General features: G+C 39.5%; 7 protein-coding genes across 10 annotated transcripts in view; 4 read left to right on the top strand and 3 right to left on the bottom strand.

Moving 5' to 3' along the window:
- Positions 1–24,898: 24,898 nt before the first annotated feature.
- On the top strand, positions 24,899–28,912 carry LOC102703201. The gene is made up of 4 exons (XM_015834508.2): positions 24,899–25,705; positions 26,424–26,576; positions 26,677–27,357; positions 27,510–28,912. The coding sequence occupies exons 1-4, from the start codon at positions 25,325–25,327 to the stop codon at positions 28,581–28,583; spliced, it is 2,289 nt and encodes a 762-aa protein (XP_015689994.2). The 5' UTR covers positions 24,899–25,324; the 3' UTR covers positions 28,584–28,912.
- A 1,668-nt stretch (positions 28,913–30,580) lies between these two features.
- LOC102719847 (7-methylguanosine phosphate-specific 5'-nucleotidase A) lies at positions 30,581–34,957 on the bottom strand. The gene is made up of 9 exons (XM_006650288.3): positions 34,666–34,957; positions 34,483–34,543; positions 34,259–34,391; positions 33,696–33,819; positions 32,798–32,854; positions 32,629–32,725; positions 32,069–32,276; positions 31,055–31,115; positions 30,581–30,952 (listed from the first exon to the last, which is right to left on the bottom strand). The coding sequence occupies exons 1-9, from the start codon at positions 34,948–34,950 to the stop codon at positions 30,899–30,901; spliced, it is 1,080 nt and encodes a 359-aa protein (XP_006650351.1). The 5' UTR covers positions 34,951–34,957; the 3' UTR covers positions 30,581–30,898.
- A 5,634-nt stretch (positions 34,958–40,591) lies between these two features.
- On the top strand, positions 40,592–41,874 carry LOC121054004 (uncharacterized protein At5g39865-like). Its single transcript, XM_040522827.1, has one exon. It carries the CDS (start codon positions 40,813–40,815, stop codon positions 41,713–41,715), a length of 903 nt encoding a protein of 300 aa, XP_040378761.1. The 5' UTR covers positions 40,592–40,812; the 3' UTR covers positions 41,716–41,874.
- A 5,015-nt stretch (positions 41,875–46,889) lies between these two features.
- LOC121053824 (E3 ubiquitin-protein ligase EL5-like) lies at positions 46,890–47,369 on the bottom strand. The gene has a single exon (XM_040521785.1). The coding sequence runs from the start codon at positions 47,367–47,369 to the stop codon at positions 46,890–46,892; it is 480 nt and encodes a 159-aa protein (XP_040377719.1).
- A 3,322-nt stretch (positions 47,370–50,691) lies between these two features.
- On the bottom strand, positions 50,692–54,057 carry LOC102719569 (dnaJ protein homolog). Its single transcript, XM_040522742.1, has 6 exons — positions 53,800–54,057; positions 52,343–52,505; positions 52,096–52,237; positions 51,736–52,012; positions 51,455–51,653; positions 50,692–51,371 (listed from the first exon to the last, which is right to left on the bottom strand). The coding sequence occupies exons 1-6, from the start codon at positions 53,947–53,949 to the stop codon at positions 51,049–51,051; spliced, it is 1,254 nt and encodes a 417-aa protein (XP_040378676.1). The 5' UTR covers positions 53,950–54,057; the 3' UTR covers positions 50,692–51,048.
- Positions 54,058–55,533: 1,476 nt separating this feature from the next.
- Positions 55,534–62,638, top strand: LOC102719090 (protein IQ-DOMAIN 1-like). Of its 3 annotated transcripts, XM_006650286.3 has the most exons (8): positions 55,534–55,656; positions 56,575–56,727; positions 57,802–58,044; positions 58,334–58,561; positions 59,278–59,391; positions 60,521–61,013; positions 61,482–61,642; positions 62,223–62,638. In XM_006650286.3, exons 2-7 carry the CDS (start codon positions 56,617–56,619, stop codon positions 61,610–61,612), a joined length of 1,320 nt encoding a protein of 439 aa, XP_006650349.1. In that variant the 5' UTR covers positions 55,534–55,656; positions 56,575–56,616; the 3' UTR covers positions 61,613–61,642; positions 62,223–62,638. The 3 variants fall into 3 exon arrangements, with proteins under 3 accessions (XP_006650349.1, XP_006650348.1, XP_040378483.1); XM_006650285.3 differs by lacking the exon at positions 62,223–62,638 and having other exon boundaries at positions 55,535–55,656; positions 61,482–61,946; XM_040522549.1 differs by lacking the exon at positions 62,223–62,638 and having other exon boundaries at positions 55,537–55,656; positions 57,976–58,044; positions 61,482–61,946.
- A 6,025-nt stretch (positions 62,639–68,663) lies between these two features.
- LOC102718813 (glycosyltransferase BC10-like) overlaps positions 68,664–71,175 on the top strand; it is a 3,709-nt gene continuing 1,197 nt past the window's right edge. Inside the window, exon 1 of one of the 2 annotated variants that reach the window (XR_005811447.1) lies at positions 68,664–70,487. Coding sequence is in view for 1 of the 2 variants with exons in the window: in XM_040522550.1 (XP_040378484.1) it covers positions 69,350–70,432 (1,083 nt within the window). In the remaining variant the exon portion in view is untranslated. Of the gene's footprint in view, positions 70,681–71,175 lie in introns of those variants that run through there. The other variant, XM_040522550.1, reaches the window with a different exon arrangement.

Here is a 71,175-nt window from a genome sequence, read left to right as displayed (position 1 = left end):
CCACTTTCACCCCTGTTTAGTTGGTAAAATAAAAAAAATTATGCATATCGGACTTTTGACCCGTATGGGGTTTTCGGGCACCAACGAAAAAACGGATTTCACAGCTCGTCTAGAAACCTCGAGACGAATCTTTTGAGTCAAATTAATCTGTCGTTAGTACATATGATTTACTGTACCACTTATGTCTAATTATAGGCTAATTAGGCTTAAAAGATTCGTCTCACGATTTTTGCCTTAACTGTGAAGTTAGTTTTTATCTATGTTTAATGTTTTATTTAGATGTCTAAAGATTTGATGTTATGGTGGGAAAAGAAAATTAGAAACTAAACAGGGCTTTAATTAATTTGGCACACCAAGCAGCTGGCGGTACCGTGCACGCATCCCTGCCGACATGATCATCAACAGTGCCGTATATACGATTGCTGTCTATATTATCTTGAGTTAATTAGACTCATGTATTTGCTAGTTTTGAAATATGTTATTACTATTCGACTAATTATCAAGATGTCATTATAATTTTAGAGTTATTTCAAATATGCCTTTGCACAACCAATAGGGCAGTGAATAGCAAAGAGGCAATATGGTCAATTTTTTTAAAAAAAATACACTGGAAGGGTATCGAGTGGCATATTTTGAATAGCTCTAAAATTATAATGGCATCCTTACAATTAGTCGAATAATAATGACATATTTCAAAACTAGTAAATTTATAATGACTGGAGCTAATTAACCCTATTATCTTTATCCTTTAACTTGGTAATCTACTCGTGCGTTGCAATGATTCTGACTCTTCGATTAAAGATGCATACTGGGGACAAAAATGAATCGAATACAATCAAAACTAGCTTTATTATATTCATTTTCATATTATTTTTCCAAATCGAAATAGGGAACCAGGAGACGAAAACGGAATCGAATATTTTACCTGTTTTGCGTAGGCGTCGTTGCTTCACCGATGACTGCCTCTTCTAGCTACTTTAGCTTTGAGCTTAAGTATAGATGCTAGATGCATCATTGGTCTTGGTGTCGAGGCCATGCGGTATTTTTAGGACTACTAAAGTAAGAGAGAATGAAAGAGAGAAGATAATTAGAAAAGCAGTGTGGTTGGTCACTACACATGTGTCACGCTGGATTTTTTTTTTCCTTCATGACTAACATGTGGGTCCTATATTCTTTTCACTTTCCCTTGTAAATTTTCTATGTAACTGCTATGTCACACATGAAAATATCTGTCAACATGCCATACGAAGAAACTATAAGGCCACATAAACGCCACGTAGACAAAACCACTGTCAAAATCATTAAGGGAAGCAAAATAAGTCAGATTGAATAGTCAACAAGTCATCTATATTCGACCGGAGGACCAACAAGTAATCACCGCAGGTCTGGTTCTTCAAAGAATGGGTTGGTAAACGGACCGACAAACCAAGCAACCACTTTAGATTAGGTTAGACCATCTCCAATAAAAAACTAAAAATTAAGTCCCAAAATTCATGTATTGAAGCTCTCGTAAAATTTAATGGGCCTAAAAATTACCCACTGCTCTAATAGAGACCAAAAATTGGATCCTAATAGTTGGTTGGTGGCCACATAATCAAGGTGGGACTAGGTTGTTGGATCGTTCTCATCCTTCTCCCCTTTTGTACGAACAACAACAACGCCTGCCACTGCTTCATCATCATATTGTTGCTTGAATTATTGTCATAATAAATTCAATCTTGTATTTTGTAGAAAACATAAACCAAGATGATACCATAGTCATGTCATTAATCAAGTAATATCCTGCAATAGAGTGAGCAGACAAGGCGAGGTCGGTGGAGATGGAGGAAAATATGGCGTGGCCAAAATAAATAGCGCGACGGACACCACCATCACGTGGTAGGTACGGAATTCTATCCTGTATTGTGCGATTGGGAACATGTATTGCTTCCCCAAATTTCATTCACTTTTGGGCTAGGATTGAGAGTGGGAATATTTTAGGAATGAGATTGCGTATCTATTGAAAGTTTGTTTTAAGGTAAACCTAAGCCAAAATCAGGAACTTTGGTGCACTGTCGGAGATGCTTTACCTAGGCCCAATCTGCCATTATTCTAAGGAAAACTTAAATATGAAAAATGTGTGAGGATGAGGGATCATCAAACCAGATAGTTCAGTTGGACGCTCCTTAAACATGACCGTCAACCCTAAATAATAATAAAGATTTTAGGTTCTTGGCCGGCGGTTGAACTGCTGGGACGGTTCAAGCCCAGGCCCGGACCTTTTTTTTTTCCTTTTTGTGTTGGGCCATAGTGTTCGCACATATTGGGTCACCACCACCACTCTCAGCGATTCATCCTCCCGTGGGCTCCGTGGGCCCACTTTCAAATATGGGCCGGCATTTCCAGCCCGCGGGGTGAAGACGAGCCCAGGAGGGCCTGCCTGAGCCCAGCCCGTCAGCCCCCTGCACTCAAGATTAGTAGTCGTCGTGTGGTTTGATGTTTCCTATATTAATTAATTAGTCTATATATAATTATATAACATATTTATTAATCCATATAATATAAAATGGAGTGCATAATAAATAGCAAGTGGTGGGTTGGTAGCGGATTAGTGTCTGAAGTAGCGGATTGCGGAAGCTAAGTTCCAACAACGGAAACTAAAAATTAATCATAAAGTTATATTCAAATACTAACATCAAGTTTCGGCTAAAATTTAATAGTTTAGACTACTTAATTAATAATGCATTTTATAACATACATGCACATTATATACTCCTTCCATACATAAATGTTTGACGTCGTTGACTTTTTTATATATGTTTGACTGTTCGTCTTATTCAAAAAATTTACATAATTATTAATTATTTTTATACCATTTCGTGTATTGTTAAATATATTTTTATGCATATATATAGCTTTACATATATGACAAATTTTTTAAATAAAACAAATAATAAACACGTATAAAAAAGTCAACAGCGTCAAACATTTAGGAACGGAGGTAGTATATAATAAGTAGAATGCAATTTGCAAAATTAATATACTAAGCCATACACAAGCCCAAAAAATAAAATGGGCCTCATCTCTAGTACCTCTGCAAGCTTTTTTTTTTTCGCTTTTTCCTTATGGCCCATTCACTATTGACTGGTCCTCTTGCTAGTGTGCGTGACTGCAAGCTCCATATCCCTAAGGCTAACAGTCCTTCCTAATTTAAACTTTTCCATTGACAGACATGAGAACTTTTTTGACCGTAATTAAGATTTTATTAGTTGATTCCCTCTATTTAATAATCAAAAAGCTCATTTCCCCCCTCCGTGGAATAGTTATCAGTAATTTACCAAAAAAAAAGCGATTTTTGTAAGAACATGAGCACTAAAGCTAGAATACTTTTCAGCTCCCACAGAAATTATGGCAATTGATGGTACAGAAGAAAATAAAAAGGAAAACAACAGATTATTCTAGGTTCCGTTAAAAATCATGTGGAACAAGGTGCCTTTCCCAACCTTTTTTTTTTCGCTTGTGGCTTCTGCTTCTTGTGCTTGTCCTAATCTTGAGAAAATGGGCACACTGTGTAGAAAAAGACTTAAAAACAAGTTGACTACTAGACTATTTTTCCTGGCCTCACAAGCTGCAGCTGCTACAAGCTTAGCTTCATGATGCAGCTCGGCTTTATTGTTTCTTTTTCATTAATTATTAAGCATTAGTTTTGGCCGCACATATTACCTCTGGTTGTCAATTCACTCAGGCAACTTGAATCAATAATTGGTATGGATAAATTGATATTAAACCCATTATGAAACCGGATATTATATGTTCCTTTATTACCGAAACTGGTCAAAATACCCCTACGATGGCCAAAAAAAAGAGAGAGAGTTTTAATGGTGGTTTTATAATTTTAAATCTTAATGGTATATCCTTTTACCTGTATGGCAATTAATTAGTAGAGATGTAAAAAGTAGCTAAATGGAAATAAAAATATATTATTTGGGGGTATCAAAATCACACAAAACACTATTAAAATCAGGTTATGTACACGGAAGGGATGATCTCTATTTTCCCAAATGATATATATAGTTGAGGGGTGTAATATATATATTAACTTATTCCTAATCAATAATTCAATATACACATCAATACAATTCTTGCTTCTGTTCCATCTTGATCTATCCTTTTAAGAGTATATATCATCTAGCACAAAGTAATTAAGCCAGCTTAAACTAATAATGATGAATCAAATTCAAATTCCAAACTGATATGGTTTACATATCCAAAATCTCATCATTCCTTGATTACATTGGTAACACAAACATACATGTGTGGCATGCTCAGTTCGCTAGTAATCTTATCATCAATAGAACAGGCACCGTCATCTTAAAGCATAGTCTTAAGTTATTATTATCATTTTGCCACTGTCAACCACTCTCTAACCCTTAATTACCACTAGCTAAAGCTGCCGTTCGCTCATGGAATTAAGCCTTTGCCATGTATACCCCACTTATTGTGAGCTCAGCTCCACGGCGACAGAAGCACGCTTGTATAGTGGGCATGCAAAGTAGGTTGAATTATGACGAGCTTGGATGCGATTTGACAGTAGGAGATCTCCTGGCATCATTCTCTCTTTTGGCATTTTAATAGGAATGTTTTCATCTTCATGCTTTCGAAAGTGTCACGCAGTAAATACGAAATTGCTATACACATAGAAAAAAAAACGTATGATTCGACCGCGACGTTCATCGTATGTGACATCGCTCGTTTTGGGCCATGGTGTAGACTTCTAAGTGCCTTGCCTCATGTCCTCATGTTTTATTATTCGAGTCGTACGCATTATTCGGACGTATAGTGGTGTTTCAAGAAATAGAACATTTAATTAATGATTAAGCTAGGGCACGTCGTCCAAAGAAATGACGACGACGACATCAATATAATGCACGTTGCAGGATCCCTACCTGATCGATCTCTCCACCTCTTTACTTCATTTTTTAAAAAAAAAGTTAATTGGATAAGAATTAAACCAAAATCATTTAATTGATGTGCCTTCCTTCGTACTCATATCAGCACAACCTTATAGCCTATTTTGCACTGCTCAACAAGCTCTACGTATCCACTGTGTCCGATTGTATATTCAAGACTTGGTTTGAAAGTTGAATTTTCACTCAACTCATTGAATATGTACTGAAAATACACTTATTTGAGGGTCAGCGTATTACACCTGGGTCTGCTAATTGGTTGGATGGAAATGGGTTAAATGGGTTGGTTTTAATTTGGATTGTGTTTGGTTGGATGCAAATGGATTGTAACTTCAAATGGTCTGAATTGGATTGGGTTAAAGAGACAAATGGATTGGTATGGACTGTATTTGGTTAGGTTATTTTAGGTTCTAAATGGATTTAACACGTGGAGGGTAAATGGATCCTTTAATTGGATAGCTAATGGATAAGATAATAGACATACGTGGGGTCCACATGTAGAAATCGACCAAAATTTGCACAAAGTTGCTCTTATACATAACAGATCATCCCACTAAATTTCAGTCAAATTTGATAAACTTTTATAGTGTAAACGCGAGTTTTAAAATTTTAGGTCCAAGTTTATACATATGAAATGGTGCATCTATTTTGTAAGAGTGGGTTGAATCCATTTTAACCAAATGGGTTAGTGCGGGTTGGGCTAAAATCAAACTTGGATTAGTTTGGATTGGATCCCAATGAAGAATAATTGGTGCAGGTTGGTTTGGTAGACTAATTAGCAAAGAAATGAATTGGAGCGGATTTGGATTGGATTACAATCCACTGGCAGGATTAATTACACCACAGCCGGTGGGCTCCGAGGCCGTGCCATCGAGAGGCAGGAGGTGGTGGTGCCTATGAGGATGGCCGCTTGTACCCGCAAGGTAGGCTGTTGCCATCAATACCCATGAGCCTAGCCGTTGTTGCTTGGCAAGTGGTGAGAACGTGAAACAGAAGAGAAGAAACGAGGCTGGTCTCATCATACTTTACTTTTGAATTGAGATTTGGAGAGTGGGAGGCCAGGAAGAGATGGTGAGAATGACGAAGAGATCACGAAATAAAAGGCTCAGATTGTATTTTGACCCACAATGTTGGATACCACTATCCGTGTTGTGAGTTTAGAAGAACATATATTGATGGATGGTTTATCAATGTTGACCATTGGTAATACCCAACACTGATGCTATCAGTATTGATTCCTATTTACAACCAGCATTAATATCCCTTTGTTAGTGCACTAGGACTCGATGGATTGGAGATGTCCCATCAGTGTTGGGTTTCAACACTAATGTTCCAATCGAAATGAGGTGGTTAGTGGTACGTAGTGAAGATTGTTGTTGTGTGTGTACACGTCATATCAGTATGACATATAAACAAACCGACATAGCTTGTCATATGTTAGCTATCTTAGACTGATTCATATAATCAACTATTTGATTGTACAGTTCATCTTTGCGAAGTTCTTTGATATTGGAAGTCCCTTGATGAAAATTGTTTAGGGCTGTCCAAGTCTCATTCGCAGTTTCAAGATGAGAAACACGATCAAAATCAGAACGAGATATTCCATTAAGTAAAATATTACGAGCTTTGCAATTATTTTCAAATTGAGTTTTTCGAGCAGCAGTATTAATCTGATTAGGAATTTCATAGGGATTTTCAACTTTTAACCAAATATCATAATCCTCAGCCATAATATAAGATTTCATCTTTTTGCACCAATAGGGAAAATCAGTACCATCAAACACATGGGGCTTAGTTGAAAATTTATTAGCCATAGCAACTGAAGATCAAATAAAAATCAAAAAAGATGCCAACGAGGCTCTGATACCACTTGTAGGATCGAAACAGAGTTAAATAGACCTACCAGAGGGGGGGTGAATGGTAGAAAAAACCAAAACCCAAAAATCTTTCGCGGAATAAAAGATTACCTCTGGTTAGCCGCTCCTGCGATTATCTCTGGTAACGCCGTCCTATGCCGCCAATCTGATTACGCCGCTCCTGAGATTAACTTGATCGCGCCGCTCCTGTGCCGTAGATTAGATCGTCGAGATCCACAGAAATACCGGTAGATGAAAGCAGAATATGTAGATTGAATGTCTAAACTTTATTACTTTCACTGGTATTTACAAAGTGCATCAACAGCACTCCTATAAAAATTGTCGATCTATAACCAACAACTAAATATCACAAAAAGCACACCGAGGGCATACCCCTTGGTACCTATTTATATCAACAAAATCTATCTCTGACTAGGAATCAGACTCCTTATCCTAGTAGAACTCATCTCTAAAATTATCTCTAATTAGAATCCAAAACCAAACCTCGGTGCTACAGTACCCGCGTGCTACAGTACCCGAACATGAACAGTGCACGGTCGCTACAGTAGTCCGACTCTGCTATGCTACAGTAATCCAGGTTCGCTACATTAACCCGCACGGCTACAGTAACCCGCATGGCTACAGGACCCGACCAACTCCTTTTCGCTTTTTCTCATCCGATCTTGATCCGATTTAATTCGCGATTTTTCCGATGCTTACACATGCAACATGTGAAGCCCGTTACGACTCCATACCACACAGTGTTCCTCCACCATGTGCCATCTCGTATTCAACACTGTTACCCGGTATCCTTGATCGTCCGGACCTCAGCTCCTCCCTGAGCTTAGTCACGATCCCACCGCCGGTGACCGGTATTGACCTCCGAGAATCACGACTCTACTCCAACCATGTCACATGGCATTCCGACCATCCAGACCTCGGTTCCTCCCTGAACTTAGTCATGGTCCGCATCCCGACCATCCAGACCTCAGTTCTTCCCTGAACCTAGTTATGGTCCTTACCAGCCATTGACCACAGTTGACCTTAAGTCACCTGCACACACAGAGACAAACAAACCGTTTCTGGGCACAGATATCGCAACCTGACCCACATTAGTTACACACACTCACACCAACACAATAACTGTTTACCAACTAAATCTATCAATTTACAAGCCAATTGTTCATCACAAAATTTAGATCATGACTATGATCTTACACATTCATTAATCAATAGCCATGCTACTACCACAAACTATTCTTATGACATGGCATTTTATTTTTAGGCGGGCCAAAAGAACCAGCTTGTAATAATGATGAGGAACTCTTATGATTTAAATCCGTATATGAAAATTGATTTTATCAAGTGGCCACTAAAGGGAAACAACTGCAAAGTTAGGTTTATTTTTACACGTGCAGTCCTCTTTATTCATTGCCTATGAAAATTCATTTTCACATATGATAATTAGATAGCATCACTGTGAAAATGGTAAGGAATATTAAAAGGCATGAGACCGATCCATCTCCTTCCTCCCCTCAGCTCTCTCCCAACATCTAGCTAGGCTCGACCTCTCTTTAGGTCCAGTCTACTATCAACCTCATCATCCTCCTTTCACCATAGGTTTGGCAGCCTCGCGGCCACTACTCCCTCACCACTATGCCCATGACTACCAACCCTGATGACACCACCCTATGATGCAGGACGTCGTATCCTCCCCTAATAAGCTGGGACAATAAGATTTGACCACGCGCAACACCTCCTCTAGTTAATACCTTCCCTCCTAACCCTGCAACGACTGTAAGAAGAACCCCAACAACGATAGTTGGCCTAGGGGCCATTGTATTCCGCCACACAATGCCTCTCCTAGCCACCACCTCTCCCCATGTCAACAACAAGTACAACCCCAATGACAACAACTAGGCTCAGAACTAGCTTTGATGGCGCTGGGCCTTAGTGGTGAGCGTCGCTAGAGGGCTTGGTTGCGGCCATGGCGAGGGAAGTACTAATTGGGGAGGCTGCAGGCCTCGAGGACATCGGATTTAGTGGGTGTGGACCTCATGAATGCCAAACCTAGCAAGTGTGAGTTAGGCAAAACCGGGTGAGCTTGTCCATGTTGGTGAATAGATCTAGGCAAAATCGGTCATCCACCGTGGCGGAGGGAGGTCTTTCTCAATTTCTTTTAATTTTATGTTTTGAATATAATCCCTCCTTTTCTTTTCTCCGTTCATAAAAAAAATAGATGGCATTTTTTCCTAAAAGCTAACATAACACCACCATTAATTGTTAACAAGTTTTTTTTGGGTTAAGTTTATTGCCGACATTCCAATCTTAGTTAATTAGTGCCGTTGCTTCTAGCCACTTTTTCAAAGGAAAAGGCATTCGCTAAATAAAAAACAAGTACCCTATTGTTAATTAATTATTTGGTAATTAACAACTATGCATATTAGTTCTTCTCCCCTTACGCAGGGGCCTTTTGCTAATGGAAACCATATAGGAGTATATCACAGTCGCATGAGCATGACACATAGTGCATCTGAAACTTTTCATGTCACGTCCTTTCCACATATATAAATAAAAAATTGATAAACCTTTATAATTTGAGTAATTTTATAGTCCAGCAAAAAGTAACAAAAAATATCTCGAGGTACAAGTACCTTGCGGTACCAAATTATTTTTGATCGTTGGATCTAACAGCGTACATTCTACTCAGCTAGATTTAATGATGAGAAATGATCTGATACCTCGAGGTATACTTTTTGTTGAACCGGAGCAAACCTCTTATAATTCAAGTCTTGCATGCGCATGCAAAAGGTCAATTAATTAAGTTGAACCAAACAGGTAAATATCACTCTCGATCTACCGAGATCCATACACAACATTACCATTCAGAAACATCAAATAACAGTTAGGTAAAATGACTAAAAAAACAGGGAGATAATCGAAGTCAGTACTAATCTTACGTGTATATGCGCCACTTGATAAGACGATTTAACTTGATGTTACAATAAATTATTACTTTACCATGCCGGCCTTGCATCACGCTGTCAAGGATAATGGTAAGGGGCAAGCATATATCACTATCGGCCGGCATATCTATATGCAAACCACGTAAGTCTTTTAACACAGCAAAAATATTTTTTAATCCAAGGATGAAAGGCATCATAAATGCATATGTTTTACTGTGTAAGACTTTCAAACATTACAGTAGTAGGTTTATACCGATACTAATGAATCTAGACATATACATGGATCAATATATGAATCTAGACATAGCTAAAAGGTCTAATGGGATGATGGGATATATGCAAACAAAAAATAATTTGTGAATAAAACTTTTATATATGTTAGCGGTCTAAAAATCCATGCTTAAAAATAAATTATAGTAAAAAACCTCACAATTAACTTCAAATTTAAAATTAAAAAAAATCAAAGTTTGGCTTCTAAACATAAGAAAAACGAAAATGTGGGTGTTACCCATCAAAAGGATGGAGTAATTAATAGAACATCCCTATATATAAACAGGGTATGACAACAATATCCTCATCCTGACTTTCGTTCGAGGTTTAGGCCGGTATACTCTCTCTGTTTTCAATTAAATGATGGTGGTTAGTTAAAAGATAAAGTAGCCAACCCTATTTCAAAAACACATCTGGAGGTAGTATATATTACTAGCAATATATAATAGTACTTAAGGTATAGCAAAAAAGCCCTCTTTGTGATTCATTAAAAAATAACTCGACATTTTAATTAATAGACAACACCTCATCCTGACCTTAAGTATGTCATGAAGCAACACTAATTGTGTAAAGCAAATCCTAATGTTAAATCATATACTATATATATATATGCATGGTTTATTAATCTTTTTTTATCATCTGGCAATAATCCAGGGCTGCTTCCATTATTGGTGTGTGTTCTATCACCTAGGCTTTTACTACTTTTTAGCTTAGGTTGGGCACATATATAACGATGGTGCACTTTTTTTTTGGGTCTTTGCGGCGACCGGCCGCTGTCCATGCAGTGGAGGCGTATTCCATTGGGCGAAAGCGTAAAGCCGTCTCCTTCGGTTGTGTGCCTCTCTACGCTGCTGATCGATCGATCCCATCATCTTGGACCATATACCATTAATTAATTAATTAATTGCTGGTCCTCTTTTGACCTTCTTCATCAAGGTCTCAGCCCTCTTATGTATGGTGGATCATGGAAGCTAGGTACTCAAGTGTGAAATGCAATCGACGTGTCATGGTTAAGTAGGTTCTTTGCGATCCATAATCTGACACCTTTTGTTAACTAGTACATATATACATTTAGAAGGCATGAATTTCATATTTTGGAAAATTAGTTCAGTTGTGCTAATTGAGTTGTATATGTCTTAACTTTCATTTTTAAAGAAACTAGAGGCAAGTGGAGGGAGAAAACGAGAAGAGAAGGGCAGTGGAGGAGGCGGACCGGACAGTCAACGGTAGATATGGACAAGGTGATGTTTGTTTCCTCCAAATGAGCGGTGAGAGCATGGGGCATATATTTACGGGGGCGAAGCTAGACACAAAGTTATTGATGCCATCTCTATTACAACAATACACATAAAAATAATATGATACATCAATTTACAATGATATTTGTAAGATTTTATTGGTGTCATTTGACACTATGAAAAGCACCTATAGCTCCGCTCCTGGGCGTCTAGCACGGCTAGGATTGGTCATGGTTCATTGATCTTCTAGCTCAAAGAGATTTGGGCCTGCAATGGCCTAGCCTCAATGGGAATTTTTCTTCCTTAAATTTATCAGCAAAGACCTTCATACATGCCACCAAAATATTTTAAAAAGTAATGTGTACACAAAAGCTAGCTTTTGTATAATTGTTTGATCACGGATCTTGTATTCGATCTCCTGTTAATATCCGTTCTCCTTTTCCAAGTCACAATATATATCGATACCGAACGTTACCCGGCCATGCATCTACTAGCTAGCTAGCTATCTAACAAAAAACAGCATCAGCAGCTAGTTCACCTTTTTGGTGCGTGTGTGCTTGCGTTCTTGGACATCAACACATAGATATGCTGGATATGGTTGCTGATGACACACAATGGACCAACCCTCCATATCTTTTTGCTTTTTCCGTCTATAAGCGAAAATTTAAAATTTTAACCATAAATCTAGAGTTAATTTAGATGTTTTTTCATTATAGTTTATTTTTCAGTATTTTCTTTAAGATCACAAAAACACTTATATAAAAATTTTATTTATAAATTATTTTTATTTATAATTGTATCGTTTAGTTGTTTAAATGAAAAAGACAAACAATGACCCTTGAAGAAAAAAAAAATGGTGCAGTGTGCAATTCATCTAGAATGACTTGTTCACATAACCTAACAAGCTAGCAGAGTAAAAGACCAAGCTACACGAATGCACACGCATCAATTGTGCCTTTAGATTTGTCAAAGAATGTGCTGTCACAATGGGAAGAGCAAGTGGACATCTTTAGTGGACACTACCTACATATTCTATGTGTACTATAGTGCCATAGCCCACAGATATCTCACTGACAGGAGTGGCCAAGGTATAGTATAGAGAGAGAGAGCGCTATGCTTTTTCTTTTTCGGAGAAAGAGTTAATTAATTAAAAGATGTGTGTGCTTATTGCGTAGGGAAGCACTCAAAAGTAAAAGTTTGGAAATGGACGTTACATGTATAGCGACTTGGAGAGGTACCATCTTCTAATTGGTTAATTTGGTCATACGTTTCCGTAGCTTAGTTGACTAGGGGCAAATATTCAAAAGAAATTCTATTGTTGTGTTTGACTTTTTACTGGTCGATTTCCATCGGAGCTTTTAATCAAGCTGTGAATCTTGTAGTGATAAAAACAGCCAAACAAGTGTGGAGTACTCGCTATCGAAATTTACAGTGGATGTTATCTAATTGTAGTACTATATTGCTATATTTTGAAACAGATGGAGTGAGTAAAATAACACTAATTTTTTAACTTAATAAAAAGTACTAGTATATAGGCATCCAGTTTTTTCCGTTATAACGTGGGATATAAGTTAACTTAAGCTCGTCTCCTCTCTGTCCCTCTGATGGTCCAATATGCCCTTGCACAAAATGATGTCAACAAGCAAATATGCTAGAGATCGACCATACCAATGACAACGCTTGATTACAAGCTGAAGTCAACCAACCAAATCATCGGCAGATACATAGTATATAATAGATTTTGATAGGCATTCTGTTCGGCAGACGTCGTAATAGGGAGAACACTTGGTACTAGCAAAATACCCATGCTTTGCTATGGAATTATATATATAATGTTATAGGTTTTTTATCAACTATATTAATATCACTTGTTTGAACCAAATATGGACTACTTTATAATATCAGAAAATACCATGAGCTATTTGTAAAATGACTGCAGAAAGTGGTAGGATGACAGATTCATTGCCACCACCATTAAAGACATTTAAAGTAGTATAGATATACATGTGCGTTGAGGATCTAAAATTTAGGCAATCGAGCACATCAAATCCAATTTCCCAAGAATTGGTGCACACTCAGGTCTTGTTTAGTTCCCAAAATTTTTTCCCAAAAACATCACATCGAATTTTTGGACACCTAAATAAAGCATTAAATATAGATAAACCAAAAAATAATTACACAGATATGGAAGAAATCTTGAGACGAATCTTTTGAGCCAAATTAGCCTATGATTAGCCATAAATGCTACAGTAACCAACATGTGCTAATAATGGATTAATTAGGCTCAAAGGATTCGTTTCGCGGTTTCTAGGCTAGCCGTGAAATTCGTTTTTTCATTTGTGTCCGAAAACCCCTTCCGACATCCGGTCAAACATTTGACGTGATACTTCTTCCAAAATTTTCTCAATCTAAACACCACCTCAATGTTGCTCAATCAATTGGACAAATAATATATAGCCCTTATTCGAGAAGTTTTTTTTTTTGGCATGTGTAGCTTCTCATAAAATCTCCGGCTATCAGAAACTTCTCAAATAACATTCAAATTTTGAGAATCTACAACGGTAGAATCCAAAATGTTAGCTAGAAACCAAAAGTTGGAAAACTCAGTATTTTGATATTATCACCAAATGTCTTCTTACCAGCTACTTCTTATAACCTGAAACTTCTCAAAAAAAAAAGGACTAAGAAGGGGATTGTTAGATTTCAAGTGGCTGGAAGTTTTTATTCACCTGAAAATATTATACATTGCTAATTAAGTCTACAGGTGCAGTGTTGATCTGTAAGGGCTGGAAATTTAAGGTTCATTTAAACTGCATTTTTGCCACTGTATATGCTTTTACTTTATATCTATGTTTATATATTTTTACATGTAATTCTGTAACTTTTCATAAGTTGTAAATTTATACTGTATATTTAGTTAAGAGTATTTTATTGTTCATTTTTCTCTAAGAAAGTAGACTCTGTTTCAAATTAAAAACAGTGAGAATGATAACAACCATTAGATTGACATCCAAGGAATGGGAAAATAACTGAAATCACGGTCACTTTAGACGATCCCATGAAAAAGGTAATTAAAGGTAGTGAGAAAAAAATGATAATCAAATACAGCAATAGATAAATATATACTACAGATAATAGCAACGAATAATATGCACTCTATTTGGCGATGAGCCGATGACAGGGACAACACAGATATGTATATGGCATATGCGCGTGTGTTTTGTATCCAAAATTTAGGCGAGTTGATCAAATTAGACGCGTATATGCATGTATTACGTGTGAATAAATTCCAAATTGGTTGCACACCATCATACGTAGGGGTGATTGTTTATTTTTTTAGAAAAAGTCAAACGACATATTTATAAATAAAAAATAATGTCTAAATAATTTTTTTATACATGTGTTCATATCGATTAAAAACCAGTGCTGAGAAATGAATTACGATGAAAAGACCCCAAAATTAGCTCTAAAATTAAGTTTAAAAAATTAAATTTTGACTTATAAGTATAAACGGAAGTGAAAAGATGAAGGTGCAATGATTTATTGCGGAGCTAGCCATGCTCTGGAACAGTGTTAAGTAAATAAGTACGTAAATTATTCAGAATGTTACTACTGATGCTGCTGAATGCGACGACTGATCGAGTTGACTCTTGATATCGAATGCACTAACGATTAATGAATAAAACAGATAAATAAAGCATGCACGGTCCTTGTTGACATATCCACCACATAAGGAGGCCATGCATGATGGACACAAAAAAATCATAATATATGGTTTTTAAAATATATATGAAAGATATATTTTTTGTATTTTAATAGATAACACCGTTGATTTCTCTCATGCGTATGATCATTCATCTTATTGAAAAGTTGTGCAAATATCTAAAAGTTAAGTTATAATTAAAACATATTTGGTAATAAATCCAATCTCAACAAAATAAATGATAATTAAATAAATTTCTTAAATGATACGAATGGTCAAGTGTATGCCAAAAAGTCAACGACGGTGCTGGCTATTACAATTACAGTACGGAAAGTAACATATTGTAGTTGACTTGTTGCTAGTATTGGTCTACATTGCATGGTTGGTAGCCATATATGGTGGATGTCAATGTACACACGCATGATGTTGTGTTGTATCTGCACATGGGACGCATATGCGCTGACCTATTATATATACGTACCCTCGTGTGAGTGGGATTTGCATCTGGATTTGGATTGGATTCTTAATTGATGGCGCCCAGGCACATGATTCGCCAAGATTATGGCTGCTAGGATCGATGGAGAAAAAACCCGTGTGGCTTATATATGCATGCATTGCCTCTTGTTCCGTGGAATATGTCTCACATATGCTGGCATAATGGAGATTAATGGACACCGAATAATTATCCAGTTAACCATGTGTGGGTAATTAAGCTGGGTATCAGATCGAGAAGGGGTAACTTCGTCAGTGATCGGCAAGCACAATGGTTCAGACAGCAGATATCTATTTGACACATACACAGCGAAACAGACAGACTATACAACAGTTTAAACAATTGCTGTCTGTTTGGTTGTCTTTAGACTGTTTTAATGCATATGTGCATCCTGTGTATGCAATTTTGTTGCTTCACGATTTCTTGGAATATATCTTCGAGGGCCACTTTGACGGCGACGACGGTGAAGACTACATGAACTTGTTTCTTCATTGATCTCGGCCCGCAATGATTCACCAATTTTCTCTCGAAATTCTTCCAATATTTCTTCCTCTTCAACGAAATCTTCTAGCGTGTAGACTTCGGCAGGATCAACATCTTCAAAAAATATTACAGGATCCATATTATCACAAAGGGTGAATGGAATGTGGCTTACACAGAGATGAGTTCAATATATAGTGGCAAACAGAAACTGCTCACGTTCGCATGCTAAAACTGCCCACATTCACATCATGAACTGCTCACATTCTCATCAAGGACTGCTCACATTCACCATCAAAAAAATGCTCACATTCACATCAAGAACTGCTCACATTCTAATCAAGAACTGCTCGCATTCACCATAAAAAAAATACTCACATTCACATCAAGAACTGCTCAAATTCAGTGTATAAACTGTACATATATTCAATCTCACATTCATAAAAGCTGAAATATTGCAATTATCACTTTGACCGGAAGCAGTCCACCCTATGAGAAGCATATGCATTACTGAATTAAGTATTGTGCTAGCAAAACAATAACAATAGTGGAGCACAAACCATTAATATCAATTATCTTACCAACCAATAAAGCTCCTAAACCTTAAGATTACAACATATATATTCCAAAAAATCTAGTAGATCTTACCAACAAAACAATAGGTTCAGAACAAAACTGACATGAAAAGCAAATTTTGACATTTGAGAGGTGAACACATAGATATGCTGGAATAGCTTGTTTGTTTATCCACATGTTCAGCACCAAGGCTAGAGTACAGAATGTGCTACAGGTTTTCTGGAAATCATATCTAGCTTTGTTTCTAGTTATATAGATGATGCAATTAATTGCTCACTAGTTCTCGATATGTTTATATGGATATCCACGTAACAGAGTACTATTCCACTTCCATATTACTGACTTGCTGTGTTCACAATTCAGAAGTTCAGTCTAAAAAATGGCTAGACTAACATATATGTCAGCTTTCTGATTAATTCGTGCATCGACTACAAATTTCCAGTTTTGGATAATTGCATTTTCTTTATGGCTAGGATGGTGACAACTTGAGTAAAAAAAAGGTACATTTACACCCTTTTTTGTTAAGTAAAAGACTGAATTTAAAAAGGTACAGATGGTGAAGCTGAAGATGCAGTTTAAGTTTAGTTTGTATGATTACCAGCTTGCCGGATCAGAAGCACTGGTGTACGTCGATGGTGAAGCCGCCGCTGACCCTCCAGTGTAAGTATGCATGCCGGTGAACCCATTCCTCCCGTCGGTGGAGAACTGAGTACCAACAAACCATGGAAATGTTCCATCCGAGCTTGCCGTTGCTGCGCTGCTCAAGCTATCTGCACTCTGCAGCCGCCGTGCCCAAGCTCCTCCCTCCACCGCCGCAACGTTTCGCTGCGAGCTGCTGCCCCTCTGCCGCAGCGAGGAGCCGCCCCTCCGCCGCCGCCAACACTCGCACCTCCGACGTTTGCGAGTTGCCGCCCCACAGCCGCCACGAGCAGCAGCCCCACCGCGCCCATCCCTTGCCCCCGCGCATTTCTTCCCCTTCTTGGACGTGCTCGCCGGCGCCGCAGCATCCATCTTGGGCGAGGGCGCAGGATGGAAGTCGCCGGTACGGAGGAAAAACTTAGCTTTGGCGCAGCAAGAAGAAGATTTGGCGCGACGACGACGCGCGCATCGGATCCTTTGCCGCCGGCATAGGCTTGCAACGATTGCTACAACGCGCGCGATGTGGCCGTCGATTTGCCTGGGACAACGAGCGTTCGCCGTCAGCTGGACTCTCTCTCTCTCTGCATTTAATTGCTGCCACGTAGGCTATTTTTCTTCTTTGCGTCGCCTAAATCGACGAGGTTGGCTGACCGCTGTACTTGCCCTATATTCTGTTGCTTGCATGTGTGTTAGAGCAATGTTCTAGTTGTGCAGTAGCAAGTTATGATCATTAATTGGGAACACATATTAGGTTTAGTTCCATACTGGCTATTGCCTTATTAATTGCAAAGGAGTACTAATTGATTTATTTACGGCCTCACAAAAAAGAACTGAGACGTGTAACATCCCACACCGATTTTACCTTTGATATTCATTAGGTGATTGGAATTTCAGCCACCTGGCCTAGGCCTTTGCATTATATCCAAATATCTAATGGCTAGTGCATCATCTCTTTAACCACTAGATAGGAGGGAGGCAGTTGGTAGCTGATAGAGAGATAACAAATGTGAGCACCGTCTTCTTCCAACGCTGGTGAGCTTCTCTTCTCCAATGCCAATGATAAACCAAACCTCTAAATTAGGGTTTTGTGAACTTTAGATCAAGGGCATGGTGGGAGCTAGATAGGGGCAGTGAGAATAGCCATTGACCGACGTGGCCTAGGGCGGTAGATATCGATAGATAGTAAGGTGTCATTAGAGCCATGGGGTTGAAGGAGGATTAACAAGAAGATGATAGGTTACAAACTTGGATATGATGGTAGTGTCATTAGATCTATGGGAGGGCGGGAGGTAGTGGGGATGGCATATATGGTTGACTAGCCTAGCAAGCGCTAGTGTGATAGTGTTGAGGCAGAGGGTGGGATGAGCGGTTAAGTGACTCGGGTTGGGTCGAGAGATATATAAATGACTACATATATCTTGGAGTAATTGTAATATCTAAAAAGGTGACCGATATTTTCAAAAAAATTCTGGTTGATTCATGAATAGCGAGCCTCAACATGCTAGCTTTGGGTTAAATTTGTCTGAAATATTGGAACTTTACAAGTGACTCAAGTTGAGCTTGTAGGTATAGTAGTCCTAATGAAACATGGGCTTAGATTATTGCTTCACCACTTTTTTTTGTTGAAAATTTGAGGCAGTATATATTTTGTATTTTCACTAATTAAGGTATTTTTACTAGCTCGATAGGTAGTACAATGGTGTGCTAATACTAGGGTTTAGAATTTCGACACAAACCAATTAATTTTAGCGAAATATCACGATTTTGAGGAAACTTGAAATCAAATTTCGATGGTGATTTTGAATGGATATGACCAAAACTTTCTGAGTTTTGACATCTTATATTTTGACCCCAAATGGTAATGTGAACCCTAGTATGAATGATAGAAATGTCCACATTGCGCACCAATCACATATACTTGAGGGTTTCGACCGAAACTAGTCAAACCATAGACATATTGCCTTGGCAATATAAAGCTCCCAAGGTAACACATATACTTGGCGGTTTCAGCCGACAAATACTTGAAACCGCCAAATACTGATTTCTTGTCATGGCAGAAAGTTTGACATGTTCCTATTTTTCCTGGCTGGTGGCCTTTCACCCTACAATTTCCCTCACAGTTGACCACTAAAGAAAATGTAATCTCCCTCGGCAGGTTTTGTCTTGAACTAGCTGTTTTAGTGCTTAACGTGGCGGTTCATGCCACTCAAGAAATATAAAGATATTTGGAGTGACAGTTAAAATATGTAGTTTGGCTTATCTCTACTACTTTTATTACCTAAAAGAGGTCATATTCCCTTTCCCGCGTGAGTAAAAACCATCGCTTTGAAAAAAGAAAAAAATATGTGGTTTCTAAACAATATGGTTTTTTTCTCTTTAAGGGTCCCTGTAGTCCATTATTAATTATATGGGTCTGCTGAAATACATGGGTATAGTAATATTTAGAAACCCACCGTACTCGTTCAGTTCGGTTATATGTATATTTTTCATCAGTCTGTGGTCATATACATGTGTTACTCGATGCAACCGATTATATTTTCATAGTTATTTGTTCTCCTAAAATGTACTAAATGTAGTATATGACAAGAAACCTAGAACAGCTAATGCAGATGGATTCATAGCTGGACAAAATGGCTGGGAGGCCAGCAAAAAGACAAGCACTTTGCTTTCCCTTGTAGCAATCGTTAACATGAGTTGTTCTTAGCTATACTTTAATTCCCATGCCTGGTTGGTAATATAATCATTGTCTGCTTGTGTGTCCAAACTATTTATTCTTGTTATAGAACATTCTACAAATAATAATCTCGGTGGCATCACCATCGAGATCAATTAAACATAAACATATATACATGCATACACAATCATATAACAATCATATAGAATCCTTTGGCTTTTGTGTGGTCGGTCACCGTTGGAACCTGAATCACCACAGCTAGGATTAGGAGAGATGGATATTATTGTGCATCATGCGTGTATGTAGCCAACCCCCAAGGACTATATATTTATTTTCTGTTTAGCAATCTCATCTCTCCTGATTCTTTTTATAGGATGGAGTTTTGCTTTCAAAAAATAATATTCAAGACTAAGATTTGATCCTTCATTAATAATAAAAATATATTGTTAATAACTGAACCAATATATTGAAATATCAAACTTTTAGTAGCGTTAGTACACAGTACAAATACATGTAATTTGACTAATTATTGGTTAATACTCCCTCCGTTTCAGAAACGTAAGACATTCAGCCTGGCCTAGATTTATATAGATGCATGCTAATGAATCTACACATATATACAAATTATATATATATTCATTAATGGATGAACGTAGAAGAGACTAGAAATTCTTACAATATAAAAGTGATGTAGTACATAATTAATATGCCTTGATTGCCTCGATTATTGTAATAGTTATTTCATGGTATAAACGATGGTATTAACTACTATAAAATTTAAAATCTATTTTATAAATATTTAATGATCAACTTTTATATAGAAACTTATTTTTTTATAAAAAAATACACCATTAATAGTTTATGGTGTGTACACTCAAAATCCGACGAATAATATATCAAAAAGAACGTAGCCATATTTTCTTTATATCACTATGTGATTATTCCTAAAAAATGGGGAGGCGTCTCCATCTGTGTATTACTATAACCTGTTACCTCCTAAGAAAATGGAGCACTTAATTAGCTGGTGTTGCAGTTACGGAGACAAATGGAATAAATGTGGTAAGCTATAAGGCTTGGATGGAATCATGCTTTCAAAATTCTTACGAGAGCAAAGGCATCTAGCTAATATATCCCAAGGAACAATCACACAAGATGTCCTCCTCATTCCAGCTGGAGGGATGGATTCACCTATGTGTGGCTTGCAAGCTCTCATGGATCAATCATGTTGCAAGCTATGTATATATGCTTAACAAATAATATATTCTACCGAAAGATTGGAGTTCAAGGCTCCCATCGTTTTGCAATTACAACTGCTTATAAGCCAAAATTTAAATTTTAAAACCTAATTTTGGACTTGATTTTCCATCATGGTTATATTACACATTTCGCTTTTGAGTCGCTATGGACACGTATATAAAAGTTTTACCTGTAAATTATTTTTCACTTGTAAAAACACGTTTTCGCATATTCCTCTACAAAGCGAAACGATGGGAGCCCAAGTTATCTGTGGAGCAATTAAGAGGTGACTCAATTATATATAGGTGATAATATATGCTGTAGCCAGTAGGCAAGCTGGTTCTTTTTGTTGAATGACCAAGAAAAATGCATCTGCTGATGAAAATTTTGTAGGCCAAAGAATGGGATTCAGTCGTGAGAAAAAGGAATATTTGTGAATTTATAACTGCGATGATTTTATGTTGAACATTGCGTATTTACTGCATTAGAGCACGCTATAAATAATTAAGTAATTAATCCTTAAGTTCAAATTAGTCCCGAACCTTATTAATTGGAGATGTAACCCGGTCAAGACGTCACATGCATTTATTAGAATAACCCCTTAATTAGAGCGGTCCAGTTAATTAAATAAGTCGGTATCAGATATGTACTGACTCGATCGAGACCTGTAGTCCAGTTGTCCAAATCTCGCGGGTGAAAAAAATGTGAAAATGAGCAAGTTTCACCGCATTATTAAGTAACATCACTCTAGTTGCTTAGAGACCCCTTTTTAACATGACGGAACTCTTTCAGTCTTTCTGGCATATATTTCCAGGAGCTACATACAACTATTATAAAGTTTATAGTTTAAAACATCAAAAACTTAAAAATATCTCATCCGTTCCGTAATAACTTTATTTTCTATTTTAAATTTAAACTAAAAAGATATAGTTAGTTTGAGACAGAGTACTTTATATTTATATATATAACCAGAAATCTATCTGGTATACCAAATCCTTGCTGCAGGGTCTCAAAGTTGAAAGTAGTTAAGAGGATATGTCATCCCCGAAGCTCTAACTAAAATCAAACTCAAAGTCGCAAAAGAAATCTTAGAAAGTTATTTAGATAACATTTACATTTAAATCTATGTTTGACTACTTATATCATTAAAAAATTTATATAATCATTAATTATTTTATTATGATTTATTTTATCCATAGAGACATTATAAGCATGACTTGTAATTTTGTATATTTACATAAAAAGTTTTGAATAAATGAATGACCAAACATACATTAAAAGTTACAATATCAAATAAAAAATGGAGGAAGTATATGTTCTAAAGAAAAATATACATCTCGAATTAAACAGGTGTCATGCATGTGCCTCCTTCAAAGAAAAAGGACAACAATTGCTCAGATGCATTGTGAGACCAAAGAGTTCGAAAAATTAAATATGAAATGAAACCAAACCATCAAATGTGGCATTACATATGCTCTAAAATGTAAGGATTTATAACATTAAAATTTTATAACATAATATAAATATTTATATATTGATTTTCGTAATTTGAACCATTCCGCTTATTGCTAAGTCAGTGGGGTGCACAGAAAAGGAATCTAAACTATTTAAAATCTAAGAACTGGCTGCCGCTGAAGTTACTGAAAATAAATATTTTAATTTAACTTTAATATTTGCTAAATAAACTAGAAATGAATATATTTTGAAATGAAAAGGATACGTTGGTACGTAGGTCCTATTAGAAGGAGCTTAGGATTATGAAGCAAGTTTAATAAAAAAAATAGCTTTTCAGAACTAAAAAACTAGTTTTTTCATATTCACGTTTATAGTTCATTTTCAGATTCTATACCTATGTACTCTTATAATCTAATTTTACGAAACTGTGCAGCTCTCATATGAAATATGAGATGATTGTTTATTTGTTTCATGAAAAAAGTCAAATACCATATTTGCAAATAAAAAAAATTATGAATAAAATTTTTATATGCGTATTCTTAATGATCTAAAGCCAATGCTAAAAATAAACTTTAATGAAAAAAAATCTAAAATTAACTCTGATTAAAAATATAAATTTTCGAAGAAAAAGATATAATGACCACCACCCACAGAAACTTTCACACGACACAAGAAGCTAGGAGGCCCACCCAGCAGACACGTACAGCCAACCAGCATACGGCGAGAGAGAGATCGATCCAGATATATACTCCGGTAGATAGATGCTCTCTCTTTTATTAACACCGCAACACGACGTAAACTAAAAAACGCATGCATCATTATGCTTGGTTCTTCGCAGTCGCAACGGCATCCATCCATCACAATTTTTTTTTCACAGACCACAAGAAGACCAACATCATCCACTACCCATTTCCTCAATTTTACCAATGCCATGTTTTACGGCCCCCACGAAAAATATATGTTTATTACAAGCTAAAAGAATAACTTTTACACACAACTTTAATATTTGTTGCATCCGTTCGTATGAACATTAATTAATCTATATAAATACATAATATATACATTGATTTATAAATAAATCTATGAGTTATTGTTAGTCCGTTTCGGCATATTTATAAATAAAAAGTAATTTGTGAATAAATTTTTTTACACATAGCGATCTAGAGGTAGGGTAAAAAATAAACTAAGATAAAAAACCAAAATTAACTCTATAGGTAAAATTAAAAATTTAAATTTTAACTTATATATTAAATAAAAGTAAAAATATGATCAATACAAGTTGAACCAAAACATATTATAAATGAAACTGAGTGAATACTAAGGCCCTTCGATTCAAAGGAAATTTATAGGAATTTTAGAGGATTTCATTCATATAGGAATTTTTCCAACAAAACCCTTTAAATCAAAGGAATGAATCCTATAAAAGCCTATAAAATTCCTATGGAATACCTCTTTCCATATAAATTTTGGAGAAAATTTAGCAAGAGGTAGAACCTCTTAGGAAAAAATCATTTGTGTATTTATCTCTCCTCAAATTCCTGTGTTTTTACGGTGGTCCAATCGAACGGTCATTCCTACGTTTTTCCTGTATTTTGCAATTCTCTATTTTACCCATACATTTCTGTCAGAATCCTATATTTTTCTATTCCTCCATGTCAGAATCCTATATTTTTCTATTCCTCCATTTTTTTCATTCCTGTGATTTAAAGGGGCTAAACCAACCAACAAAATTTGCAATTAGGGGTTATTTAGTTGGCAAAAATTTTTGCTAAAGGGGTTACATCAAACATTTGACCGGATATCGAAAGAGGTTTTTGGACACGAATGAAAAAATGAATTTCACGGCTAGCCTGGAAACCGCGAGACAAATCTTTTGAGCCTAATTAATCCATCATTAGCATATGTTGGTTACTGTAGTACTTATGGCTAATCATGGACTAATTAGACTCAAAAGATTCGTCTCAAGATTTTTTCCATAACTATACAATTAGTTTTTTAGTTCACCTATGTTTAATGCTTTATTTTAATGTCCAAGATTCGATTTGATGTTTTTGAAAAAAAATTTAGGAAACCTTATTCTATTTGTTGGAAAGGACGATGCACTTACCAAGGAAACGGCACTAGAACAATTTCTTGTAGTGTGTAAAAACGGATGGATGCAAAAAAATAATAATAATTTTAGAAAAAGAAACAGCCAAGAAAAAGCCTGCAGTGGGGCCCACGCCCCCAAATCTAACGACAAACAAAGCAAGGAAAGAGAAGAGAGGAGAGGAGAATAAAAACCAAGCGAGAAAGAAACAGACGCGCCGGCCACCACCGCACCGCCCTAACGCCGTTGCTCCCTCCCCCTATTTATTACCGCTCCCTCTCTCTCTCCCTCTCCTCGTGTACCACCACCACCTCCACCACCAACCAACCCTCGAACCCTCTCGCCGAGTCAAAATCCAAGCTCTGCCCACCCTCAAAATCTCATCTTTCTGCGTAGCGCTACGCACGAATTGGAGGCTTTTTTTCTGTTGTTTCTTTGCTTGAGCGATTCGGGGTCTCTGCGACCGCGTGTTCGTTCTGAGAGAGGGGGTTTTTGAGGCTTGTTCTTGGAGGAAAGGGGTTTGCGAGGTCCAATTTGGGTCCGGAATCGCCGTGCTCTGCGAGGGGGAGGGGGTTTGGAGAGGGAAAAGGTGGATTTTTGCTCGACATTTTGGTTGGGTTTGGTTTTTTCTGCGTTGGGGATTGATTTGAGGGGTCGGGGGGTCAAAACTCGAAACTTTGGTGGGTAGTTCGGTTCGGGTTGGATGGTTGCGAGGATGATGCGGTGGCCGCGCCCGCCGGCGGCGCGCAAGTTCCGGGTCCGGCTGGTGGTGCGGCGGGCGGAGGGGCTCCGGGAGGCGGCGGCCCCCGTCGCGGCGGAGGCGGAGGGGGAGGCGGCCGCGGCGGCGACGAGGGTCGCGGCGGAGGTGAGGTGGAAGGGGCCCAAGGCGTCGTCGCCGCTGAGCTCGCTGCGCCGCGCGGTGCGGCGCAACCGCACGCGGGAGGCGGACGCGGACGCCTCCGGGGACGCGGCCGTGGCGGCCGCGTGGGAGGAGGAGTTCGAGAGCACCGTCACGCTCGCCGCCGCGTCGCACCGGGAGAGCGCCGCCTTCCAGCCGTGGGAGCTCGCCTTCTCCGTCTTCACTGTGAGCATTTCTTCTTCTTCCCATAGACTTCGATCCTTGTACTGCTGTCCATACGGATTTTAAAGGCTACAATTATTTGTGTGGATTTGTTTTGCATCATTTTTTCTTTTTGTTGTCCTTTTCTTGTCCCTCTTTCTCATAATAGATTTATACTTTTAATTTCTTTTTTCCTTTTGTTTTTTCGCTATTATTTAACAAGAGTTTTAAGAGACGTGTCGTGTTCCTATTTTTGCCTTGTTACCCATCTAATATTGCCGTTCTTGTTTATTTTTCAATGTAATTTAGTTTCTCTGATCTACGCATTCGTTACTGTTTTCGGATTTCTTGTTCTTGCTGATTTGATTTACTACATGTTTTAGACTCGTCGTAGAGAGGATAAAGCTTTCATTTTGGTTGTGAAGAATGAGTGGATATATTGTACTAATTGATGGATATCAATCGCATAATAATCACAATAATTTAGATAATGGAAAAACTTTACATTTCTGTCCTCTGCAGTCTGCACTGGAATATTCCCGTTAATATGAACCAGATTAAGACTTGTTGATAATAACCCTGTACCTTGTGAGAATGTGAACAAGATGGTTAATTTGCTTTTTTTCTACATATCATCCCTTGGCCAGTTGTATTTGCTTGAATGATTTCTACAGATGAGTTTGTTTGAGTCAATTCTGCTAGCGAATATAGTTCTGATTTTCTTTTTGTTCTCTTGATGTAGGCTGCCAATAGAGGCCCAAAGATCAAGCCATCAATTCTCGGAACTGCTTCCCTTAACCTAGCAGATTATGCATCAGCCGCCGAGGAGAACATTGAGATAATTCTCCCATTGTCTGTGCCCAGTGGTTCACCTGAGTTAGCTCCGTCACTTCATGTAAGTTTGTAGTGTTAACAGTAAGCTTTAGTAACAATTCATGTTGAAATTCCCATCTGATCTGACCATCAAAACCTTTTTTTTTTTTTGTTTCTTGCAGCTCACTCTGGGTATGGTGGAGTTACGGGCATTTCAGGAAGCATCTGATGCTTCACAACGGTCGGCTATGGCCACTCCATTATCCCCATCATCTGGCGATTCTGTTCCAGTAGGAAAAGATGAGGTTTCAGTTATCAGAGCAGGGTTGAGAAAGGTGAAAATCCTCACTGATCTGGTGTCGACACGACGGTCGAAGAAGACATCCCAAGATGATGAAAGCAGTGAAGATAAGTGCTATGTTAACAGTGATGGTGCTGAATATCCATGTGACATCGAGTCTCTTGATGATGATTTGGATGACACGGCACAGCAAGATGAAGTTGGGGATTCAACTGTTAGGAAGTCCTTCAGTTATGGGTCACTGCAGTCTGTCAACTATGTTGGCGGCCTAGTTTATGCTCATGCAAAGATTGATGGGGAGCATGAGCACTGGGTCTATTATAGTCACAGCAAATCTGATGCTGGTTACCATGTAGAGGAAAAGCCATCATCAACAGTTGAGGAAACCATGCTGCCAACTGTAAAACGGAGTATCCTTCCTTGGAGAAAGAGGAAGTTGAATTTGCGATCACTGAAGGCTAAAGGTGAGCCACTGTTGAAGAAGGCATATGGAGATGAGGGAGGTGATGATATTGACTACGATCGACGTCTGCTAACATCTTCTGATGGATCCGTTTCAGAGGTAATTTTTTTACAATTGATCATCTGCATCTTATGTTTATTAACCAAGATGAAATCAAACACTTCCATTTACAAATGGCTTGTTTCTAAATCATAGAACTAGTTTTGAATGTCTGTGATATGTATTCTTAACTATACATCTTCCCATTGCAGGGATCAAGGGGTGAAGATGGGTCAGTTAATGGTATGTTTTCAGAATTTGGTGATGACAACTTTGTTGTTGGGAATTGGGAATTGAAAGAGATAGTTAGCCGTGATGGTCATATGAAGCTTTCTTCCCAGGTTTTCTTTGCGTCAATAGACCAAAGAAGTGAGCGGGTTGCTGGGGGCAGTGCTTGCACTGCACTTGTGGCCGTTATTGCAGACTGGTTCCAGTCAAATCAAGATATCATGCCTATACAATCGCAATTTGACAGCTTAATCCGCGAAGGATCATTGGAGTGGAGAAACCTTTGCGAGAATGTGACATACCAAGAGCGTTTTCCTGACAAGCATTTTGATCTTGAAACTGTCCTTCAGGCCAAGATCCGCCCCCTCACAGTCTCCTCTAGCAAGTCTTTTGTTGGATTTTTCCTTCCCGAAGGTGCTGATGACATGAGTGGATTTGATTTCCTTGATGACGCAATGTCATTTGATAGCATCTGGGATGAGATTAGCAAGGCAGCTGAGTACTCATCAAGTGATAACCCTAATCTATATATAGTGAGCTGGAATGACCACTTTTTTGTGCTCAAGGTTGAGCGTGATGCATATTACATAATTGACACCCTTGGAGAAAGACTCTATGAAGGGTGCAACCAAGCCTACATTTTGAAGTTTGACAACGACACCACGATTCATAAGTTACCTGAGAAAACTTCATCTAGTCCTAACTCAAGTGGACCGCTGAAGGATTCTTCGAGGAGCTCCTCGGCTGAGGACAGTGAAGATGGCACTGAAGAGAACATACTGGTTTCAAAGGGCAAGGAATCATGCAAGGAATATATCAAAAGTTTCTTAGCAGCCATCCCAATCCGGGAACTACAGGTTGACATCAAAAAAGGCCTGATGGCATCAACGCCATTGCACCAACGCCTTCAAATAGAGCTTCACTACACCGCATCATCCCGAAAGGAGAATACCTCGGCACCTCAAATTCTCACCATCGAAGCCCCTTTTGAGTTCTCATGGCCTGAGCCAACACCGGCAATGGAAATCGCCTTAGCACCGGCGGTCGCTGTTGTCTAGCTTCCTGATGGCAATCTGTGCTGTTCTCAACATGAAGATACTCTTCCTCAGTCCAATGCATGTATACATAGCTGAAGATTTTGTGTCCTTTATGTGTGCGCTCGTATCCTGTCTAATATGAACTGACTACTATAGGTTTTTCATCCAGGCCTAGGAGCTTTCTGCCTGCTTTTTGTATAAATAGGTGTTTGCTCCTACATATTTTTCTCAAAGTGCCGGAGTTGTAACTATCAAGAACCTTGTATTACTAATCAATGAGTAATGGACTTGTTAACTAAGTTTTGGACGTGTTACTATGTTATTGCATAGATGAGCTCTTAACAGAGCATCAAGTGTTCAGAATTCTGGTCCTTCTTGTTCTATATGTTTCACAGATTCAGTTAACAACTGAACTCATTCAGGCCTGTAGCCTGAATTTTCCCTGTTGCTGATTCTTCTCAATGTTGTTTGCTGATGCTGCCGTGTTGCTCAAAGCTACAGATTTGTTAGCACACAAAGAGGTGTTCCATTATGAGAAGCTGAGAACCAATGTACATTTTCAATGAATGCGACACATGATCTGCTGCCAATTGTGGGTGAAAAGCATACCATATCCATTTCTGTTTGACATGTGAACTTCTTAACTACCGATATTCATGTGCAACGGAGATGACATGAATCCTCTGCAGTCTGGTGTTTGCACCTTCCAAACAGAAATTCGTTATTACTCGTAACTCGTACTAGTAACTTACGGTACAATCTTCAGTCGCAGCTACTTGTAATGTTCCTCCGTTTTTGCTGGCTAGGGCGATTTTTTTTCTTTATTTGGGATTCAGGCTACAACTATCAAGACAAGAAAAGGTAGAATATAACTCGTTTTTGTTGAGTTATGATTCAAATTTATTTGTGCTGGTAGAAAGGCTCACTTCGATAGAGCGAAACGGATGCCCGTGCGGTGTAGTAACATCTGAAGATATTTGTTGGCTGGCGTCCGTGGTTTTTTTCTCTCTTGCTTTAGAAGGGTTTTTCTTATTAAATCTCGTGACTTCTGTGATTGATCTACTGCGTTCATCGTTTATTTGCCGATTATTTGCTAACAGTTTTATTCCCAGATGCTGAATCTGCACTACTAACCTGTTACTAATAAAAGAATTACTCCAGAAGCCAATGATAAGCCAGTTTGTAAAAAAAACAACAATTTAATTAATTAAAAAAAGCGAGTGCTTGTTTTGGTAATACATGATACACGTTCATAAAGAGAGAGACCCACAGCTGTTCATACTTGGTCAGAATATGATTAACACCTGTACTATGATGTAACCGACGAGACACGCTTCGTGGAGCCCAACAGCCAATCAGTGCGTATTATGCTAATGCATTGGATTGTTGCATTAGACCAAGAATGTATTCTGTGTACTCCATCGTTTAAATCAGCTTTTGTTTGAATGTTGTTAGTGGTCTAGTTTATGATGAAGTTAAGCTGGCATCATTTTTCCTTGGCGACTACGGCCATCTGTCATGTAAACATGAGGGCAATGAGAGAGATTCATTAGATGGTCACTGTCACCTAACAAATCATACAAGGAGAAAAAAAATTCATAAAAATTGGTACCAAAAGATAACATTGCATACCCAGGTCAACCACAAATGGGATGTCACGCAATTAGGTACATGATGATATAATCTGACAAAGGCATGCAGAGATATAGATGTACAAATCTTTTCCATGATATGATAAAAATTTCAGTCACTTCTGTTATCTCATGTTTTTTTTTCCAGGTAGACTTGACCAAAAACGAAAGCTGAACGAGAAAGGCGCACTGAATCGCTATAATATACATAGCCACACCTTCCGTACCTTACGATTGATTTACCCACAAGATTACTTAATTTAAGATCTCCTGTTTCATATTACAGGTCAATTCGGGTTTATTCCGAGTAAAACATCATTAAAATTTTAACAAGATTTTAGAAAAAAAAATATAACATTTTCAACACAAAATAAATATCCTATAAAAATGATTTAATGAAACTAATATTAATATATTTTTCTATAAAGTTGGCTAAAATCTAAAGTGGCTTATAATATGGAGCAGCGAGAGTAGAAACAATAAGACCATGGTGGGTCGAATAGTCCATTTCACAAAATGTGTTGTGGACTTGATACAACTTTGGATTGGATTAAAAGGAGATATTGCTCCAAAAGGCTGCTTGTCTGTACAAAACGCTTCTTACTAAGCAAACTTTGCCGGTTAGTGAGGCGGGGAATGGAATTCCCAGATTTCAGCGGGAGCGGAGGATGATGCAGCTGCTAAGTTCAGCAAAACATCATTTGGCTATGGACATAGTTCAGATGCAAGCTCAACAACTCCCAACATTGGTGCGTCATTCTGCATTGAATTGAATTATGAATTATCGAAGTTGAGCATGTAAGAATGGACAGACGAATTATATGGCTAGCAATAATTTTGATATGCAAAACCATGCCTCACCAAGTAGACAATATCAAATGCCGTGGAGTAATCTTTCAAGGATTTCTCGATGTTGCTATTCCTGCAAAACAAGTTCGATCAAATCAGACATAAACCTGTACAGCAATAACAACTACGCCTAGTAAAAAACAAAGTTCCTAAAAAGGTATTACTCCACTCGTTTTATATTGAAAGACTTTTTAGCTATGCTTAGATTTATTATTAATCAATATATAATGTATATTATTTATATATATGTCTATGTTCATTAGCATCCAAGAAATCTAGTCAGTACTGGAAAATCTTACATTGTAAAATGAAGATAATAGCAATTTTCTCTATTGCACTTCTAATTTAACCTCTAAACCCCCATCTTTGTTAATCATAGTACAAGGCACCAATTATAGAAGAAAACCTTGCAGTGGGCTAGTTGCATGTGATTAAATATTGGCTTTGCATTGATTAAGAAAGCTAGCAGAACCCAAACCTATATTTAGTGGACTTACGGTGGTTGCCCAACTTTGCTTCCGAACAAAAGAAACTTTTTTAGGGAGAGTTTGTACAGACCAAACCTATATTTTAGTTAAGCTTGTATAGAAATTCAGTTAGAAGAGAATGGCACCTGCACAGAAGTAAAGAATTTGGCACACCTAATTGCACTTAATCAACACAATAAGCTAATAAAATAACTGGGAACATTCAACTTGAAGTTTGGGCAGTTTCTCATGCGTTGACAACTCTCTCAGGATTTTCAAGCTCAGAATTTGTCTATGGGAGCTTGCAATTGAAAGATATTAGGCCAAAAGCTGTTCAACAGAAACAATATAAGCTAATGGGTTTGTTCAATTCTTTGCTCATTGCACCAGAATAACTAATCAAATTTCACAGGAAACAAGTTTTGAGCCACAAGTATCACATTAACGTTCAGTATTCTAGAGTCTAGATCCATGGGGATAAACAATAGTTATAGATGCAGTAGAAGAGATGCATCTAAAAATGGTAAGCAAAAGGCAAGATGATAAGAAGTTTACTTACAGAAATCCAACAGCTATCCTGTTTTCATAGTTTAATCCATCAGACATTCCCAGGTCACCAATGTGATCTCCAAGTAGAAGCACGTTGGTCCTCTTCTTAACCAACGAATAGTCATCGGTGGATCCATTTGGATCACCCAAATTGTCATGCACTGGAGCTGCCATGTCCAGTGCATGCTCATTTTTGTTTAGAACATGAATGGTCTTTCCTACATTACACAATGGTTAGTTCCAATGCAGAGGTCCTTAAGACATTGCTTGATGTACACAAGAAATCAATTAGCTACATCATCAATTGCAAAAGATGATCTAGAAAAATGGGATTGGCCCATCCATATTGACATGTATATGCCAGTCAAATGATGTCTCAATCAAAAGAGGTCAATGTGTCAATCAAGTAATAGCAATTCCCCAAACACTATAAGAAGCTAGAGAATTCATTTTAATGCATGTTTGCACAAACTATTTGCATGTTTCCAAGTCAACTGTTACCAGCATATATCCTGCATTGGTTCAGTTGATACAATTCACTGGATAAATAAATGATGATTAAAGGCTCACCTTTAAATGAAACAAGACGACCTTCTTCATTGAAGATCATCCTGTTGGATACAACCTTAATGTTCTTGAATGATCTGTGGAGTTTCTGCCGGAAGACCTAGAATAGAAAGCAGGTGAGTCAGTCTGCAACAAAGCTCATCTCATCGTATGAGGACTTTTTAGTACCTACCTCCTCAATTATGTCTGCAAGTCCAGCAGAAAATACTAGCACTGGAATATCTCTCTCCTGAAGTTACATTTAAAAAGTTTTATCAGATTACCACTGCTTCAAACATACAGGTGTATAAGAAGGCCCCAGAACCCAAATACTAGCTAACTAGTAAGTTCAGTCAAACTAACTTGAGATAAAAAGAAACAAACTCTACAAAAAGTTACTCCCACAATGGTTGTTAGCTGCCTTCACAATTGAGAATAGATCACAAATATTGCAAGCAAGTATGAAAGAAAATGGTAAAAGAGAGAAACTTGTAAATGTTTCTATATATAGTCTAGCTACGGTGAGTCGCGACTCATGTGCTGCTCTGTGAGTCAGGGTGCAAAAGCATATCAAATCCCCTCCAAATTTTGATTTATATGGATCAATAGATTCTTCATCAAAATCTTATAGCACGCAAAATTTTTCTATTTTTGAAGATTTTTCAGCATTTGTTTGAGATTTTTTTAAATGATACATAAAGCATTGATTACTTTATTAATATTGTATAGTCACTTTTAAAAATCTCAAACAAATACTTAAAAATCTACAAAAATGATTTTTTTGCGTGCTATAAGGTTTTGATATGAAGAATCTATTGAGCCATATAGATCGAAATTTGGAGGTGATTTGATATGTTTTTGGATCCTGACTCACGGTGCGGCCCATGAGTTGCAACTCACCGTAGCTATATATGAAGAAGCTTCGTTGTAGGCATCAGTTAATATAATATAGCAGTGCATTCATTGTTATCAGTGATCATTTAACAAAAAAACATGCATTTCCAGAGGAGTATACCACACAATTTGCATCCCCCTTTAGACTTTACAGCTTTACCGAGCTATTAATCAGGTACAGGAAAAGAAAATCAAACCTCTAAGAACTCAAAGAGTTCCACCACCCCATCTCTAAAAGTGATTTTAGCATCAGCCACAGATTTCCTTATAGCTTCGTAAGTAAGTCCACCTTCAATAAGGAGAGCATGTGTCTTCTCCCACCTGTAGCAAGTAATGGCATCGGGACTGATTAGACTTCAAGGGTAATCTGAAGGCAATGTGGCAAGATTGAACATTCAATCATGGTATTTTCTGTGTTCAAAAAAAGAAACTGCATGCTGGATGGATGGCATGGAAATATCACAACCACATCAAGGTACTGCAAAATCTGATAAAAGACTTCCACTCGGATTGCAGTTCATGCAACACATTTTAGATTGAAATATGAAGAAGCAGTACGGATAAGGCCTGAAGTCATCAAGCATTACGCAATTCAGATGTATGCAACACCACTCTCACTTCATCCTCACTTACATGCCCAAACACCCAGGTATCTCCAAATGAGACTAGAGAACTTGACCACAACAGAATTCACCTGATCCGTGTGACAAAGCGATAATGCAATTGAAATTTGCAGCGCTACTCGCTAACTACTTCTCACCACTCTTCCATGAGCTTGGCCTTCTCAGGGAGCGGAATGTCGGGGCAGATCTCGATGGGGTGGTAGTGCTCGAACAGCTCCTCCCTCCTGGCGTCGAACTCCTCGTTCCCCTGCCTCAACAAGCCATGGCTGCCTACCACCACAAACGGATAGACCATTCAAGTTAAAAAAAAAAAAACACTAATTTCAACGAGCGAATCAGGCTCGTGAGAAGAGCACCATACTCTGGCCGCGGGCGCCGTCGTACCAGTACCGCGTGAGCGTGCCGTCGAAGTCGGCGATGACCTGCGGCAACTCCAGAACCCTAGTCAGTCACCCCCACAACGCTCCCACGCGAAGCACCCATACGCCGGCACAAGGAGGTAGTGGAAAAAAATGGAGGAGTACGAGGGTTTGTCGGCGCTGGCCTGGAGCTTAGCGGGGCCGGCGGCGCTGATGGCGGCGACCTTGCGGGCGAGGCCGTCGGCGTCGGCGACGACGGAGCCGGAGTCTCTGGTGGCAGCCGAGGAGGAGGAGGAGGACGAGTACGACATGGAGGCCGCGATGAGGGGGAGGCGTCGGCGGAGAGGAGGGGTGGGAGGGGAGTGCGGGGTGGAGCTCCGGCGGCGGCGGCGGGAGAGGAGGAGGCGGCGGAGGAGGAGGAGACTGGAGGCGGAGGGCGAGAGGAGAGATGGGCTCGCCATGGGCCGCATTTCGAAATGGTTGGGCCGCGGGGAGATGGACCGCGTGGGGCGTCGCCATTTAGGCCTTCCACGAGATTGTCATTTAGCAGCCGTTAAGTCGGTTGGAACTCACTAACCTACCGTTATTAGTTCCTTGCCAAAGCTAATTCTATGTACCCACACTGTATTCCATTATTTAGCATGTTTAGAGTAAATTTTTGTTTGTAGAAATCTGTGTAGAGAAACACAGATTTACCTTTGAAGATCATTTATAGTATAATCCATGTATTGTCATATGTTTACTGTGAATTTGGTTTGAGGTTGGCTTGGGGTGGGTTAGGCCCATCATGTTTTTATTTTTATTTTTATTTTTATTTTTTGAATGGGATGGCTATAGTTATCGGTCGGTTTGGGGAAGGGAACGAGACTTTTTTTTTAGAAGGTATAGAGAAGGAATTGGATGGATATCGACCCGTTAGTCCATGTTCGGTCCAAGAGCCAAGAATGGATGGAGCGAGCAATGGCGGCATGGGTGGCACCGGCCAAGGTAACGACGGTTCCAGGACGTCACAGCGGCTTTGACATGGGCGCTCCAAGCTATGGCTCGGATGCTGCTCCGTACCAACACACTCAAGACCTTTGAGATTTTCTTAACTCTGGTATAGGTCCTAATGTCTTCCAATAAATTTAACCATGAAATTAACGAGGAGGATCCAAAGAAATTGATTAGGCTAACTAGCCGATGGTTTGATGGACGTTGTTGTGATCAGCCATAGCCTAAAACCACTTTAATAGGACAATTCATTATATTATCAATGTAAAATCAACAAAAATTTGAGAAGTTAATATCATCGGCTACAAACAACTAATATTACCTTAAATCTATGAATTGACGATGTGGTGGTGTTTTATGATAATGATCGGCATCAACAAACTGTGTCCTAGTGTAACTTTAACAATGTTGATGTATTGTCCTTCCCTTATATTAAACAAAGTTTAGTTATCGTCTTTAATACTCACTGCTTTGGAGGTGGGTTCTCGCCATAATGACAATGAGCCACCACCTCTACCCACCATAGCCAACGTCTTAACAGCTATGGAGCGCAACCATCAAGCTCAGAATGTCGCCCTCGAGCAAATCGAGGCTAGCACCACTAGGTTTGGCAATGGGGAGGATCGGGGCCGGGTTAGACACGAACGGCCTTGGCCTCGGCCCTGAACAGACCCCTGATGCCTCCGAACGGTTTGCGCAATGTCATCGGGATGCTAGGTTGCGCATGGCCTCATGGGTAGGAAAGTGCAGTTGCGCGAGGGAGATCCATATGTTGTGTTGCGCCTGTCGACGGATGGGGCCTGAATGGCTAGGTGGGCCGCGTCATGTAGGCCGCTGGGTAGGGGGCAGGCGGCGGCGCGCCTAGGTCGGGCAACGCCAACAGGACACCTGGGTGGGGCAGTAGGCGTCGGACGTCTACATCTGCGTCTCCTGACTAGCTATGACTAGTGACAAGGGTTTACATGTTAACATTTGAATGAGCCAAAGGCCAAAGAACTTTTACGTCACCACTTTATATCTTTAAATGAAACCAGGGCCCATAGGTTCCCCGTGGGTACTTTTTTCTCTTCCACCTCGAAAGTTCTGGGCCTCGACCCTAACCCTGTAGGGGCGGGTCCCCGCTAGTTCCCTCCCCCCGGTGGGGATTTTGCTAGCTCTAGGCACCACTACGACCAGCGTTCACTTCACCCAAGCTGCGGGCAAGATATTCAAGTCTCAAGAGGGCTCGTTGATTTTGGATGTACTTAGCCACTAGTCTTTTATATAATGTATCTTATCAAGAATAATCTTAGATATATCGAATTTAACCGAGGCAATATAAGACACTTCAATAGATCACAATTAATTATCAATATAATACACCAATGTCCATTGACTATTGCCAAATAATCACCGGGTGTAGATTTGCCAAAATAATTATTCTAGCTTATTACAAATATTCCTGATAGATCATATCTGACCGAGATAGTATAAAATTATGATTAATAAGGATTAGATTAACAATTAGCGGATCCATACCAACTATCAATTTAATGAGCAGATGGCTTATATTTTTATATGGAAACAATATAACTCATCGGCTAGAACTCCGATGAAACAATGAGCAAGATAAATTAACTTGATATAAACTATTTTGATAAAACACAGTATGATATATTAGACTTAAACAAGACAGTTTGAGATTGATGATAACAAGTAATTAAATATTTAGTTGATATAAATTGCACAAAGCAACTAATCAAAATAATTTAAGAGACAAAAAGTAACTTAAATTGAGTCAATACGATAACTAGCAAGCATACAAATTTATCAAAATATTGGATTGAACCAAGAAAATATTGATCTAGCTGGTACGATTACAGGATAATAAGAACTCACTCAAGTGTTGAAGATCAAAGTCATTGTAGCACAATCGATAGCTTGCTCCGTTGAAAACTACTGCTAAGATCAAAAGTTGTTTATTGCACTGTTTATTACAAGGCCCCTAAGTAACATATTTATACTCTCAAGACTTAGTGCTTGTTTAGATGGGGCTAAACATTTTAGCCCTATATCACATCGGATGTTTGGACACTAATTTGAAGTATTAAACATAGACTAATCAAAAAACTAATTTCACAAATGAGAGCTAATCCGCGAGACGAATTTTTTGCACCTAATTAATTCATAATTAGCAAATATTTACTGTAGCATCACATACGCTAATCATAGATTAATTAGGCTTATTAGATTCGTCTCGCGAATTAGTCCAAGATTATGGATGAGTTTTATTTATAGACTACGTTTACTATTTATAATAAGTGTCTAAACATTCGATATGACTAGGGGCTAAAGTTTAGCCTCTAGGAACAAACACCCCTTACTGAAGTCTGATTCGGAGACATGGAACTAATCGACAGTTGTTCCTAAATGGGAAAAAAAAGGAAAATATCCAATTTATAGAAAGAAACTAAACTAGATCTATTCCTAAATTGGCCAGTCCTGTCTTAATCATTTGTGAAAACCTATTTGAGATTGGATAAGGCTCCATCAACTTCATGATTTAATCTTTCTGGTTTGCCTTTAATCGTATTCGTTTCTCCGCATAAGGATTTCTTAATGGCAGGTCAAGTATTGTCGTTAACCGTGGCAGATCCGAGTGGGAGGAGGCAGGTGTTGCTTCGGGCAGGGGGCAACGCGAATGGCTTCTCTGAGCTCTGTCTGACACAGGCACCGTCGTTGTTTGTCCCTCTCCTCTCCCAGATCAAAGGCACCGTCGTCCTCCTCTCCCAATTCTAGCGCACGGAGGGCGTGGCGACGACAGGCTCAGTGCCGGTTGCAGGGGAGGAGCGAGGATGGCGGAGAAGCGCGTAGGGCGTTGGATGCTGAGCGCGTCGCGTGTGACGAGATGACGTCTTTCACATTGAAAGTATAAAAGCACATAATAATTTAATCGATCACATAAATAAATCATGACAACGTAAAACAAAGTATGGTAATAGCATCTCCAAGAGAATAGCTAAATTCTAACTCTCCAAATCAAAATTTAGTCATTCATTTTAGTTTTGCCAACTCGAATTCATAGAGCATCTCCAAGAGACTATCCATCCCCACCCTCCACATCCTGGCAAGGGGAGAATGACAAGAGGATCCCACCCACGTGGGACCCACGGATACCAATTGTGCTAGTGAGGAATGAGTTACTAGATTTGGCCATTGAGTACTCAAGTTTAGCCATTCAAATGTCATGGCAAGTCATATAGCTATTCTCTTGAGAGTTGCTAAATTTAACTATAGCAATTGAGATGGCCATTCTCTTGGAGTTGCTCTAAGACATGGATAAACCAAAATGAACAGATCTAATCTAAACATGTATGCGAAAGAGCTATACATGAATAGATTAAACAAATGCAGAACTAGATTATACATAATTAACCTGAATTGAAGGTTGTTCTAAGGAGTATTGAGTGCGGTACGGACGACTCGCAACGTAGGATGTTGACGACGGCGAGCCGCAACCGATCGACGAGGAAGACGAGCCGTGGTACACGAACAGCGAGTAGTCGCACAGAGCGCTTTCCAAAAACCTTATTCGTCCTCTCCCGAGACCTGCTCTCCCGATCGCCGGTTCACGCCGACGGAGGGGATGGAGTAGATGACGGTGGCGGCGCAGCATAGAGGAAAAGGCAAACCCTAGATTGTTTTCACGTGTGTTTGCGGAGAAGTAGCGGTTCGGTATATATAGGACGTGTGATCAGTACGACTACTATATCCAGACTCGTCACGCATGAAAAGATCAGATACGCATACCATATCTGGACTCACACGTATGGAAAAATCCGATAAGTTTACAAAACTAACACCGGAATTTCCATTTATCATAAGGTGTGCTTTTATGATTTTCTATGAATTAATTCTTACCCCTTAAGTAATTCCTAACATTTCACTCTATCCGCATGGGTTTGCTGGATGAGCTGGGCATGAATCTAGAAGTAATATCCATCTCCTAGATCCAATATATCCCACCCATCCGACGAAACAACCTCAAGAACAGATTATCTTGGTCCCAACCTGATCTCACGATAGAACCAAACACACCCTACAAGTTAAATGTAGATTTTTGACGGCTTGGAGTCAAAGATACTCTCTCCGTGCTTTTTTTTTTCTGGGGCAGTATTGCAGGAGACAAATGCCCACGATAAAAGTCGTTCAAGGTCGTTGCCGGCCGGATTGATTTCCGTTCAGTGAAAGAATAGAAAAGTAGCATTTTTTTTAACTCCAAATCATGGTGGTTGGTCTGCACGTCGAACTTCAGTTATGTTGAAATTTTAGAGAGATTTGAGAGGATCATTTAATTAAACCTTTTATTAATAATCAAGTTGTAATGAGCCTGCTTGTTTGAACTTGCTCGTTTGATCGTATGTACACCCTATAAGAACTATACTAATATGCTATAATTTTAATACTAAAATATTTTTCACTTACTCAAACTTCAATGAACTAAACATACCATCAACTTTTCAGAGTCCAATAAATTTATATCCTTCTTTCTCAAACTCTCAAACTCAATAGAGTACTCCCTCCATGCATCAATGTAGGCATCATACAAATACAATTGGAGGGAGTAGTTACTTAAAATAAAAAAATTATAGAAAAAATCAATAAAATAAAATTGTTTTAGGACGATGGAGTAAAGTATAGGGGTGTTTAAGTTGGTGAAATGAAAATTTTTTTTGTTACATCAGACGTTTGACCGAATTTCGGGAGATGTTTTTCGGCATGAATTAAAAAAAAATTTCCCGCCTCGCCTAAATATCGTTAAACAAATTTTTTGAGCCTAATTAATCCATCATTAGCGCATATGGGTTACTGTAACAGTTATGTCTAATCATGGACTAATTAGGTTCAAAAGATTTGTCTCACGATTTCTCACATAACTATACAAATAGTTTTTTTTATTTATTTATATTTAATACTCTATTTATATATTTAAAGATTTGATATGATGTTTGTGTATTAAAAAATTTTGGGAAACCTAATATCTGTCCTGTTATAGCACTCCACCATTGCGAGTAGAGTACTTGTGGTGCATGTGGTAGGCGGTAGCCGTTGCGCTCATCGTGCTCGAAAAAAAAAATAGAAAACGACAAGCGAAGAGGGGGCGGGCCATATGCTCTGCGTGGGACATCTCGCTCGTCCGTCGCTGACAAATCCTTCCTCTCTAGTAGCCGTTGGAACTTGGAACCCCACACATATCATACTGGAAGAGCACGCCTCCCCTGATTAACCAAAATCAAATCAATCCGATCCCCATTTGATTCTCCACCCCCCATCAGATCGATCGATCCAGGAGGAGGAGGATGCGCGGGCTCAGATCAAGGATCCTCCGCACCTTGCAATCCTTCCCCGATGCTCCTGGGTTGCTCCTCCTCCCCGCCCCCGACGCGCCGCCCCGCGCCGCCGTCTCCGGTGGGGAGGACGTGGGGGAGAATAAGGAGAATGCCTCGCCGGAGGTGGCCCCGCCGAGGGCCAAGAGGATGCGGGTGAGCACGGGGGGCGAGGCCGCGGCGGCGGGGTACCGCCGCCCGGACCCGGCCACGGCCACGCTCTTCGACCCGGACCTCCTCGCCGCCTTCCGCGGCGCCGTCGACGCCTACGCCCGCGCGCTCGACGAGGCCAGCCGCCGCGACGACGACCTCTTGTTGGAGCTGGAGGCGGAGGCGGGGGAGGGGGAGGGTTGCGTCGGCGAGGACCCCCTGGCGGGGTTCGAGGCCCGGTGCCCGCCGGGCGGCGACCGCGCCGTGGTGCTCTACACCACGTCGCTCCGCGGCGTGCGCAAGACCTTCGAGGACTGCGCCACCGTGCGCCGCCTGCTCGAGGGCCTCCGTGTCGCCTTCCTCGAGCGCGATGTCTCCATGCACGCGCCCTACCGGGACGAGCTCCGCGCCCTGCTCCTGGGCCTGGACGCCGCGCCCGTGCCGCCGCGGCTGTTCGTCGACGGCCGGTACGTCGGCGGCGCCGACGAGGTGGTCGCGCTGCACGAGCAGGCGCGCCTCCGCCCGGCGCTCCGCCGCGCGCCCCGCCGCGGCGCGGGCGAGGCCGCGTGCGCCGTCTGCGGCGGCGCGTGGTTCGTCGTCTGCGGCGCGTGCAGCGGCAGTCATAGGCTCTATGACGCCGCCGCCGCCGCCGGCGCAAGCGGCGGCCGCGTGCCGTGCACCGGATGCAACGAGAACGGCCTCGTGCCATGCCCTCTCTGCAGCTGAGATGAGCCCATTCTTGCAAACACTGGATGTAAAATCTCCAATTTTTTTGTGATGTAAAATCTCCGAACAAATTCTTTGATTGTTTATGTAATTTATCATGTGTAATCTAATCTATCTCCATGAACCAACCAAATTAAGCATCAAAGCTGAGGCTCCATATCGAGCTTGTCACCTCGAGGTTGGGTTGATTTCTATTAATCAAGTTTTTCGTGCTGCAAGTCCAAGTGCAAGTGACCTGGTAATTGCACTGCAGAGAGTTAAAACCCAACTCCAGTGGACTAATTTGAGCACAGGTTTGCCTGGTTTGTGCATAGAAAAGCCAAGGAAAGAAAGAAATGTACTTCATGCAGTCCTCAAAGTTCTTTTTCCCCTTATGTTGATTCAGTTCATAAAAATAAGAGTAAATTTCACAAAAACTACATATATTTTTATTAAACTACCTCAGAAGTATTTGTATTTAAGGTATTGTATCACAAAATTAAATATCTAAGCCCAAATATTGTAGAAGTACAGGTTTGGTATCGAGTTATCACAAGACTACAGGTCCTGGAGTTTAAGAGGTTGTTTAGATGGGGCTAAACTTTTTGTCCCATGTCATATCGGATGTTTGGACATTAATTAATTTAAAGTATTAAACATAGCCTAATAAAAATACTAATTTTATAAATGAGTGGTAATTCGTGAGACGAATTTTTTAAGCATAATTAATCAATAATTAGAGCATATTTACTGTAGCATCGCATAGGCTAATCATGCATTAATTAGGCTCAATAAATTTATCTCACGAATTAATCCAAGATTATGGATAGATTTTATTCGTAGTCTACGTTTACTATTTATAATAAATGTCTAAACATTCGATGGGACAAGAGACCAACAATAAATCTCTTGTCCCAAAAATTAAAATTGCCGGACTTAACTAAGTTATTATTAAACTGTTAGGTACAACATATTAAACTATTAAACCTAAGAGAATCCTGCACAACTGCAGGCCTGCAGCCCCGACTAGTTCCTAATTTTTTTTATAAAACATCACATCCAATCTTTGAACATCTAAATAGAACAATAAATATAGATGAAATAAAAATATTAATCGCACGGTTAGAAAAATTGTGAGACAAATTTTTAAGCCTAATTTATACATGATTAATCATAAGTGCTACAGTAACCCACATGTGCTAATGACAGGTTAATTAGGCTCAAAAGTTCAGCCACATATTGCGACCGTCTACGTTGCTCATCTTCACTCACAAGTAGCTTATAGAGTAGATGTGCACCATGTACTATTTGTCTATTTCAGACAGGATATGTTAAGGCAACAGATATTAGGCATTGTTTTTCCTAGATGACGATGAGTTGTTGTTTTTTGAGGAATAATATAAATACTCTTCCCGAATACGCCAACCAATTATGAATTATCCCTTCAGACAACTTCATATTAAGGAGACAGTAGTAATACATTTAGCATTGGCTAGTGGTAGTTTGGAACAATTCAATCAAAGAGATGTGCATGTACTTCTCAAACTTGTCTGTGTTTGTTTAAGTTGATCCAGTTCATAAAGCAAAAGTGTGTCTACTTGTTAAAAACGGCCTAATAAGCTCTTTTCATTTATTATGACCTGACTTTTTCCATCGCCTGCGTCTCCGACCTCCCACGAGCGTTGACGCAGACTGGCACGGCCTCCTTAATGATAAAACATCCGTTTGACAAGTCGACTAAGCAACGCGAGGGGATTGTTTGTCTTTTTAAAACAAAACTATATATTTACGAACAAAAAATAATTTATAAAAAAACTTTATATATATATTCTTAGCTATTTAAAAGGCAAGGCTAGAAAATGAACTTCGATGAAAAAACCCTCTTAAAATCAACTCTAAATTTAAATTTAAAAATTAAAATGCTGATTTATAAGTATAAGTATAAATAAAAAGATGAGAGTGATGATCATTATATGAAAACAGAATAAATCAGAACTAATTTAATGAGCAGTATATTTACTTCCGTTTTTACATCAGAAACTGAAATCAGAAAGTTTCATGGGTGGATTATGACATGTAACTAATGAGAATCACGCAAAAATCCAACATTTGTGTGACACGTTAATCTTATTTTTTCGTTTCTATTTATACTTATAAAATAAAATTTAAATTTTTAATCTTAAATTTAGAGTTGAGTTTATAGTTGGGCTTTGCTACCTCAGCGCATTCCTCCTCCAGCACGGTGACCTCCTCGTGCTGACGCGAGCTCCCTGACCACAGGAAATAATGTTTCCTTCCCAGAAATAAGTTTAGTCATATGACTCATACATAAGGTTTTCAAAGAGTCATGAGAAGACTGTAATTAACTTTCGTCGCCAATTAAGCTCGCCCGAAACTGCGACTCTGTCCACGATGCCACGAATGTAACCGCGTGTTCAGACCACCCCCCCCCCCCCCAAAAAAAAAAAGCAAACAAAAGAAAAGGTGTAGCCGATGGTAGACAACATCTTAGTCCTTGTTTATTGAGGAATAATCTAAGTATTCTCTCGTAACACGAGAGCCAAGGAAAAAATAAATTCATGTTTATTTCTCACTTGTAACAGGTTCCGTGGAGTGTGATAGGTTTATATCACTAAGAATGGGTTGACATTTTCTGTGGATTATGATAAGCTTATATCTCAGGTGCTACTAAGGCTTTCGTAATCAGTGGGCTACCGACCCTTTCACATATGAATATGTATATATATATATATATATATATATATATATATATATATATATATATATATATATATATATATATATATATATGAAATCTAACTATTTTAAAGCTGATGCAATTGATTAAGCATAATGTTGTCTCCAACACCCTCAAAAGTTGATGCCTTTGTGAGAAGACTGGCACCCATGGCCTCCTCAACGATCAAACCTCTACTTGGCAAGTTTAAGTCTAAACCGATGAAACTTGGAAACAAAATGTATATTTGCCCTCTCCTTTATGCATCGTTCCTGTCCTAGTTTATGGCCTTTCATTGTGCTTGAGTGAACCTGACAAAGCCTTGGCGTGAATCTTGCTAGATTTGCAACACTCCTATTTTGGAGATTTTCTTAAGATACCCTTGAATTACTGTGAACCATTCGTTGATTTGGATCTGAAAATTCCGATTTTGTTATACTACAGTTAATATGTGGTAGAAATTTTATAATGATAAAATTAGAACTAACATATATAGCATTACGAAAAAATTTGTGGGTTACGTATTAGGTTAAAATAGATAAATTGATAAATATATCTTACCAAATTTCAAATAAAATATTTAATATACTTATAAAATTACGTAACTTGATTTAAATCTTACTACACTACTACCAGTAGCGGCAAAATATACTGTAAAAGTGTCTTATTTTGGATGTTGCACTTTTGACCTTTTCGCTTATATTTATATTTGTAAGCCAAAATTTTAATTTATGTCCTTAAATTTTGAGTTAATTTTAGGGGTTATCGAAGTTTATTTTTTTAGTTTTGGCTTTTTATCGATTAAATATATTGTTTGGCTTTTTTTTCATAAAACATCTAAACATGTATTACCTGTATGCATAAGAAACTGAAATATATCCACGATGTTCTTGGTGATATGTATGATTACGACATGTAGTGGTAATAACTGATTAAAATGCTCACAAGATCCAACGTGTGTGTGACACTGACACCTCCATTTACAAAGCACAATTTACTATCTATTTCTTTTTTGAAACCAAATTTGCTATCTATTTCTATTTGTTACCTCTCGCAACTTTGTTAACGCGGCGCTCTCTGACGATTAGGAGATGCTCACTTCCAATAAATGAGTTAATTAGTCAATGACTTCTAGAGAAAAATCAAAAGGAAAAAAAAATGAAGAAACACGCAAATGGAACACCATGGTAATCACCTTCCCGTGCATAATAAGGTTTTCAGTGAGTCATGAGAGAACTGTAACTTCGTCGTAAGACTCCAGTGAAGTTGACTTGGACTAGCTCATGCTCAGTCACATCTCACAAGTAGGATTAGCCAGTAGCTACCTGTGTTATATGTAACCGCGTGTTTGTGATAAGAGATGGTAGACAACAGATCATTAGTCCTTGTTTGCCGAGGAATAATATGAATATTCCCTCCCAATACGCCACCAAATCCCTTCAGAGTTCAGACAACTTAGGCCCGGTTTAGTTCCCAGAAAGTTTTTTTAAAAAACATCACATCAAATTTTTGGGCACATAAATAGAGCATTAGACATAGATGAAACAAAAAACTAATTACACAGTTATGGGAGAAATCGTAAGATGAATCTTTTGAGCCTAATTAGGTTATGATTAACCATAAGCGCTATAGTAACCAACATGTGCTAATACGGATTAATTAGGCTCAAAAGATTCATCTCGCGGATTCTAGGCGAGCTGTGAAATTCGTTTTATCATTCGTGTCTGAAAACCCCTTCCGATATCCGGTCAAACATTCGACGTGACACTTTTGTCAAAAGTTTTTAGCAACTAACCAAGAAGAAATTAGTAATAGTAGAGTGGATTCTAAACTCTCGAGTGAAGCATCTTCTCATCAATTACATATCATCTGTATAGTTATTAAAAATTTAAAAAAAATTATAAAGATATATTAATATGATATATGTCCATCCACAGCATGTTTAAATATGACATTTGCAATTTATAACAAATTAAACTTTGAATAGTATATTGTTATATTTGTTATTTCGGTTATAATTTAGAAATCATATTTGAAATTATATGTTTATGGAGTTGTATATTTAATATCAATCTATATTCATATTTTTATTAAAAAATTAATAACTATTTAAATGTCATACCACATATGAGGGGATGACACTCAATAAAAGTTTATAATAGTTTCCCATAGTAATAGTCGTAGTACATTTTTTGCATTGGCTATTGGCGGGATTCAATCGAAGAAACGTGGGGGGGGGGGGGGGCCTTCACAAGATTGATTGATTGATTGAATGCAAACTAAAGCATGGCAAACTGAAACAAAAATCTAGAAAAGAAATTTACAATTTCGACGCCATTTCACCCGGGAAATAACGTGCCTGCAAACTGCAGCTTCTCGCTCACTCTCTCTCTCTCTCTCTGCTAATCCTACTTTGATTATCTCAATCAAATACTCTGCAAATTATCGTAATGAGAAATCAGCCGACGACTGCGGCGGCGGCGGCGGGGCGGCTCGTCCGCGGCGGCATTGGCGGGCAGCCAGGCTCCGGATGCGGCGGCAACGGCAGGCCGCGGCGGCAGATCGGGCAGCGCGGCCTCTTCCGGAGCCAGCGGTCGATGCACCCCACGTGGAAGAAGTGGCCGCACTGCACCATCCGCACCAGCTCGCCGGCGCCGGCGTACTCCGACTGGCAGATTACGCACACGTCCTCCTCCCCCTCCGCCCTTGCCCCTGTCGCCGCCGCCGCGGGCAAAGACCTGGCCGCCGCCTGCTCGTACGTCATGAGCGTGGCGTCCGCGTCGTCGTCCCCGTCGGCGCGCTCGACGTCGCCCACCCACGCCCTCTCCTTCCACCGGAGACCACCCGACACGGCGGCGGCGATGACGACGGCGGCCGCCCCCACGGCCACCGCCCCGACCAGCGCGACTTGGAGCCCCGCGTCGGTGTCCATGTCCATCCCCACCTAGCCGCGCCGGTGTACTTGGGCCCTCTCGACTCGGCGTCGCGCGCTCGCGGCGAGGTAGAAGAAGCTTCTGGCCTCTGGGCGTCGCGGCCTCGCGGCTCCGGCCGCGCGCTTTTTATAACGCGCGAGAAAGAGAAGAGGTGGTGGGTGTTCTTCCGTTGTTTCGCTTTTTCTAAAGAAAAAACAAAATAATCTTTTTAAAACTATGAATAACTTACCTGTAAAATTCTCATATATTTATCAAAAAACCATAAAATCAAATTAAAATAAAGTTTTAAAATTTAAATTTTGATATATAAACACTCGAAGTGATCGGAACCGGTGCTTTCCGGGAATCTATCGCCCAGTTTCTTCCTCTCTTGCCGCTGTTGCCGTGCGTGGGCAATCCAGTCACGCCAACGCTTATTAAACTAAGAGCTTCCTTTAATTTAATTAAACCTGGGCTTTTGTCTGTTCATTACTGTCAAACTACCCAATGTTATGATGGTTTTCTTTCTGGAACGCGTCCTACTAACCTGCCCAGTCATTTTAATCGATATGTTGACCAGCTTGTTGCAATGCAGCGTTTTCCAGCTGAGTAGAGCTCAACTCTACGCGTCAAAGACTTCGTTTGGTAGTTGCTACTTAGTAGTCAATTGTGAAATGGGGTCAAGCCATCTTGAAATTGTGACGATAAGACTGAAATGCAACTGAGTTTACCTATATGAAGAAGCGGAATGAACACATGAACATTTTCTTATATAGTTATGTTGTGCATTAATAAGTAATATTGCCGGCGTATCTTAGCTCCATTCACCTAGTCCAGTCTCTCAGACCGCATATTTTCGTTTTCACCTAGATTTATAAGACAAAATTTAAATTTTCAATATTAAATTTAAAATTAATTTTAGGGTTTTTTCTCATAATTTATTTTTTAGTCTTTACTTTTTATAGCTAACGACACATATATAAACTTTGTATTCATAAATTAGTTATGTTTGTAAATATGTTATTTGACATTTTCAGATAAAAAAGACAAACAATGAGGGCCTCTTGCTGGTAACACAGCTACTCACATTCTCATTTTTTCCACTTCACCTAATGCTTATTAGAAAAAATTTAAATTTTTAATCTTAAATTTAGAGTTGATTTTAGGGTTTTATCAAAAGTTTATTTTTTTTTCAGAATGAGCTTTTAAATTGTTAAGAATATGTATATAAAAGTTTTTTTATAAATTATTACGTAGTTTGGTTTTTTCGTAAAAAAAAGACAAACAGTCGCCTCGTGACGCTCGTATTGATGTCGCCTTTGCCACATCCGATACATTGATACATGTACATACATCAACACCTCTTATCCTGCTCATGTGTCCTTATTTTACTCTGTTTTCCCACCTACGTGGAATCTACGTGTACTATGACTAAAACGTATGTGTGGACAATTAGTAAGATGCAAAATGGTTCACCTAAACTCCTCAATTTGGATTACAGCTGCTTTTGCACTGTGTGATGACGACGCAAGTTTCGAATAGCAAATTAAGCTGCACCAGCGTCGAATGATGATATTATAGTGAATTATAGACTGGTAATATTATTGGATTAGCCTGGGCCTTTACCACTGAACATGGTATTATCAGCTTGATCCTTTCATTTCTGCTTATATTTATAAGCCAGAATTTAAATTTTAACCTTAAATTTAAATTAGATTTTAGGGTTTTTGTTATAGTTTATTTTTTAAGCATAAATTTTAGACCAGTTATAAGTTATTTTTTATAGCTTTCGACTAAAAAACACTGTATTTATCAGCACTAGCATCATTCAAACTGCAAAGGAGTCAGGAGTTTTTTCCTTGGCCAGCGCAGTTAGAGCATCCCAACAGTTCATTTAAATTTGGTCATCTGTATCTTTATTTGAATGATCATTTAAACTAGTTTTATCTTTCGTATCTCTTTGTACTTCACTAGATCATCCATATATGACATTCTCTATATCTCTTTGGAGGATGGAGAGAGATCATCTAAATATGAAGGTTATCTCTTCTAATATAGATGATATCTAAAAATAGATAATATGATAGTCGTTATCTTGGAGCTCAATTTATAGTCTTCCTCCTCTATTTTTAGGATAGATGATAGGATAGATTAGCTGTTGGTGATGCTCTTACTTTCTTCTGTCATCTCGGTCTCTTCACGCTATCACATTCACATGCATCGATCACACTGTCACAACGCACGGGCAGTTGCCATGGGAGGGACGTTCTTCCGCCTCGGCATGAACCTGCCGGTGAGGCGGTGACCATCTTCTTCCTCCTCCTCGCCGTCGATCACGTCGTCGGGGGGTCCATCTGGTCCATCCCTCCCAGCAGCGACCTGTACAGCGCCTGGGCCAGCAACCGGACGTTCGTCGTCGGCGACAACATCGATGAGCACGCCGACGGCCGGCACACATCCACATCCAATCAAATTAGGAAAGTTCATCATCTTTTTTGTTTGTTTGCTCGCTGAATTGGTATCAGGATATCATATGCGTTAGTACATTTTCTTTTTCTTTTATCCTTTGCAGTTTTCAGGTTGGAGATGGGGATGTGCAACGTGGTGCAGGTGTCGAGGCGGGAGTACGAGGAGTGCACCGCCGACGACCCCTGCCGGGACTGGAACGCCGCCCCGCCGTCGTCCCGCTCGAGGCCGCCGCCGTGCGCCACTTCATATGCGCCCTCGGCGTCAAGCTGTACGTACGTCGCCACCCAGAACGCACGCTAGTGTCGCTTACCTTTTCTTCGCTCATCTGCAGTATCGGATCAACCAATCATCTCATCGCGCCACCGCCACCGTGTATTTTGTTAGATGAAGATGATAGGTTATTTAATTTTAAAATTAAGATAGATAACTATATAATTAAAAATCTGCTTAATTGATTAACTTTTATATAGAATTTTTTTGCAAAGAAAAACATCCGTAAGTAGTTTGAAAACCGAGAAATAATCTAGCGCAAAAGAACACAATGTTCTTAAGAGTTGATTTTTCTTGGCTTTTACACCACATTTCCAGAAGTAGATGTTTAGCATCTTATATTTCTAAAATAGATTAATTCTATATTTTTCACCATTAAATAACTATAAAAAATCAGGTAATCTTTTATCTTTCATCTAAAAAGCTAAAAAAGAATGTAGCCTAAGTCGTAAATCATTCTGTCCATTCAGATTCAGTATCAAGCTATTCCAAGAAAGCGATGCCTATTCCCCTGAGAGATTAACACATTAAACCAATTCAGAGTTCTAGAAAATAGAAATGACAGCACTTTGACCATGAAACCAATTCAGAGTTTCAGACGAGATGAAATGACAGCAATTGAAGACATATTTTGATGCAGAACGGCAAAGCCATCTATATGAGCACAAAAAATGTAGAGCCACTGCAGTCGTGGCAGTGTCAGTTGAAACATTCACAACATGCCAAACTATTTTTTGGGGGTAACACTACGAGTCTCACATCATAGTAACGGTAGCATTTTTAAGACGCAAAAGTAGAGGGGATACAGTCCCGGCTTAAGGGGTGTAAATCAGCTTCGCTATCTTCAAGTTTGCCATAACGAAAAACGGAGCATGATCATCTTGGGTCCAAAAATCTACTGCAAATCTTGCAACGGTGTTGATTTGTGCACCACTGACAAGTTCCTAGATGGTATACTCTGCTTACTTACTGTTGTGCGCACTGCACTCTCTGGGCACCTCCAGGCATCTCATCGTCCTCGTCATACGCCTCCTGAGCAGCTTGGGCTTTCCTGCGCATCTCTTCCTCGATGTTGCTGACATCGTGCATGGTAGTCTCCTCGCATTCATCTATCTCCATTTCTGTCAGCTGGGATGCAGGCTTCGCTGGAAGCACTGCCTCAAGGGCCTTGCATTGTTCAGGCGCCAACGAATCAGGGAACTCCACCGTGAAATGGATGTAGAGCTTCCCCTTCATGAAAGGCCTCTGGTACATTGGCATCCCCTCATCGTTTATTGCCTTGAATTGGTCTGCTCAGATATATCAGACAAAGATTACCAAAAAGCATAATAGCAGACATACTACTTTGCTCTTAATATCTTCAAGGTCTTACCAGGCTTAACAACTTCGCCAGGGTTTGATTTAATGAGCAGCTGTCTGTTGTCCAGATGTGTCAGAACAAATTGGAAACCACAAAGAGCTTCAGTCAGAGATAGGGTGTGCTCGTAAAATAGATCATCACCCTTCCTTTTGAACTTCGAGTGGTCCTTCTGCTGGAGGACGAACACAATGTCTCCAGTAACAGTATCAGGCTGCAATTAAAACACACATTAAGATAGTTTTGGTCATCAAGACGATCTCTACAAACTAATCTGATAGATCACACAATCATACCGCCTCATCGGCTTCACCAGGGAAGGTGATCTTCTGGTTGTGTTGCATCCCCTTCTCAACATGAACCTCCAGAACCTTCTTCTCCTGACTAACCTTCTCGCCCTTGCAGCCTGGGCAGCGATCCTTCTCATTAATGCTTTCTCCAGTCCCTTTACACTCATTGCAAGGCTGCTGCATCTGCTGTATCATAGAAGGCCCCAGCTGGCGAATGGTGATTTTCATGCCAGAACCCTGGCAACCTGGGCACCTCATGGAAGCACCAGACTTGGAACCCTTGCTGAAATAAACAAGGAATAATGCTCAAGAGAATGATTGTGAAAATGCATGGTTAACTGTGTTTAAGGGGCAAACTGGACTTACCCCTTGCACTTGGCACAGAGGACATTGCGTGAAAGAGAGAGCTTTTTCGAGGTACCATTGTAAAGATCTTCTAGAGAAACCTTAAGGGGATGGATGACGTCCTCTCCCCTCCTTTGCCTTCTGCCCCTGCTGCTGCCACCACCTGTGCTCCAAACGTAAGCAGAAGAAAATCATTACAACAACAAAACAAAAGATTAACAGGGTTCAACAGAATGACACAGGAAAATGTATTGTCTTCGGGAAATACCACCAAAAGAAGGTCCAAAGAACGATGAGAAGATGTCAAATGGATCAGCATGGGATCCACCTCCACCCATTCCTTCCTTGAGGGCATCTTCACCATATTGATCATATATTTCACGCTTCTCAGGATCACTCAACACCTCATAAGCTTGTGCAAGCTCCTTGAACTGAGATAAAATTAAAACAAAGATACAGCTAAAGTTAGCTCTTTTTGATCTACATATCATGAAGCAGTGCTTATTGAATGTAAATCGATTTAAATTAGTGTCTCTTGGAGTTAACAAATGCTTATTGAATAGTAAACAAATAACATTTTCTCCATTCTATGTCCCTTTAAATTGAATAAGCATTTGTTAACTCGAAGAGGCACTAACAAAATTTCATGTAAGATATAGTTGCACATAAAGGGGCATAGCAAAATCTAATAGGATGTAAACAAGCAAAAATATTCCCAATATATTGAAACATCTAATTGAAATGAAAGTCACATTACCAGACTACGCAAACAGCAAAGGAATTGTATCACGGCTAAAATTACTCCTACTGTCAAAGGACAGAAGTTCCTGGGGAGAGGGGGAGCCAAGGATATACAATCATCAAGGGATGCTTTGTCTGAAGAGCAAGACCTTAATGCTGCCAGTTTTAGCATTTAGGTGCAGTTGTTTTCAAGATGTCATGCGATGCGTGGGGTTGAAGCTGGTCAGTCGACGGCCATTACACATATAGATACTTCACAGTGGTATGGCAGAACGAAAAGAGCAAAGTATCATCCAGTATTAGTAAAACTATACAACCACCTTACCACCATTGACTAGCAAAGACATAGTCATAGAGACAAGCTTCGTGAAGTACACTGAACTTAATGGATATATGAAAATGAATACTATCTGACCACAAACAAATTTACATGTCCATTTTAGCTAATTATACAAAAAAACTTGATAGGTAATCAGAATGCAAATTAGAAATGATTCAGCAACCCTAAGCGCAGATAAAAGATGTTGGTAACGTACTAGTCTGAATAGCCAGGTGGAAGTCACCAACTGACAGAGATTTCACAGACCTAGAACCACCATTAGAAAGTACAGCACCACTGCTTCTGCGGCCTCCTCTAACAGAGGAGGAGTAGCAATTCGCAGGGGGTCTCTAGTCTCTACCAGTCCTTCTCATTTCCTCACGAACCCCAAGATCATACCCATGATCGTGTGTGTAACACAAGACCCTACCCAACAACTAAAATCGAGCAGCCCCCTGATCGGTCTCCCCCTCAAACCCTGGCAGGACTAGGATCAAGACTCGCCGCGCGCATCGAATCGCATCGCATCAAACCAGGCCAGGCCTAACGCGGGACGATCCATCCACCGGGTGACGGGATCGAGCCAGATCCCGCGCCGGGAAACCCAAGAGATCCGGCGGGGGGTGGGGCGAGCGGAGGAGGGGGAGGGGGGGGGGGATCGGCACCTTCTCGGGGTCGCCGCCCTTGTCGGGGTGGTTCTTGATGGCGGCCTTGCGGTAGGCCTTCTTGAGGTCGTCCTGGGAGGCGGACTTGGGCACCCCGAGGATCTCGTAGTACTTGGTGTTGTCGCTCTTCTTCGGCGCGCGCCCGAACATCTTGCCCGCCGCCGACGGGGGAGAACCCCTTTAGCCGCTCCCTCTACGCCGCCGCCGCCGGTGGTCAAAGCCGGTGGCTGGGCGGGCGGAGTGAGAGAGAGAAAGGAGAGAGGGTTTGGTCAAGTCGACTCGCCAGTGCTAATGTAGGGAGCTGGAGTACGTATCCCGTGCAGCGAAGGCGTATTCCTGGAGCGGTGGGCTTGAAATGGGCCAGCGGAAGATGCTCGGAATGGGCTTCTGCTGGCGCCGAAGCAATAGGAGAATTTTTTTTGAATTTTGAAGTTTATTTATTAAATAATTTACTAATTTAAGTTTGTATTTAAAAATCACAAAACTAACCTCATGCCACCTCCAAGAACAAGATCAAATATTTCATGTTTCTCGATTGATTGTAAGACCTATTCAAACTTGGCACCTAGTCCTAGTTTCCGCTATTGGATGATTAGTATTGTGATTTATTTTATCTATTACTTGTTGACCCTCCTTACTACAAAATATCCATATGAAATAATTTTTCCATCAACTTTACATGGGCTTGAATCCTTTTATCTAACGCTAAATATGAGTGTCTAGCATTTTCAGTTGAGGCACATCGGGATAGGAAGACAAAGTTATTCTGCTGATATGGGGGTTTGGCCTAGACTGTGAGTTGCGGTTGGCATTATACAATATGGTCTAAGTAGAGGAGGCCCGGTACCGAATTGATACTTGGTTGCGTCAAAGAGATTAGTCCAATAATATAACCCAAGACATCTATGGTTCATCAATGGAAAATCAAGTGCCCACTAGATTCATCCCTAGACCCCTTACATTCTAAAACGTATAAGTACGAGTCTATCTAGAAATCACGTTTAATCGAACCTAATTATTCACAAAATCATAAATGTTTAAGAAATAATTTAATCAAATGGTAAAAGTAATTTATATACTTGATAAAAGTAATTTACAACATATATATTCTGTATCGAAATATAATCACATAAAGATCTCGTCATAAAGAATTACTCACTCCGTCCCAAAATAAACTATTTTTTTACTTTTTACCTTCAATTTTTGATTATTCGTCTTATTCAAATTTTTTTTGTGATTGATATTTTTGTTTTTATTAGATGTATAAATTATGAATAATACTTTATGTGTGACTAATTTTTTTTAATTTCTTAAAAACTTTTCAAATAAGACGGATGGTCGGACATGGAAATCGGAGAATTCGTTTAATGCGTAACAATATAAAGTAATTGGATTGTAGATTGAGTAAATAATTTAAATGAAAATTTTCGTTCGAATATCATTCTTTAGGAATTTTAGATGCCCCCCTAGACTCGTCCTTTAATTATTTACAAAAGCCTAAATTTATGTTTGGAATTGGAACACGTGTGCGTGTGCGTGTCGTGATTCCACAATTAATTGACTTTTTACCTGCTCTGGCGCCGGTTAGATGGAAATGAGTTTTCACGCTTTTCCAATTTTTACTCTTCTCCGTAGTAAAAAAAAAAACCGAGAGAAAATGCCGAGGCATCCTGTCCTCTTCTCTCCCTCCCCCCCTCCCCCTCTCTCTCTCTCTCTCCGCGCGCCCGCGGCTTCTCCCCCAGCCTCGCCTCGCCTCCCCGCGCGCGCTGCCGCGGCCGGCGACCGGCGGCTGCCTGGCCTCATTCCGCTGCCCTGATGCCCTCCGTCTCGGTTCCAAGTGTTGGCTCCGCTCATCTCGTAAGCCGCCTCACTCCTCACTCCTACTCCTCATCCGTGCCGGTTCCATGAGCCGGCGCGCCGCAGATTGGGGGGATCGGTTTCCTTTTTTCCTCTCCAGTTGTACCCATCCAGTTTCCTCTTCTGGATTTCACTTGTGCGCGGCGGCACTTTGTTTTTTCTCCGGAAAAGATTGCCTCAAGCTCAAAGCTGGTTTTCTTTTTTGAGGACCAGCCGCATCCTCGTTTTCCCTTTTCTTCTTGTGCTGGTGGGGTTTCGAGTGAATCTTCTATACTCGAAAGCTTTTGCCTCCTGGGCCAAATGCTTGGAGTTCTGCACTTCTACTGATGGAGCGCAATCATCCTGCCTTGCATTTTGTGTCGCCCGCATCCTTCGAAATTTCCCGAGCTAATGTGGGGATTTTAGGTTCATTTGATTTGATTGCGAGTTTTGTTTCTTGTTTTTTCCCCCAATCTGATGCGCAGAATAATTTCTGGCTGCACGGACAACAAATAAGTTCATGGGTAGAAATTATAGCATTTGGTATCAGCATTTTTACTACTACGAGACGACGGTACTGTTGTGTACTTGGTAGGTTCTCGGTGGGTACGAGAAACAGCACCAGAAGAAGGAATTACCGAATATCTTGGCTGACTTGAAATCACTCGCATACTTTATTGCGTTGCCATTAATCATTTGTACCTCGTAATCTGTTCTAGCTATGGTTTGTTTGCATTTTTCATGTGAAGGCATTGCTATTGCTATGCATTGATTGAAGTTTCGGCGGTTGTGGTGTTGAATATCAGCAACTTCCTCTACTATACGCACTGTTTGTTCTTTTTAAGTCTTAAGCAGAACGGTTCCGGAAAAAAAAAAGTCTTAAACAGAAAGTAGCATTACTCTTTTGTATGGTGAACGCTTCAATATTCTGAAATGCAGGTCGCAGGTCATTGAACCATATATATAAAAAGGTTGTTTACAATGGGGATTTCATCGAAGTGGTTTAAATCACTGGTTGGTATAAGGAAGCAAGAAAAGGCACAGAGTGCAGAAAAACAAGAAAAGGCGCAAAATGCCAAGAGCAGCGAAACTGTAAGTTATGGTACTCACCTAGATTCTGTATGTGTAAATTATATTTAAGCACCGGTTCTAGTCGACTAAACCATGCTGGTAAAGTCTGAAGTAATGATTGTTTTGTCTGTCTTCTCTCCACTGTTTGTTTCTAGTGTTATCAGCCAGCTTGATAGGTGGATATTCTCCTGTTTTTTGTCTTCCTCTGTGAGAACATGACAAATCTTGAAGAGTGAGCAAAACTGCAAAAGAGTAGATGGTTTACAAAAGTTGGTTCGGTGGATGCCACACAAGTGCTGTTGTTGACATGTCGCTGTCACATGCCTGTTGCTCAACAACTCTGCTTCATTTCTGAGTGCCAAATATGAATTATGTGGCAATACCTGGATATTAAATGTTCTGTATTGGTGTAGGAAATGTTTGGTTTCCTTACGATATCCCACTACTATTAATGTTCTAGTGCTTCTAGTCCTCACCTCTGAAACACAACACCAACAAAGAAAAAGCATATTGGAGTACTGCTGTGATTGCTTTGGTTTTTAGTGTTTCACTGGTCTGGCAATTATGGATAGATGAATGATAACGATTAATTTGTGTGCTAACTGCTAACAGATGATTGCAGTACCGTTTATTCCTTAGGAGTTTGTGTTCTTTTTTTATTTTTGACCTATTTCCTTTATTCTACTCCACAATGCATTAGTAGGCAAATGCATCAGCTGTTGGAATGTTAGCATTGCCTTTTAAATTTAGCATATTCTAGCTTTGCTTGATTAATGGATGTTAATTGTTATAAGAGTATTCGTGCAACTCATTCTGGTTGTTTACTTCCATCCAATTAAATAAAATTGCAAAAGAAACCATACATTTGAATTTTAAGGCACTAATGTGATATATATTGTAGTTTAGTATGTGAGCCTTGCTGCCCTTACACAAACTGTCACTTTGTAAGATTGAATTCAAACCATCAGAGTGAATTTGTATGTTTTAAGTTTTGAGGGCATATTCCTTCGCGACTACTGCTGTACTTCAAGTTGGCATGAACTGTTTCTTAGTGGGCTGTGTTGTTTTTATGGCAATGTACTGTAATTATTGTAGAGAACCCCGGCTGCCCAATTGCTTTACAAACGGAAACATTCTTTGGATGCTGAACGTGCAACCATAGTAGAGCTTACAGTGCAGAGTGAACCATTGACTGATGACACCAACACAAAGACAGTTTCAAATTCTATTTCTTCAGACATTACATTGCTTGGAGCACATGTTTCTCAGACTGAAGAACGTAACACTAAAGAGGATTTGGCTGCAATAGTCATTCAGTCTGCCTTTCGAGCATTCCTGGTATGCTAACTTTGAATATCACTATGCCAGATTACTGATATCATATATCATGCTGTATGTGCTCTACATGTACAGTACTGTTAATGAATGCATTGTCTTAATGTTTCAAGGATTTATCCAAATAGACAGCTCAGAAATTGTCAGAAACTGAAAGTATTTTAATAATCAGAGGTTCTAGTTATTTCTTGAAATATCTGATGCTTTAGAATAGCATAGTTCATGATTACCATGCATCCTTCATGACCTGTTTTTGAGATTTTGATCTTTCTGTTGCATTTATGCTTACTAGGCTAGACGGGCTTTACGAGCATTGAAAGGGATAGTTATACTACAGGCCCTTGTAAGGGGTTATATCATAAGAAAGCAGACAGCTGAAACACTTCAGTGTATGCAAGCACTACTGAGAGCTCAAGCTCGTGTCAGAGCAAGACAAGTTTGTGTTTCTTTAGAGAATCAAATTGCACGGAAGAAGAGTCCTGAACAAGATGATCATGAGGATCATGTTCGAGAAATTGAGGTAGGCCACAAGATCCTATCAAAGGCATTATGCTGAAGTGTGTACCATGACAAGATACTGAGACCTATACACTTCGATAAATTTTCCACTACTATGCATGTCTTGACACATAATCTTCCTTCCTTTAGATTTTAAGCTTATTGAGTGATTTGATACTGATGCAAATTTGCTCAACATCATGGATAAAACAACTATTCTGCCCCCTCCCTGCTTGTCTGCAGATGGCACTTTTATATGGAAACATGACTGTGCTACAACAATATGCAAGTTACAAACAACTACTTCCACCATAGGACTGGCTTAAGTTTCATGCCTATACCACTATGTACCTAGTCTTTAATTGTTAAACCCCATGGCTAGATCATGGTATTAGTGCCATTGTATTGCATTATTGCTAGCATCCCAGGGGTGGTACTGATGGATGTGGATAGAGACAGAGGTGGGTTAAGATTAAGGTGAAAAAATCTAATTATTCACCACCTATCTAATTATTCAGTTTTTCCTTCAAACCAAACAAGTCCTTAGGGGCTGACTTGCTCTTAGTCACCACGTATCTAATTATTCAGTTTTTGTGTGGTTCATCCTTGATTTTTTTTTCAATGAATAGTGTTTATATTCAATCCTTCACTGTTTTCAGTAGCATTGGAATAAGCCACTGCCTGTTGTAGCAATAACTTAAGTGTGGAATTGGTTTACTTCTGCAACAACAAATGTAGGAAGGCTGGTGTGGCATTATTGGTTCTGTTGAAGAAGTGCAAGCTAAAGCATTGAAAAGGCAGGAAGCTGCTGCTAAGCGTGAGAGAGCAATGGCATATGCTTTGACACATCAGGTATATTTTTTTATTTTTTAAACATTTTTATTAAATAATTTTATTACTAAATCTCCTAGATAAATATTTTTACCATCTGAATCTTTTAGCTATGTCATGTCACCTGGCATGGTAAAACAACGCTGCCATCCTAAGTAGTTGGCGTGGCAACGCTTCCTGCCATGCCAGCGGTGGTGGTGTGGTAACCCTACCAAGCCAGCGAGCTTGACGTGATAGCTCCTTTTGCCACGTTTGGAGGGTGGCGTGGCAAAAAATGTTCATATGGTAAAAATACTTACCATTAGGGTTTAGTAATAAAATTATTTATTAAAAAATCCAACTATTCTTATGTACACAAACTGGTTGAGAGATGGTAAGTGAGGTTAACTTGATCTAATAGAGTAGTAGTCAAGAACTCAAGGTTTCGTTGAATATGTGTGTTATTATAGTCCACTAGTCAGGGAAGACAATGTGGCAATCAAGAAAGATTGCTGTGTTTGCAAATTATTGAATAAAAAGAAAATAATGATATGTGTGAAACAACTATTTTGGTAAATATCAATAATCAAGTAATGATTTCATATGTATTTATGTTTTCCCGAAAGTTTTTTTTTTTTTGCTAGCTGTTGCATATCCATATAATCATAAGACCAGTGACACTGAAGGCACCTCATCCCATTTGGGGGCTAGAAATCCATGCAGTAATTAATAAAAGAAAAAGATGATAGAAATAGTCACGTTGATCAGAGAAAAGGAGAAGGATCTACACTGCTTAGTCAGAGTATAATAAGTATTGGAGAACTATATTTCAACCATAGCACTACAGATGTCTAGTGAATGCAACTACATCTCCAAATTAGCTGTTCAGATGATTGGGCAATTTTTCTAGTTGTATGGTAGTAAACAGCAGGAATGCACTTGTCTAGGTATCTGACACGTCATTCTTTTGAATGTGAATCTATATGTTTGTCAGATTAATCGCAGTCGCCAAAAATTTTAGATGACCTCTGTTTTTTTTAGCTTGTACTAATGGTTGTCTTAACAATTCAGAAAACTATCTATTGCAGCTGAGATTTGTGAATGCTCTTAACAATTTGGATATCCTTTTTGATATCTGGTATATTAAGTTGTGTTTTTTTCTCCTGGTCAGCGACAAGCAGGTTCTAGGCAACAGAAACCTACTACTCCACAAGGACTTGAACTTGACAACGACAACTGGGGATCAAACTGGTTGGAGAGGTGGATGGCTGTACGTCCATGGGAGAACAGGTTACTTGATAGCAACGCCAAAGAGACACTTCCACTATGTGATGATAAGCAGGACATGGAAACAAAGTCTCAGATAACACCAAAGGGCAAAGTACAGGTTTCAAATACCCTGTCTAATGGTTTGATCAAGAAGAAAGGCATTAACCACAAAAAATCATATTCTGATGTGACTTGTACTTCATTTGGACGGTCGGCAAATATACCTTCCACATCTATGGGGTCATGCAAACAGAAGTCAAAGCTGTCAGATGAAGCTTTTGATGAAGTCAGCTCCCAGCCAACAGATCTACCTTCTCTGTCCATGCGCAATCCAAAAGACAGGCATGCACAAGCAAATACACCTGTCAATAAGCGGTTATCTCTGCCAACTAATGGTAAACACAATATCAATAACTTGTACTTTTTTTTCGATTTTGTAGTACACTCTTGTTATTGGCAATAATTCAGAAATCTGTTGGAGATCATTTGGAAGCATTCTCTCCTAAAGAATCGATGTACTGAAGAATACCAAGTGGTGTTTCCTGCAAGAGTTCTTTTTTAGTTTAAATGTTTTTACACCGCGCATTTAGGCGTTCAGATGGTGCAATGTTTTTCACATATTCCCTTTGCATCTAAGCATCATATTACTAAAACATTTTTCTGCAAGAAGATTGTACTGCTATTTAGTTGGCCAGCTGCTTGGGTCCTTGGGCTTCTATTCTCATTCTGATTCTTGTATTACTTTCATGTTTGCTATGCATCATTCTAGAAACTTGCATTGCATCTCCTTTTTCTGTCATGTATTTACTTGAAACCAACAATGTTGTGATTCAGCAAGTCATTTGTTATGTGTGCCTTAACAGTTGGTGGGGGAGCAGCAAAGGGCACGACCAACAGTAGTTCGATGAGCAGATCCACCAGTGCCAAGTCTGATCCAAAACCACGGGCAACTGTTTCTAACCAAGCCAGGAAGCAAGTCAAGGTGCAGGCCTGATTGCACAGTTCCCTTTCCACTCTGACTTTGGTAAGCCGTTTCCGATATGCTATCCTCAGCTGTGCAGTGCATGCTACTTCTATGTATATTTTTTTTCCAAGGAAAAAAATGTACTGTATCTTAGATCTTGGTTGGTGGTGTGATTTGTATTTCTGTTGTTTGCGATTGTGGGTGTGTTGTACCATATTTTTCGTTTGCATTTCGACCACGTAGTTACCCTGCTGTATGTTGTTGTAACTACTGAAAAGAAGGAACTATGTTGTATCTGTGCAGCATTGCAGCTGTTCTTTTCTTTATGATAAAATTAAGCATGCCATTTCTTTATCGTCAACCTTTGCCACCATGATTTGTTCATTGTCTCATTGATTATGTATCATCAGATGCACGCCCACATATAAAATCAGTGTATTTTAGTAACAATACTTTGCTGTAAACAGCATGTGGGATATTTTAGGAGCCATGCTTTTTCCTCTAAAATACCTGTGATCTATAGTTGCCTCGTGGAAAGGCCGTTCACATTTATTCTCTGTTTGACGTGGGCCGTGTACTAATTAGTAGTACTATTAGCATATAAACAGAATGTGTTTGGTCTGATTGAGCTCTTCTGCAGCTCTGCATGATTGAGATCTCCCCTTTTATCAAGTGTGGTGTGTGGAAGTTTCTTGTGAACGGTGCTCCTGCCTTTGCAGAGCATCAGGCTCTGCTGCTTGCTACATCTTTGGGGTGCAATCATTCAGGTCAAAGCTGAATTTGCAGATTTCTTTTATGATTGACAATACAGGTGAGGGTTGGGGTGCCTTTGAATGTAAAAAGAAAAAAAGAACTAGCTTTCCTTGATCCTCCCTCTGTTGTGATCATGTGCTGTGTCATGTGTGGTCTGTCTGCCTCTCCATGCTGTTGTGGGGGTGCTGGTAGTACATGCTGGGTGCATGAAATTCAGATGTTGAGTATTCTTATCTTATACCTAAGTAAAATTATTCAGTTCTAGAGAACAATGCTGAATTCACATATCATAATCAGTCTAATTTTCATATCAACCCATCCAATAGCTTCATCTGCTCTGTTTTATAGTCCAAATTACGTAAAGGTCGACAATAGTTGACCCGTCTCAGTTCAACTAGACCGAGCTCCAGTTTTAAGTGTCCAGAATAGTTTAGCTCATTTAGTTAAACTTAAAGTAGGTCAATCATTATTCGTGGGTCGACCGGTGTCCATCCTCCAACCTAATACCACATATTAATTTACCAGGTGCTGCTTGGTGTGAGTTGTGACTGCTAGAAAGAATTTAGTAGGACTTCTATATGATGTTCTGTTCTTTATATAATGTTGAGTTTTTGGTGGATTAAAAATTATTTGATTTTTTGAAGGCTAGTTATTCCATCCGTTCCACGTTATAAGATTTTTTGGTTTTGTCTAGATTCATATGTGTGCTAATAAATATAGATACATACAAAATATATACATCGATATACGGAGGGAGTAATATTATAAACGATGAAATTAATTGCTATAAAATTAAATTTATAAAATTGGGATGATGAACTTCCATATAAAATGTTATTTAAATATATTATTTAGTAATTTAATAAGCGTGTGTAAAAAAACGGAGAGATAATTTGGTGCAAAAGAATACAGGGAGAAGTAAACTGGCTGTGTGCAAGAACTGCAGTAGGACAAAAAGAAAAGAGAGAAAGGAATCCAATGTGGGTGTGTGTGCGATCGATCTCTGCTGGTGCCACTGCCAACCAATGGGATCTTGGAAATATGGGGCTTTGCATCGCTATGTAGTAATTGGGGTTGGGACCTGATCTGGATCAGATCTATCTATCTATCTCGCCATGCCATGGAGGCGCTAGCTGCTGCATGTTCTGACGTTTTTCTTAGTGGTCTTATTTTTTTTTTCTTTTAGATCCTATTTAGTTTCCAAAATCATTTCTCAAGAATATCACATCAAATCTTTATACACATGAATGGAGCATTAAATATTAATAAAAATTAAAGCAAATTTCATAATTATGAGGGAAATCGTGAGACAAATCTTTTGAGCGTAATTAGTACATAATTAGCTATAAGTACTATAGTAATCAACATGTGCTTATGACAGATTAATTAGACTTAAAAGATTTATCTCGCGGTTTTCATGCGAAATCTAAAATGTGTTCTATAATTAGAACATGTTTAATACGTTTAATACTTTTAATATATGATGCTCTTCCAAAAAATTTTGGCCACTAAACAAGGCCTTAACAGGTCTCTTGTCTACATGTGGATCTTTTCTTTGGTTGGGGTGATATGCATGTACGAGCGGAGACATTTGTCCTCGCAGTCCAAAATAGAACAGCAGGTCTCACATAAGGACAAGTAGGCTTGTTTTTTTCTACCCAATTTCAGCTGAGGCCTATTGCTACGATATTGTTTGTAGATTCTGACCAATTTCAATTTTAGGAGGGCTAATGTTTCCCATAGTCTTTTTTTTAATCATGGGTTTTAGATTTTTGATGTCACATTTTTTAAGCTTATAAATTGCGCATCTCATGAAAAAAAATGTATACAAAAGATCCTCATGTTATCTTTTTAAAGTATTATCTTAACTTTATAATAGTTAACTTAATTGTTTATATCCTTAAATAGTTATCACAAAATCAAAAAAATCTTTTTAACGTTTATACCCTTAAATAGTTTTCACATAGTCAGAAACTCTAAAAATCTCATGAGAAAAGAACACAACCCAAGTTCTTACCTAAGGGCTACAATGAACTTTACATTTCTAATTGTTTCAAGAAAAAAAAAAGAATCCACAAGTCAATGGCTCCAACCATATATTACATGAAAGAAACGGTACACCGGTTCGGTGCGACTCCGTAACAAGCAAATTTAAGGTGATCACCACCTAAAACCAAGATACTCCCTTGCTTAAAATGTGCAAGAAAGCATGTGGATATGCCATTTCTATTTGTATTGCAATTTGAAAGCAAGTTAATTTGTTTTCCTTTTATGTTTTAAGATGGTATTCAGGCAAGCTTGTCAACTATATTATTTTGCTTAAAAACAAGATAACTAAGGTTGCGTTTAGTTTCCAAAAATTTTTAGGTGACATGTCACATCGACACATACGGTCATATATTTGAAGTATTAAACGTAGTCTAATTACAAAACAAATTTCAGATTCAGCCTGAAAACCACGAGACGAATCTTTTAAGTTTAATTAATCCATCATTGGCATATGTTGGTTACTGTAGCACGTATGACTAATCATGTACTAATTAGGCTCAAAAGATTTGTCTCACAATTTCCCCCGTAACTTTATAATTAATTTAGTGTTCATGTATATTTAATGCTTCATTTAGATGCCTAAATATTTGATGTGATGGTTCTGTTAACTAAATAGGGCCTAAGCATGAATCTCCCACACACCTTCTATGAAAAAAAACAAACAAACATGTGGCCCCTAATCGTTGACGGAAGTATACATCACGTGTTTTACTATCTGTTGTGACACATGTGTACGTACATACTTGGCCAATCCACTTGGCACTTGTACAGAGAAAAATGAAGCCTACTGGACCGAGGCCGTGTTTGGCGTGGGTAGATAAGTTAACTTATGCACGAAAAACGTAGTAATAAATTAGTACATGATTAATTAATTATTAATTATTAAAAATATATTTTTTTTAAAACAACTTTTTTATAGAAAATATTTGTAAAAAATACACTGTTTAGCAGTTCGGAAAACGTACGCATGAAAGAAGGGAGACTTAGTTAACTTATGGGATGGCCGAACGGGGCCTGAATCAACAAAAGGATGATTTACTGCCTCCGTCCCATAATAATTTTATTTTTCGTTTTTCCGTGTCCAACGTTTGACCATTCGTCTTATTTGAATAATTTGTATAAAAACTTTAAAAAATTAGTCACGCATAAAGTACTATTCATGTTTTATCATCTAGTAAGAATAAAAATATTAATCATAAAAAAGTTTCAAATAAGACGAAGAGTTAAAATATAGTATCAAAAAACTGAAAAATGATTTTAATTCGAGACGGAGGTAGTATTTGTTTTTGAATTTGTTATCTTAAATACGACATGAATACTCAATTATTTACTTCAAGGCTACGGCCCACTTGTCATCAGGCTCAGGGGAGAAACGACATTAAATACTGCTCGCCTATATTAATATATCTTGACATATATTTAAATAATATATATTGATTAATTGATTAATCTAGATAAGACTTAAGTATCTTATAATATAAAATGACGGTAGAAACTATGTATAAATCGGGTCATACACATGTGTACGTCATAGAATACACCACGTGTATACGGTGTTGGGTACATGTATCAGTCACGGATTCAGATTCAGTGACACTGTCCCGTGACATTCTGTCATCGACATATGGGCCCTGCATGTGCCTGGATCCACACGGGCCCGTATGTCAGTGACAACAGAATGTCACCGAAAATATCACGGAGGAATGTCACTGCATCCCCGTCCTACTAGCACTAGCTCACGTGCCTGTCTTTTTCTTTGATTTGGCGAGGATTATAAATAACCAAGTCATTTCCTCATCTTTTCTTTCCTTTTGCTCTTGTTAGTCAACAAATGATGTCACTTTCGTAAATAAATGATATTGCCATCATGAATAGATGGTATTATGTTTTCCAGTCTGTCATAAATAAAAGGATAACAATACCATTTGTTTTTTTTTCTGTGCTCCATATGTGCAAATGTCAATTTACAACAAGCATTGGCAGATTTTAAAGTTTTATGTGTTGTGTAAAAGCGCAAAGTTTCATAAACCCTTTTCCAAATTCATCAGTTAAATTACGATAATGTTTACAAAAAAAAAATTCACGTTTGACAGGAGTCCTCGGTTAGGGGATATATAGGTTGACATACTTTCTTCAACCTACATGAGATACTTTGGAATGGATGGATTTAAAAGGAATTATATAGGATTGCAATTAAAATATTATAAAAGCTCATTTGTACATTCTTTAATTTTAAGAACAGAACTCAAAAAAAAGATGTTTCGCTGTTTTAGGATGGTTAGGTTTGGAGCCATTGTCAATGATAAATTTTGGTAAGGCCAGGTAAAAGCTATGCTTGGATTATACTCCTGTCGTCCCTAAACATTTGACGTCGTTGATTTTTTTATACACGTTTAACTATTCATCATATTTAATTTTTTATAAAATATATAAAGCTATATATATGCATAAAATTATATTTAATAATAAATGAAATGATATAAAAATAATTATTAATTTTTTAAATAAGACGAATAGTCAAACATATATTAAAAAGTCAACGATGTTATATGTTTAGGGACGGAGGAGTAAATCTTAAAGCTACCAAGTTTGCTAAATGTTGGCGTCATTTAAAATAAAATACCTACTGTAATAGAGATGTCACCTCTAATTTAAAAAAGGTAATCTTCTTAAAATCACAGAGAAAAAAAGGAAAGGAAAAAAAAGATTGTTTAATTAATGATAGAAATTAGTGTACATATGGGTAATGTAGATTTGATATGCTGCATGTGTCACTGTTTAATTACTGGTGTATACCAAAAGATTAAATTAGTCGTTCACTTTTAATATAAAAAAGACTTGCTCTAAGAGTAGGTACAATAAGTAGGATATAAGCTAGCTATAAGCATATTTTAAGAAGATACGAGAGAAAAAAAAGAACAACTATATAGATTTGTAGCTAGCTACAGCACGGACTCTAAGACACATGTGTGAGAGATAAGTGGAACCGGATATTAATTATGTTACTATTTTATGAATTGACTATTAAATTGGCTATAGATAATTTAGAATCAATCGTGGGCTATACTATTGAACTTGAGCAAGTTCAATAGTATAGCCAACTACTGGCTTTAAATCATCTATAGTCAATCTAATAGTCAATTCATACAATAGTTACTTATAAAGCCTTAATACATGGTCTCACATGTCATACACAATGCGTCTTAGAGCCCGTGCTACAGATGACTATAAATCAGTAGCTCACTACTTTTCTCTCTCCTCTCTTACCTCTTTAAAATATGTTTATAGCTGGCTTACAGCCTGCTATTGTATCTGCTTTAAGGTCGACCTCAATGCATATTTTATGAGGGTGTCATACGCATTAAGAGGGTGTTTAGTTGGTGAAATGAAAATTTTTGCTTGTCACATTAAACGTTCGACCGAATGTCGGAAAGAGTTTTCAGCCACAAATGAAAGAACGAATTTCATGACTGTCCTAGAAACCGTGAGACGAATCTTTTGAGCCTAATTAATCCGTCATTAGCGCATATATGTTACCGTAGCACTTATAGCTAATCACGTACTAATTAGGCTCAAAAGATTCGTCTCACGATTTCTCATGTAACTGTGTAATTAGTTTTTCGTTTTATTTATGTTTAATACTCTATTTAGGTGTCTAAAGATTCGATGTGATGTTTTTGGGTGAAAATTTTTGAGAACTAAACAATTCCTAAATAAGATGGTACATCAGCAAAATTGATGACCTGACAGAATGATTAAATGAAGAAATTTTATGAGATAAGAGAGAAGTTTTATCCTCGTAAAATTTATCTGACTCGGTTATACAGTTTACCGTTAAGAGAACTATATCATACAACAATACGTTATCGAGACTGGACTAACCGAACAATCAATTCGAAAAATTCTCCCTACGGAGATCCAAGGAGGTTTCTAGAAAGAAGCAAGGGCGCGTCGAGATTCGCGCCTCGCAAAGGAAAGCCCTCCTCCGACCCCACCCAACCCAACCTCCCTCCCCCCGCGGCTCCAAAAATAGACGGGCCAGATTGAAACGCGCAAACCGAGCAGCAGAGAGACAGAGAGAGGGGTTAAACCAACCACTAACCAGAATCACCACCCCCTTAATTGCCCGCCACGTCACCGATTAATCCCCCTTAATTGAGTTTTAATTAATCCGGCCCCACTCCCACCATCTCTCCTCTCTCTCCCCCCTCTCTCTCTACAACACACGCAGACCACGCACGCGTCCTAACCTCCTCCATCTTCCTCACTCCCCCTCGGCCTCCTCCCCCACGAAGATCTCCTCCCTCCCGCAAATCTCCCACTCTCTCGGCCCTTCTCCTCGCGAGATTGCCTTCGCGCGCGCGCGCGCGGTCGCCGCCGCTCGAGTCCGGTTTGGGTTGGGTTGGGTTGAGGAGGTGGAGGGAGTTTTGCTCCGGTGACACCAGCCATTTCCCCTCATTTGGGGTGCGTGGTTCTTGGCTGTTCTTGTGGGGGTGGGTGGTTGTTGGTCGGATCTTGGGGGCGGGCGGGGATGGGCGAGCTCTGGGCGGGATTCGATCGGCTTGGAGCCTAGGGCGCGGCGGCGCTGGGCCATTTGAATCGTTTTGCTCTCCCCCGTTTCGGGTTCTTGGTCTAGGTTGGCTCTGCGGTTTCGGTTCGTCCTCGAGAGAATCTGGCGTTTCGTCGTGGGCTGGGGAGTCTTCAGATCGCAAGATCCAATCCTGTTTGCGTTTCTCTCATCGAATTCGGGAGAGACTGTCACTGTCAATCGCTGTCGTCTCCCCCCCTCACCTTTTTCTCATCCTCGCGAAAATCTGATTTTTTTTTCACCTGCTCATTTCGATTTGGTGGTGTTCGTCTTTCTCCACACCGGCGGGAATCGATCCCCCCGAGATCCAATCCGTGCCGCATTTCTGCTGCTGATTCGATCGGATTGAGTGGGTGGTGGGTGGTTGGGATCGGAGGATGACGTCCCCGGCGACGACGACGTACGCCTCGCCGTTCGTGCTGTCGGTGCTCCTGCTCGTCTCCATCCCGGTCATCTTCCTCCTCGCGCCGCGCCTGCTCCCGCCCAAGACGCTCCCGGCCATCCCGGACGCCGACGAGTCCGAGGACCTCGCCCTCTTCCGCCGTGCCATCCTGTCCTCCTCCTCCGCCACGCCCACGCCCTCCTCCACGGCGTCCTACTTCTTCCGCCGCCGCCCCGCCCCGAAGGTCGCCTTCCTCTTCCTCACCAACTCCGACCTCGTCTTCTCCCCGCTCTGGGAGAAGTTCTTCCGCGGCCACCGCCACCTCTTCAACCTCTACGTCCACGTCGACCCCTACTCCGTCCTCGAGCTGCCACCGACGCCCTCCTTCCGTGGCCGCTTCGTCCCGGCCAAGGCCACGCAGCGGGCCTCCCCCACGCTCATCTCCGCCGCTCGCCGCCTCCTCGCCACCGCCCTGCTCGATGACCCATCCAACCAGTTCTTTGCTCTCCTGTCACAGTCTTGCATCCCGCTCCACCCCTTCCCAACGCTTTACAATGCACTTCTCTCCGACAATGCTGGGCCTCATGGCCGCCACCGCAGCTTCATTGAGATAATGGACAATGCCTCCACGCTTCATGATAGGTACTATGCCCGCGGTGATGATGCGATGCTCCCAGAGGTGCCCTATGACCAGTTTCGGGCTGGATCGCAGTTCTTTGTGTTGACAAGGAAGCATGCCATCATGGTCGTCAGGGACATGAAGCTATGGAGGAAGTTTAAGCTTCCTTGTCTGATCAAGCGCAGAGACTCATGCTATCCAGAGGAGCACTACTTCCCGACATTGCTGGATATGCAAGATCCTGAGGGCTGCACCAAGTATACTCTAACAAGGGTGAACTGGACGGATCAAGTCGAGGGCCATCCTCACACATACCGACCTGGTGAGGTATCTGCGAGCCTGATCAAGGAGCTGAGGAAGTCAAATGGGACATACTCGTACATGTTCGCCCGCAAGTTTTCCCCGGAGTGCCTTGAACCACTGATGGAGATTGCAGACTCTGTCATCCTACGTGACTAAGCCAGTAGCAACCCCCCATTTCAGGGTGTCGGAATTTGTACACTGAGGTGATGAGGTATGGATGTGTACCGTCGCTAAGGTGGTGTCAAGAAAAATCTAATCTTCTTTTTAGGTGTTGTGTTGGAGATAATGTCACTGAATGGAGTGTACATAGTATGAAATGCGGGAATTTTAGGTTGTTCTGTAATCTGTATGCTTAACACTTACGTAATAAAGTGGCATGCTACTTCAGATTGTTGTGTTATCAATTGTAATGCTTATGGCAGTTACTACATCGAATTGTTCATCTGTCTGCAACTGTAAAGTTTCTGTTTCATTATATTGCTTAGAAGTATTTGCTAATTGGTAGAGGCCAGCAGGTCTATTGCTGAACATTTGTTCTTGTGTTGTTTTCTCAACCAGGTCAGTTGTACATTATTCTCTCCGTTTCATATTATAATATGTTATAGCCTTGCCTAGATTCATCCATTGATCTATATATATATATAGTTTGTAATTGTGTCTAAATTCATTAGCATCCATATGAATCTAATCTAGGTAATGCTAGAAAGTTTTACATTATGAAACAGAGGGAGTACAAGTCATCACTGTCCTTTTCTTTTTCTGGTGACATTCATATGACTCATGTAATTTGCTTTGGAACATTATAAAAATAGTATTAAGATTAAGAGAGCCCTTATCTATCCAAAACTTGCTTTTCTTCTGCTACAAAATACAAATAAATATTAATTGTGATGCTCATT

Source organism: Oryza brachyantha, chromosome 3, assembly GCF_000231095.2.
Source record: "Oryza brachyantha chromosome 3, ObraRS2, whole genome shotgun sequence".
NCBI lineage: Eukaryota > Viridiplantae > Streptophyta > Magnoliopsida > Poales > Poaceae > Oryza > Oryza brachyantha.
This window is presented reverse-complemented; position numbering and strand designations above follow the sequence as displayed.

What these genes read in the sequence shown, in the direction of transcription:
- LOC121054004 (XM_040522827.1), top strand. Translation starts at nt 40,813, where the DNA reads ATGCGCGGGCTCAGATCAAGGATCCTCCGCACCTTGCAATCCTTCCCC.
- LOC121053824 (XM_040521785.1), bottom strand. Translation starts at nt 47,369, where the DNA reads ATGGACATGGACACCGACGCGGGGCTCCAAGTCGCGCTGGTCGGGGCG.
- LOC102719847 (XM_006650288.3), bottom strand. Translation starts at nt 34,950, where the DNA reads ATGCGGCCCATGGCGAGCCCATCTCTCCTCTCGCCCTCCGCCTCCAGT. An exon ending in GCCAAGCTCATGGAAGAGTG is followed by an intron (nt 33,820 to 34,258) that starts GTGAGAAGTAGT and finishes TACTTGCTACAG; the next exon opens with GTGGGAGAAGACACATGCTC. An exon ending in TCGTCTTGTTTCATTTAAAG is followed by an intron (nt 32,277 to 32,628) that starts GTGAGCCTTTAA and finishes TGTGTAATGTAG; the next exon opens with GAAAGACCATTCATGTTCTA.
- LOC102703201 (XM_015834508.2), top strand. Translation starts at nt 25,325, where the DNA reads ATGGTTGCGAGGATGATGCGGTGGCCGCGCCCGCCGGCGGCGCGCAAG. An exon ending in TCGCCTTCTCCGTCTTCACT is followed by an intron (nt 25,706 to 26,423) that starts GTGAGCATTTCT and finishes CTCTTGATGTAG; the next exon opens with GCTGCCAATAGAGGCCCAAA. An exon ending in AGTTAGCTCCGTCACTTCAT is followed by an intron (nt 26,577 to 26,676) that starts GTAAGTTTGTAG and finishes TGTTTCTTGCAG; the next exon opens with CTCACTCTGGGTATGGTGGA.
- LOC102719090 (XM_006650286.3), top strand. Translation starts at nt 56,617, where the DNA reads ATGGGGATTTCATCGAAGTGGTTTAAATCACTGGTTGGTATAAGGAAG. An exon ending in CATATGCTTTGACACATCAG is followed by an intron (nt 59,392 to 60,520) that starts GTATATTTTTTT and finishes TCTCCTGGTCAG; the next exon opens with CGACAAGCAGGTTCTAGGCA. An exon ending in GTTATCTCTGCCAACTAATG is followed by an intron (nt 61,014 to 61,481) that starts GTAAACACAATA and finishes GTGCCTTAACAG; the next exon opens with TTGGTGGGGGAGCAGCAAAG.
- LOC102719569 (XM_040522742.1), bottom strand. Translation starts at nt 53,949, where the DNA reads ATGTTCGGGCGCGCGCCGAAGAAGAGCGACAACACCAAGTACTACGAG. An exon ending in CTCTGTGCCAAGTGCAAGGG is followed by an intron (nt 52,013 to 52,095) that starts GTAAGTCCAGTT and finishes TGTTTATTTCAG; the next exon opens with CAAGGGTTCCAAGTCTGGTG. An exon ending in CTGGTGAAGCCGATGAGGCG is followed by an intron (nt 51,654 to 51,735) that starts GTATGATTGTGT and finishes TTTTAATTGCAG; the next exon opens with CCTGATACTGTTACTGGAGA.